Source organism: Pollicipes pollicipes, unplaced genomic scaffold (genome assembly GCF_011947565.3).
Source record: "Pollicipes pollicipes isolate AB1234 unplaced genomic scaffold, Ppol_2.1 Scaffold_38;HRSCAF=43_pilon_pilon_pilon, whole genome shotgun sequence".
In the NCBI taxonomy this organism is placed as follows: domain Eukaryota; kingdom Metazoa; phylum Arthropoda; class Thecostraca; order Pollicipedomorpha; family Pollicipedidae; genus Pollicipes; species Pollicipes pollicipes.
In genome coordinates, this window is record NW_023596399.1 from 70,659 (window position 1) to 136,427 (window position 65,769).

The 65,769-nt window shown below is 56.5% G+C and overlaps 7 protein-coding genes across 8 annotated transcripts in view; 3 read left to right on the forward strand and 4 right to left on the reverse strand.

Moving 5' to 3' along the window:
- Positions 1 to 9,927: 9,927 nt before the first annotated feature.
- LOC119093040 (protein phosphatase methylesterase 1) lies at positions 9,928 to 17,478 on the reverse strand. The gene is made up of 11 exons (XM_037215933.1): positions 17,344 to 17,478; positions 16,888 to 16,992; positions 15,225 to 15,399; positions 14,181 to 14,290; positions 13,492 to 13,737; positions 13,158 to 13,223; positions 12,686 to 12,719; positions 12,530 to 12,601; positions 11,813 to 11,972; positions 11,209 to 11,341; positions 9,928 to 10,708 (listed from the first exon to the last, which is right to left on the reverse strand). Exons 2-11 carry the CDS (start codon positions 16,968 to 16,970, stop codon positions 10,690 to 10,692), a joined length of 1,098 nt encoding a protein of 365 aa, XP_037071828.1. The 5' UTR covers positions 16,971 to 16,992; positions 17,344 to 17,478; the 3' UTR covers positions 9,928 to 10,689.
- Positions 17,479 to 22,839: 5,361 nt separating this feature from the next.
- LOC119093041 (exportin-T) lies at positions 22,840 to 27,455 on the forward strand. The gene is made up of 11 exons (XM_037215934.1): positions 22,840 to 22,890; positions 23,373 to 23,402; positions 23,436 to 23,570; positions 23,964 to 24,059; positions 24,105 to 24,206; positions 24,833 to 24,978; positions 25,245 to 25,449; positions 25,711 to 25,860; positions 26,333 to 26,433; positions 26,811 to 26,967; positions 27,450 to 27,455. The coding sequence occupies exons 1-11, from the start codon at positions 22,840 to 22,842 to the stop codon at positions 27,453 to 27,455; spliced, it is 1,179 nt and encodes a 392-aa protein (XP_037071829.1).
- A 358-nt stretch (positions 27,456 to 27,813) lies between these two features.
- On the forward strand, positions 27,814 to 32,878 carry LOC119093051 (exportin-T). 2 transcript variants are annotated; one of them, XM_037215944.1, is made up of 7 exons: positions 27,814 to 27,899; positions 28,223 to 28,408; positions 29,460 to 29,573; positions 29,946 to 30,107; positions 30,582 to 30,791; positions 31,278 to 31,403; positions 32,121 to 32,878. In XM_037215944.1, exons 1-7 carry the CDS (start codon positions 27,834 to 27,836, stop codon positions 32,145 to 32,147), a joined length of 891 nt encoding a protein of 296 aa, XP_037071839.1. In that variant the 5' UTR covers positions 27,814 to 27,833; the 3' UTR covers positions 32,148 to 32,878. The 2 variants fall into 2 exon arrangements, with proteins under 2 accessions (XP_037071839.1, XP_037071840.1); XM_037215945.1 differs by having other exon boundaries at positions 29,478 to 29,573.
- A 1,665-nt stretch (positions 32,879 to 34,543) lies between these two features.
- Positions 34,544 to 35,332, reverse strand: LOC119093042 (luciferin sulfotransferase-like). Its single transcript, XM_037215935.1, has one exon. The coding sequence runs from the start codon at positions 35,330 to 35,332 to the stop codon at positions 34,544 to 34,546; it is 789 nt and encodes a 262-aa protein (XP_037071830.1).
- Positions 35,333 to 38,530: 3,198 nt separating this feature from the next.
- LOC119093049 (dihydroorotate dehydrogenase (quinone)) lies at positions 38,531 to 47,028 on the reverse strand. Its single transcript, XM_037215942.1, has 8 exons — positions 46,693 to 47,028; positions 43,368 to 43,577; positions 42,820 to 43,019; positions 42,268 to 42,453; positions 41,872 to 42,055; positions 41,220 to 41,370; positions 39,424 to 39,583; positions 38,531 to 38,974 (listed from the first exon to the last, which is right to left on the reverse strand). The coding sequence occupies exons 1-8, from the start codon at positions 46,756 to 46,758 to the stop codon at positions 38,875 to 38,877; spliced, it is 1,257 nt and encodes a 418-aa protein (XP_037071837.1). The 5' UTR covers positions 46,759 to 47,028; the 3' UTR covers positions 38,531 to 38,874.
- A 314-nt stretch (positions 47,029 to 47,342) lies between these two features.
- Positions 47,343 to 60,665, forward strand: LOC119093048 (DNA topoisomerase 3-beta-1). The gene is made up of 15 exons (XM_037215940.1): positions 47,343 to 47,510; positions 48,690 to 48,832; positions 49,370 to 49,564; positions 49,996 to 50,163; positions 50,623 to 50,751; positions 51,096 to 51,214; positions 52,076 to 52,276; positions 54,292 to 54,491; positions 54,890 to 55,077; positions 55,647 to 55,856; positions 56,192 to 56,409; positions 56,710 to 56,934; positions 57,790 to 57,945; positions 58,475 to 58,580; positions 60,015 to 60,665. Exons 1-15 carry the CDS (start codon positions 47,420 to 47,422, stop codon positions 60,216 to 60,218), a joined length of 2,553 nt encoding a protein of 850 aa, XP_037071835.1. The 5' UTR covers positions 47,343 to 47,419; the 3' UTR covers positions 60,219 to 60,665.
- A 1,772-nt stretch (positions 60,666 to 62,437) lies between these two features.
- LOC119093043 (sodium bicarbonate transporter-like protein 11) overlaps positions 62,438 to 65,769 on the reverse strand; it is a 13,165-nt gene continuing 9,833 nt past the window's right edge. The window contains exons 12-15 of the mRNA XM_037215936.1: positions 65,163 to 65,336; positions 64,465 to 64,682; positions 63,250 to 63,423; positions 62,438 to 62,502 (exon numbers count right to left, since the gene is read on the reverse strand). Coding sequence (XP_037071831.1) covers positions 62,438 to 62,502; positions 63,250 to 63,423; positions 64,465 to 64,682; positions 65,163 to 65,336 — 631 coding nt within the window. The remainder of the gene's footprint in view (positions 62,503 to 63,249; positions 63,424 to 64,464; positions 64,683 to 65,162; positions 65,337 to 65,769) is intronic.

Sequence of the window (65,769 nt, forward strand, 5' to 3'; positions counted from 1 at the left end):
GTGACGGAGCTGACTATCGAGAGGCATGCACAGAGCTGCTGATGTCCTTAGGATTGGGACCACCTATTAGGCGTTTTGCGTTACGGACATCAATACGGACGCTGCGTTCTTCGTGGGTAGTGTTTCAGCGTGGTAACGTGAGCTGCATCAGTGTTCAAAACTCCCCTGGCGCCTTTCCACGGACCATAACCATAGTCAGCAAGGTTAAAGGACACCGCGCAAGGCTCATTACACTGACTGCCTTATGATTACTACGAGTCACGCTTACGGAATAGTGACGACCTTGGAAGAACAAAGCAACTATGCATCTTCGTGCGTGACGGGAATGTGTGTAAAGCTGTGTCTGGCTTTGAGTACAGAGCTTCTGTCGTTAATGATTCGTTGCCGATGTGAATTACAACGAATCTGCTGCATGTGAAGCATGCAGCGTTGATAAAACCCTCAAAAGGCCGCAGCCATCATGCCCTTGAAAAGCACGTCTAATTGCTTCCGAACGGTGCCGTTCTTTGAAGGCCGTTTACAACACGTTTTGAGGTTAGCTCGTCCAGTTTTACTTGACGAAATACGTTTAGTAAATTATGTTACTTTACGAGCACCGTGTGCATCTCAGTCCAGAGCACGTTTCGAATTAATCTCTGGAAATATTGAGCTGGAGCGTCTTGGGGTATAAAAGTCAGCACATGCTATCGGCCAAGGCTTTGTTTAGAGTCTAATGTGGACCGGGTCACGTAACATACCTAACTCAGAAAATGACCATGCGTTTTTCGGTGCTGGAGATACGAAATAAGAACTCAGACGGAGCTGTTTACAAAACATATCGGCCAATCATTGCGATTGGGTCAATCGCTAAAGGGCACTGGTTTTGCACCTCTGCTCCAATCCGCACGACCCCTAACCCCGGAACCTCCGCTCCAGTCCATATGTCCCACGCCACCGAGCCCCGGATCCGTCCACATGTCCCGCATCCCCGGATATCCGCCCCGGTCAACCTGACCCCAGACAACTTCCCCCTGGTCCACACGTCTTGCGTCCCGAGCCTTCACTCCACTCCACGCGTCCCACGCCGCCGCACGACGCCGTCCACCCGTCTACCCGCCCGTCCCGCCACGTCCGGCGGCGCGCCGGGCGGGCCGCCGCCCCGGCCGGCGCACGTCCGCGGCCGCTGACCGGCAAAAAGGCGGTGGGGTGGGGCGCGTCCGCGGCCCGGGAGGGGAGCCGCCCGCACGTGATGGCCCACCGCGCCCCGCCCAGGGGGACGCTGGCCGCCCGTTCCGGCAGGGCACGCGTCCGAGCGACAGCCCTGGCAGCGGACATCGCCTTCCGCGCCACGGCTTCCGGCGTCAGGCCACTTTGCGAGGGGTCGCGGATGTGTGAATGGGGCCTACTGCAAAATAAACAGGAGGGACTTGGGCTGCCACGAAATGCGACTGTTTGTTGTCGGATCAGATTCCTGAATTCGCAAAACAATCCTTGCCAACTTGTTATATTCATATAAGTTATTCCCAGCATGCGCTCAGCACATATGCTTACACTTCACAACAACCGAACTCGTGATGTTTGACGTTGTTATCTAAGATTATCTGCTCAGGTTTGCGAAGCCGAGGAGCATCGAGCGCCCCCATGGCGGACCCGCAGCCGGGCTCCTGCAGACGCGTGCCCCACTTCCGGCGGCCGCCAGAGGTGCGGGGAGGCGTGAGTCACGTCACCGCACCGTCACGCCTCCTGAAGACGCGCAGCGGCGCGTCCGACCGCTCAATGCCAAGGGCGGGCCGGCACAGCCGCAGCGTCACGCGGCACCGGTCACGTGGTCTGGGATCACTCTCACCGACAGGTGCGTCGCTGCGGTTGCGGCGCTTCACCGCGTCTCGCGGGGATTGGCGCGTGCGCGCTGGGAACATGCACTGGGCCCTTCATCTAGGAAATGCAAGAGACAGGTACAAGGTCCAGGATGCATCGAAAGCGACCGGTGATTGCTGGTGAACAGATCGCTGCTCGCTGATTAGGATCCATGTGCTCAGGACCGATGCTGACAAATCAGCGCGAGTAAAGGAGTGCATCAAAGGGCAGGGGTGTTTCCGGGATTTTTAATGTTGGTGCGAATTTGTGTGGGTGCGTCGAAGATTCTAGGGAATTGCTTTGCCGCTTAACGCATGCTGGAAATTCTTACTGGAAGTACCAACTCAGATGACGAGATCGGTTCGAGGGCACCGACCACACGCTGAGCGGCGCATGAAAGGGCGGTAGGCGGGGTCAGCATAGCACTGAGCTTTTCGAAAGAGCAGATTACCTCCCGTGGTCATAAGCGGGAGATTTAAATAATCTGCCACTGTGCAAAGAGCTGGACAATCCCGGACCTTGTTGCAAAAAGCATGTCATGTTGATTAAATACTGTTTGGCGCGTGGGAATTGGGTGAAATGTGGACAACACCGCTAATCCTATCAGAATGCATGCGGTGTTTCAGAATGTTAATCGAGATAGTTGCTATTTCCCTTTACGAGGCCGCATGCTGGAAATCGCGAAATGTTTGCCGTCGAGATTTGGTAGGCAATTTTCCATCTAGATTAGAAAGGTGTTTCCAAGTTCGCGCCCAAGCCACATGTGCAATTATCAAATGCCTTTGGCTGAGTTGTTTGACTCACCAACGGAAAGTGCACCTTTTGAGGTGGTAAAAGGCCGATTTTAGTGTAGACGTATTCGAATGGACGAGCAATTTAATGTTTGGGCGAAGCCAACAAAAATTGATGCATTAAAGCCCTTTTCATGCCAGCCATTTCGAACGGTGCCTAACTTGGTCTCGCTGCATTCCATAGGCACGTAAGCATAAAATCCACAGAAAATAGGACAAACGGCGGGTGAAACCAGTCACTCGCCGTCAGGCCCTACCAAATAGCTGGTAAACTTTGCTGTGGAAACTTTTTTATTGTCATCTTGTACCATTCGTCATGTTACGCTTGTGTTGTTGGTTTGATGCCAACAAATGATGAAGTAGTGAAAATGTGAAATAACAGAAAGGTGCATGATAACCAAACAAAAGCGTCATCGAGGTGAATGGCTTTGATGGTCCTGACGGCAATGAAAATGGATTTCACTTCGACTTCCTTTTATCTTATCATTTGAGCATTCAGCTTTGGTTCCAAATTAGGCCCCTATTTCATACCGCTTGCGTAAACAGAGCCTAAATTTAAAGATAGGCTTAGTACTTCGTCTTTGGTCTTAATGCTATGGGCTAAACTAACATGTTGTCATCATGGCAGTTCAGTTAGATGTTGCCCCGTGTTTGTTTCATCTCCGACTGGGCCCTAGTTATGGCTTAAATTGTGCATAATGTTTACGGCCCAAAGACGAAACTTTCGACCAAAAGAAATATGCCATATGAATCAGGTAAGTGCATCTCAATCTTCTACGTGTTTATATCAATATTTTTCGGAGGATCCATTCTCTTAAATGTCCTATCTCAAGGGTTGTCAGACTGGTGATATGCGGTCATACGAACGCGGACATGCGTGCACGCGTGGCGAACGGCGCAACGGGGAAGTGGACGAACCCCGGGAAAAAGCCTCACGGTTAGGGAAACATTTACGTGTCGAGATCGTCTTGGCGAGGAGCGATGTGAGTCGGCAAAGACCGACGTCATCCGCCGCTGTACATACACCACCGCGCTGCGGATGGCACCCGTTACTGGGACGGTCCTATGCAGGTCCAGGGATGAGGTGGATTGGATTGCAGGTGTGTGAAATTCAGAAATCACTCCTGTTGACGATTGCATACTGGCTCTTGACACATTTTGTTGAGTTAACGTTGGATTGTATGCGTCTGAATTTCATCCTCAATGCATTTCTTCGTAAACATCAGACCCAGAGCTCTCGCTGTACATTTTCGGACATTTTATACCTCGAGAAAGGAAGTCGAGTGCGTGATTTTGAACAGAGTCGACGAACTACGAATATAAATGACGGTCTGCAAAGTTTGTCCTTACATCTTAAGTCCGCGTGACAAGAACATGCCCCCAGCCAAATCTGAACTCCTCTGCGCCTGGTCATCAACTCAAGTTTTATCCAACAGTAAGCAAGATTAGAAGGTGTTTGTCGCCACCACGCTTGCTAATCACAAAGTAAACACAGAGTTTACTCTGTAAAAACCGAGAGCTTACGGGACTCATCACAGAGTACAGCACGAAAACATACGGAAGCGTAGCCAGCGTAAACTAACGGCGGCCAGCCACCCAGTTCACCAAGAGACAGAGCCAGGGACTATTCTAACCATTCATACTACATCACTAGCCCACCCTCTCCCCATGCCGGGAGGACAGACAACCAAGTCCTAGACGTCCCCCACCTCCCCGCCCGTCGTGGGCCTCACCTTCTTTCCAGTCGTCATCTCGCCTCTCTGATCCGCCGCATGCCGCGCGGGCGTCTCCGACCGTCTCCACTCCGACGAACGCGGCGCGGGCGCGGCGGGCGGGGGCGACGCGACCGGCAGCGGACGCGGCGGCGCGGCTCTGGTCGCGGCGCTCGTCTGACGCCGCGCTCCCCGCGCCATTTGGGTCACTGTTCGCGCGCTGGTTCCGCTACGCTTCCCCGCAGGCCCGCTTCCGGTCGGTGTGGCGGCGCGCCGGCGGCAACGCCTGCCGATGGCGGGGCGCGCGCTGGTGCCCCGCTGATGCGGCTGGGGTGGAGGGCGACCCGTGGAGAGGGGCCGTGACCTGTGCTGGCTCCAACGCTGGTGCTCCGCTGATGCGACTGGGGTGGAGGGCGACCCGGGGAAGGGGGCCGTGACCTGTCCTGGCTCAAACGTTGGTGTCTCCGCTGATTCGGCTGGGGTGGAGGGCGACCCGGGGAAGGGGGCCGTGACCTGTGCTGGCTCCAACGCTGGTGCCCCACTGATGCGGCTGGGGTGGAGGGCGACCCGGGGAAGGGGGCCGTGACCTGTGCTGGCTCCAACGCTGGTGCCCCACTGATGCGGCTGGGGTGGAAGACCCGGGGAAAGGGGCCCTGACCTGTGCTGGTTCCAACGTTGGTGTCTCCGCTGATGTGGCTGGGGTGGAGAGCGACCCGGGGAAGGGGGCCCTGACCTGTGCTGGTTCCAACGCTGGTGTCTCCGCTGATGTGGCTGGGGTGGAGAGCGACCCGGGGAAGAGGGCCCTGACCTGTGCTAACTCTAACGCTGGTGCCTCCGCTGATGCGGCTGGGGTGGAAGACCCGGGGAAAGGGGCCCTGACCTGAGCTGGTTCCGACGCTGGGGCCTATGCTGATGTCGCCGGGGCCGCGTGGGGACCCAGGTTGGAGGTCTTATGCCCTGCGCTGGCGCCGCTGCAAGTGCCACCCGGGCGCCGCCGGGGTGAAGGGACGACCGGGGTAGCCCATGATCTGTGCTGGTGCCGCCCTCGGGGTCGCCGGGGTGGACGACCCAGGAAGCCCATCGCCTGTGCTGGTGCCGACCCCGGTGCTGCCGAGGTGAAGGGACGACCCAGAAAACCCATGACCTGTGCTGGTGTCGCTCCCGGTGCCGCCAGGGTGCAGGGGCGAGGCAGAAAGCCCATGACCAGTGCTGGTGTCGCTCCCGGTGCCGCCAGGGTGCAGGGGCGAGGCAGAAAGCCCATGGCCTGTGCTGGTGTCGCTCCCGGTGCCGCCAGGGTGCAGGGGCGAGGCAGAAAGCCCATGACCAGTGCTGGTGTCGCTCCCGGTGCCGCCAGGGTGCAGGGGCGAGGCAGAAAGCCCATGGCCTGTGCTGGTGTCGCTCCCGGTGCCGCCAGGGTGCAGGGGCGAGGCAGAAAGCCCATGACCAGTGCTGGTGTCGCTCCCGGTGCCGCCAGGGTGCAGGGGCGAGGCAGAAAGCCCATGGCCTGTGCTGGTGTCGCTCCCGGTGCCGCCAGGGTGCAGGGGCGAGGCAGAAAGCCCATGACCAGTGCTGGTGTCGCTCCCGGTGCCGCCAGGGTGCAGGGGCGAGGCAGAAAGCCCATGACCTGTGTTGGTGTCGCTCCCGGTGCCGCCAGGGTGCAGGGGCAAGGCAGAAAGCCCATGACCTGTGTTGGTGTCGCTCCCGGTGCCGCCAGGGTGCAGGGGCGAGGCAGAAAGCCCATGACCAGTGCTGGTGTCGCTCCCGGTGCCGCCAGGGTGCAGGGGCGAGGCAGAAAGCCCATGACCAGTGCTGGTGTCGCTCCCGGTGCCGCCAGGGTGCAGGGGCAAGGCAGAAAGCCCATGACCTGTGTTGGTGTCGCTCCCGGTGCCGCCAGGGTGCAGGGGCGAGGCAGAAAGCCCATGGCCTGTGCTGGTGTCGCTCCCGGTGCCGCCAGGGTGCAGGGGCGAGGCAGAAAGCCCATGGCCTGTGCTGGTGTCGCTCCCGGTGCCGCCAGGGTGCAGGGGCGAGGCAGAAAGCCCATGGCCTGTGCTGGTGTCGCTCCCGGTGCCGCCAGGGTGCAGGGGCGAGGCAGAAAGCCCATGACCTGTGCTGGTGTCGCTCCCGGTGCCGCCAGGGTGCAGGGGCGAGGCAGAAAGCCCATGACCTGTGTTGGTGTCGCTCCCGGTGCCGCCAGGGTGCAGGGGCGAGGCAGAAAGCCCATGGCCTGTGCTGGTGTCGCTCCCGGTGCCGCCAGGGTGCAGGGGCGAGGCAGAAAGCCCATGACCTGTGCTGGTGTCGCTCCCGGTGCCGCCAGGGTGCAATGGCGACCCAGGACGGGGGAGCCGTGACCTATGCTGGCGCCGCTCGGGGATGGAACGGCTCTGTTGTCGGCGCTGAGATGAGCTGGTGTTACCGACCAAACCGGACGAGTCTGATCTGACAATAAGCGAAAAGTACAAAAGGGTGGCATACTCCCTTTAACGTGAGGACAAACCCGACCGTTGGCGTCATGTATAAATTAATAATTAATAACCAAAGCGGAATTATTCGCTTTGCAAACCATTTCTGACGAGCTTTATTTCATTGCTGCTGGCATAGATCTGTGAACTCGGTGGTAAAAGTCTCGCTGTCACGGATTAACTTTCGCATCGGAACAGCATAATTTTTATTTCATTACTCGACAGAATTTTTTAGACGAGACGTTAGCACTAAGGAGATGATTATGAGAAAAACTGTGACCGTGAACCGTGCGATTATTTCCCGCATTTTGTCCATTGTTTCTCCGGCCGCCGTCAAGGTGGGACTATAGACCGTCAAGACCGGTGAGGTTCACCGTAATGGGACCATACATCGGCATTCGCGGTATACCGTATGTGCTACGTAACCATACTCTTGTGACCACCAGCCTCGGTCGGCTTGGTTTTGCCGCATTTTCCCTCCGTAACGTGACGTCATAGTGACGCATGGCGGTGTGACTGTCCGCGATCTTTCCACACCTTACTGCCACATTGCACCTGTCACTTCTTCGCAAACCTTGTGTTTATGGCACTTAAAATATGTTGGCAACTGAAGGAGTGTGTTTGCGATCATGCACCTAATTGACAGAGACTAGATGTTCGGACGGTATTATCTCTTTTTTATTGCTGTAGCTCAGCAAATAGCGGCATTAGCTTGGCGAGCTAACCGATGTTTGCTTCAGGCGTGTGCTCTTTACCTGCTTGGGATACCGGCATTATCAGTTAGTTTTCGCGGTAATGTATCAAAATCAGCCTTCGGTGGACAAAACATCCAATTAAAAGCACTTTCGACTAAGCCATTGATATAATGCTTTCCACGCTAGTATGCGCCTTTCTTGTCGTTCTCCGCGGCGTGGTCCGCAGTGCCAATGACCGCTTCCATCCTCCCCCCGCGGTCCGCTACACGGCGGGTGGCGACACCCCTCCCTTCCCACCGTGCCGTGCCGTGGCGCTGGCGGCGGCGGGGCGGCAGTCCGGCCCGCTGCCCTGGGCGTGGCCCGCCCCGCCGGCCGGGGGACGCCGAGGGAGGGGCAGCCAGTTCCGGGAGCGCGCCACTTGAACCGGGATCAATCATCGGCCGCCCAGTGACGGCCGACTGCGCGCGCTAATGCTTGGCGCCGGGGCCGCGGCCGCGGGCGGTTCGGCCGGCGCGGCACGGGTCACGGCCACGGAATGTGATAGGTGTCGCTGGGTGAGGGCTGCGTCGCTGAGGAACGGTGTGGTGCCTGGTGCGCGCGGTCCGGACGCGGAAGTGTCGAGAGCTTGCGGGCTGGCGGCGACATTTTTGTCTTTCTCGGTAGCACGTGACCCGAACAGGAGTTATACAGATGAACTGAAAAATAGGCATGGTGCTTGCACCACAAAATGCTTATTTGTCAAGAATGTCAGCCCATTAATGGACAAGTAAGGACAGCATGGTAGCACCGACGACAGGAGAGCGTGTGGATCGAATGACAAATGACGCACCGAGCGCAGCCACATGAATGTGACATGATCCATGATAACGTTGTTTCTATAAGGCTTGGTAATGAAGGGTCACTAATTTCCTGAATTATTCTGAAACATGCACCAATAAGACAGCAGGAACATAGCCAGAACAAACTCCCAGAGGGGGGGGGGGGACAGCGTCCCGACAAGAGGGCAAGAGAGCAGAGGGTTTCAAAGCGACCCATTTTTTCCCGGCTGAGACAGTCATACCATTCACCTGTTTTTCTTCAAATGAGTTGCAAATCTCAACACAAAAAAGGCTTTATTGAACCTTCTTGACACCCACGCCCAACTAGAGGTTACACGGAACGTAGCTGGGCTGCATGTCAAATTTCAGGGGATGCCCGGGCACCCAGCGGACCCGCCTGGTTACGGGCCGGACGGCGCGCAGACGTCGATAACGCTCCACTATTCAGAGCATTATAGTCACGTGACGTTATCTCTTATTTTTGCCCAACGTTGGCCAAACAGCTCAAACGCAAAAACAAAAGGTATCACTCGGAACATTATAACATACCTGGGGAGAAAACGGGAGGGCCTGCCAGCAACAGCATGAGCACAACAGTGAGGTATCGGCACATGAGTACACCAACGCCTCTAGAGGCACTGCGAGCAATACAGATCAAACGTCCGTGACGCGTCAATCGTGTCTTTTTACATCGGACCCAAACCATGTGATGAAACATTTTGTTTTCAGACCGTCTTTGACATGGACTACCATGCCAGCATCTCACACCAATCTAGCAGCCTTTACAAAACGAAAATGAACGTAGCTCAAAAATGGGGGAAGGCTTTTTTGAATACTTATTATTTATGACGGGTTTACACTCCATTCGAAGATAGCAGCCTACTATCTGTCATCTATGGCATTGACAACGGCAGGCATGTAACACAAACATAAAAAATTGAATAAATAGCACGTATTAAAGCGCATCTTCCCAGCCTGGTGCTGTTGGTTCGTTTCGTTTCTATGGCCGCCTCCACGGCGCTGGGCATTGGGAGGCTACACGCCATGAACCGCATCGAGACGACGGGCACGCCGATCCGAGCCGATATTTGAAACTATTGTCAGCATAGGCATGGGTATAGTTACCTCTCCGGAAACCTGCGAACGGCGCTACCAAAATCGTCTTAGCGAGAAGAAACTCCATACCTGACATCCATACTGGAAACTTTGCATCGCTCGATGGTTGGGTCTTCCAACGTGCACGCATTATCTCAACGCACGCGAGGGCGGACTCCATGCACGTGTGATTTTGACGGCGATTATGTGAGAATCGCTGGGCACCCGCATTGGGAAGAGCGACTATCGCGTCGAGCAACAGGGTACCAGCGACTCAAATATGGCGGCACTTTCCTTTCGTTGGCCGACGCCCGCCGCCTATCTTGCCCGAACACGTTCCAGCAGTCCTCTGTCTACTCTGGCGGATGGTGATCTGACATGACTGGGCCGGTGCCGGGTCCATAGAGCGCCAGGTCACACTAAATATCAATCGACGCCGCAGCGGTGTCAATTCCTTCTCCGAACTTAGAGTGCGGGGTTTATTTAAACCCATGCCAGCGGTACGACGCAACGTTGGGCAGACCTCGATTCCGTGCAGAATGGCCCGGTTCCGCTGCCGTCGGCGAAGGAGATGTACCGTTCAGTGGGATACGGGAAGCCGAAAGTACATCTATTTTGAGGGGAAAAGATATGGTTGCGTTGCAGCTGGCACAAACACGACGTGAATATGCGGCTATCTACATTCATATCTCAGCCGAATCATTGATAATCCAATAAACCCCGGCCCCGATGCACAAATCTAAAGCAATCATTTGCAGCGACAACCAAAATGTGGTCGACTTCGGTTTCAGATGGAGCCATATACAAGTGAGCACGCAAGTGATGTTGAGCCCCGCATGAGCCCCTGCATCCTTGATGTGGCCTCTGATCTGTAGTGGCATAAGGCACTGCAGTGCACCAAGTCTATACGATCATTTACAGCGCCAGCGGATGTACGGCGCGGCGCACGACCGCCCGGCCTCCGGACATCGGGCGAGGACACGGCCTCGTCTATTACACACGTCACACGTCATACGTCGTACGTCATAAGTCAATGGCCCGACACAGGTTGATCGGACATATATTTCATTAGTCAGCAGGGAACACTGCTGTTGCAAATTACGGTACCACACATTCCATCATTAAGTACATGGCTTCAGCGGCACGTGTCAAAACGTAGATCACAATTACGTAACACGTCACACATTTTCGACATCACACCAGCAGCCATTGCGCGCCTGCTTTTCAATCCGTTTTGAGTCAGCGCCTTCCTGTCACACACCACTCCACACACCGTCGGACGTCTAGCAGCCGGGAGGTATCCTGTGGAACAAACCGGGGAATATGTCAGGGAGAAAACGGTAGGCCCGCCAGTGAGCATTGTTTTCCTGATATAAAAACAACGCAAGATGGAGTGGGACGCAAAACAAACACATCGACACACTTCAGCACAGTGGGGCTGCCGGGACGAACAAGCTCGCAGATTACGATGACAGGGTGCATTTATCAGTCGTAACGAAATAACACGAGGCAAGCAGGAGCGCTGGCATTCATTGCTTTACCTTTATTAATCAGCTGACGTGGTGAGGTAAGCGACCGTGCCTAACCTCCGTGGTATATCACAGCAAACACATAATAACCAGATACATAAAAACTGGATACCACCCTACACTCCCTATAGATAGGACGAAGTCATTTTGAAATCGCACTGTACAGAAATCTACGCCTCTCAAAACACTGAACGTGGGCTGAATCATGGCAACTGGTGCACACGGCCCGGTCCACCGGCAGGACGCCACCGCCTCACGTCAGCCGTTCCTTACGTCTGGAAGCCATCCAGCGCGTGCGTGAGCTTGTTGCGGACCAGGAAGGTGGCGACTATGCCGGCAACCCGGTCCGGCACGTCCTCGTGCACGGCGTGACCAGAGCGGGGCACCACCTGGATCTGGAACTTGCCTGCAATCCGGCGATACAGTGTAAACGCCGGATATGCCAAAATATGGAGCTGCCTGGCGAGACGGAGCGTCATCTAGCGCCGATGTCTCTAGATTGAGGTTCTACATTAGTCCAGAGATGGCGCCATAGTGGGACGAAGTGCATGCGATTCCAAAGCATGTCGCAACACGCTTAACCATCGTCGCTACGTCCAGTCTACATACCGATGGAGAGGAAGCCGGAGGCACATATGAGTGCGTCTCACATTCAGCATTAAAGAACTATGAGCCGCGAACAGTGTCAGGAATGGGGGAGACATAATACTATCTATCAGCCACAACACAAGCCATCAGCCGCAGTCACGTGACCAAACCGACACGGCTTTCCAACCCTTGAATCACAACATGGGCGCCCCGCAACAGCACATCTGTCACCGCCCGGCACCGCGCACGGCCGCCGCCTGGAGTCGACCCCGGCGCCCGCCCGACTGACCCTGCATCTGGCCGACGGAGAGCTCGCGGTCGAGCCGATCTATGCCGGCCAGCAGGAGCACTTTGGGAGGCGGCGCGGACAGGAAGAGGCCGGACAGGCCACGGAACCAGCCCTGCCAGTGCGGCTCCGTCGACGCCAGGTCGATCCGCCAGGTGTAGGACTGCGGACAGGGCAGCGCCGTCGATGCTGGCTGGGGCACCTGCTGACGTCCCTGGTCCCAGACGAGGGCGCACCCGCAAGAGAAGGCGAGGTCGAGACATGTCGGCTACATGCGGCAGATGTGATGGCTGGAGGCGCCGTGCTCAAAACGACGGGTGTAGACTGCACGCACAAGCGCGTTAGGAGTTCTTCCCATATTGTGTGTGTGTGAGAATCGCCCAAAGCCTTAAAGGTGGAAGCCACGTCGGTGCTCAACAATTTCACGTGGGCCAAGCCTAGCTGCTCGATCTAAAATTACTACATTAATCCATACGAGTTTAATAATGGCGAGCTATTCATATTAATAGCAAAAATGACTTCTTCAATTAGGAACTTCATAAGTGTGCAGAGGGGGAGTTTCATTGGAAAACCATGAATCCCCAGCGAAGGAAGCGGACAGTATCAGACCCACACCCGACCAAATCACGACAGGGGGGGGGGGGGGGCGGGGGGTATAGCTGCAGGCCAGCTGCTCCGTCGAAGAGCGCTCGGCACGCGCCGCCCGGCCGTGCCCCTCACCTGGGCGGCCGTGGGCGGCGGGCTCGGCTGCGGTGCGGCGGGAGTCTCCTGCTCGTCCTCGTCCTCCTCCTCCTCGGGGATGGAGCCGGCCGGCCGGGCGGCGGCGGCGGCGCTGGCCGGCGGCGAGGTCGGACTGCCGCTGGTCAGGCCGGCCGCCAGGTCACGGGTGGCCGGCGCGTCCGTCTTCACGCTGCCCGGTCAGGGCCACACGTCAGGCGGACGGACGTGGCTTACCGCTCCGCACCGGGCCGGGCCAAGCGAGTCCCCACACAGGCAGCCTCTCACGTTCACCAAGCGCCGCTGAGAGGTGGGTGCAGCGGCGTTGTATTGTGGCGTATTTAAACGTTGTGTGTGTGTCATTGGGGCTTTGCGACGCACCCAGCTGCTAAGGCTATATGGCGTCGCCTGCCTCTCACCCTGGCAGGAAGGGCGGGCACCGCGGGGAATCGAATCCCGTACCTCTGGTTTCCCAGATGCGCGGTGGTTAACGCAGACGCGTTAACCACTACACTATCGGCATCCCGTATTTCAACGTTGATTGTGCGTGAAAATCGTGAGCATGTATGAAAAGGAACGCAAGGGAACGAACACGAGGGCATGTTGCCCAGGAAAAATGACAACTGCTTACTTTTTTAGTTGTCCCGGCACGGAAACGCGCGCCGATTCTGCATTCCTGACAGCTCCGGACTTCACGCTGAAACACACCATGGTAGCCTGCAGCGCCGATTAATGCTGCCAAACCGACAGCGAAGTAACGCAATGATGAGACAGAACAATAAAACCCAACGAAAGCGACATAAATGCACAGCAGCCAAGCAAAGACCCGTTACGGTTTTGCAGGTCTTCTTCGCGCTCGTCACGTGACACCCCCGCCTCCATACTGCCTCGACACTATCTAGTATCGATCATCACGCGTCTGGCCTATCGAGTGGACAGACCAAACCGCGCCGCGCTCCACTGACCACCACTCGATGCCGTGCTGGACGGAGGCGAAGCGCTCGGGCCGGCCACGCAGGAAGGTGTGCATGGCGCCGAGCGCGTCGACGGCCGTGCCCTCGACCACGTCGATGACGACGAGGCCGACGAGCGGGCCGCAGCACCAGGCGTGGGCCGCGTGCACGGCCAGCGCGCCGCCCAGGCTGTGGCCGACCAGGACGGCCGGCGGCGCGGCCGGCCCGTACACGGCCGATACCACCGACGTCAGGTCACTGCGCGGTGGCGGGGGACGGGGAGGTGGTCAGGGGTCAAGGCACAGCGAAGGAGAGTATCCGGGGAGACCCGTCTTTGGAGCGAGAGGCACTGGGAATGCTCGGTTCAAAACGGCATCTGTCGATAAAGTCACTGAACCTACGGCCGTCACCGCAACCACGGTGCCGCAGAATCGCAAGCTCTTGGACGAGATAACTTCCACTGAAAGGTCATAACAGGGCCAACATTTACGCCAATGACAGGATAGCTTAACACCATACACTTGTGCACTGGAGCGTAGCAGCACGCTCGGCATCCCTCCTCACTGATGGGCGCTACATGACCGCGCGGCCGAAGCTCCCTAAAGCCTCAACTACCAGTACTGCCCTCCTCACTGCGCTCCAGCACCGACCCTCCCCACCGCCGGCCTGTCTGGAGCGCACGCCGCCGGCTCGACCCTCACCTGACCAGCCGCTCCATGGACAGGTCCTTCTCGTCGGCGGAGGCCGTCTCGCCGTGACCGCGCATGTCCACGGCCAGCACCTGGCAGTCCACACTCTGCACTATCCGCTCCTGAAAGGCGCCCGTGAGGTGGATCGCGCGCGAGACGTCCGGCACACGCGGCTGTTCGCTGATGTGGAGGGAAGAGCCAACAGGTGGGCCCACAACAGGCATGGTTCAAAGTGATCAGTGAACACGAAGGTATGCTGGACTTTCGGCGAATACCAGTGACGACCGGAAAAGGCCCATAGTACTTCCATCCGCAGTTCGGCAGAGTTCAGCCACCTGAGTGCCAAAGACGCGGATACTTTTTCATGTTATTACACACGTGTCTTGGGTCAAATCAGGTCGACCAATCACGCAGCGAGTCGGATGATGGCTAACCCAGCATCTATGCGCCCCGGGCAACGCAGATCGGGAGGCCATATCTGGATATGAGCGTTCAGAGTCAAAGGACAGTAGTGTGTGGTGCGGACGTGGGCGTGTTGTTGCGGTGGTGGTGTGGGGGAGAGGGGGGGGGGAGACAGCGGGGGGTGACCGAGTTCTAGTGTCATTAATTCGTATTTATCCGCCTGGCATCATGCTGAACAAATTTTGCCACAATGTCTGTCAGTTCCCGAACAAATAAGTGACACCCTGCACCTTAACAAATGGCCATGATGTCCAAATGAGTCAAACAGAACTCACGACGAGACTCTCATGCTGAATGGCAAGGTCAATGAAAGTCGGTGGTTACAGACCCGTGATGCTCACCAAGGCTCACTGGTGAGTTCATCAGGATTCTGGTGATGAGGTTGACCAAGAAGAGTTTGAATAAAGAATAGGTACATTGTCAGAAAAAACATGACAGGCAGCACCAGAAACAATCATAAGGTAAGGAACACTAAAAGCTCATGTAAACTGACACCAAAAGTGTCTACTGTGCTCACAGGGCAGTAATGCAACAATTTGAGACTTCTACGCAAATGATAGAGCCAAAATGTCTGCCAAGCTGTCAGTCACTGACCGTGAAGAGCGCCCAGGTGAGCCCACTGAAGCCGCCGCCGTGCAAGAGCACGAGCAGCGGCCCGGAGGAGCCAGACCGGTACACATGGAACACGTCTCCTCCATCCAGCTGGACATCTTCAGCAGAGCTGAAATACCGCTGCCAGGTGGTCGGTGTCAGGTCCCGCCTACGCCTGCTGACAGGGGATGGGATGAAGTACCACTACCAGGCAGTCAGTGGCAGGTCCTGCCAATGCTTGCTGACAAGGGATGGGATGAAGTACTGCTGCGAGATGGTCGGTGTCAGGCCCTGCCAGCATCTGATGATGAGGGATGGGATGAAGCACTGCTGCCAGGTGGTCGGTGTCAGGTCTGGCCGACACCTGCCGATGGGATGGAATGAAGCACCGCTGCCATGTGGTCAGTGTCAGGTCCTCCCAACGTCTGCCGACAGGGGATGGGATGAGGTACCACTACCAGGTGGTCGCTGTCAGGTTCTGTCAACACCCACTGACAGGGGATGGGATGACACACTGCTACCAGGTGGTCAGTCATGTCTCAATGACATCTGCTGATGGAAGATGGGAGTCAGCACAGGACATAGATCCAGACATAGCTGAGCCCAACTTACCAAATACCTTACAAGGTTACTCACAGGCTAGATTATTTACCCACATGATGAGATACAGCCCACTATGTAAAAGGCTTGGAGATGTGAGTTCCTGCAAGAAGAGCTCCTTGATAAATGATGATAATCCTGATCATGTTATACTGAAAGGTGAAACCAGCAATGGTTAAAGTATTCTTAAAAACACTGTGAAGTGCATGGTACAATACATGACATAAAAAAGAGCATTGAACAAATGGGTATAACATTACATACTGACCATCAAGCAGATTACATGGCGGCCCATGACACAATGTTGAACATCTGTGTACTTAATTTGGAGTGAAGAGGCCCTTAATCTGAGGTTCTTGACCATCCACGATAATTTATCCAAACAGTCAAGCTGCACATCCAAACCTAGAGCAAAAAAGATGGAGCTATTCAAATGACCACCTTTTGACCTATCCTTTTGACCACCTATTCATATTAAATAACTATTTTTAGCATACTGCCCAACCTTTATTTTCACAGCAGCTCTCCAATGCTAATACTGAATTAATCAACTGCCCAAAATCAGAATGATAATTAGTTATCCATAAGAATAAAAAAGGCTTGCTGAGACATGCTACTCAGCAAATCAAGGCATCTACCTGACATGGGCATGTGTGGTACAGAGGTGGGGCAACAACAGGATCAACAACAGGATCAACAGGATCAGCAACAGGATCAGCAGAACAGGCAACAACAGGATCAGCAGAACCCTGGTGATCCTGCTGCTGCCACTTTGTGTAGCCTGGGTTTGGGCCATGCATGACATAAAGTAACATCACGCTGTGGTCATCTATCTGAACATGGATCTTTCAAACTTTCAGCCATGTTGCAGCATGTTGTTTCAAGATTTTGCCAAGACTTATACCCATTGTCCCAAAAATAATGATATATATATATATATGTAGAGAGAGATAAGACTATATATGTGTGTTTATCTCTGTGTTAAACCACTCATGGCATTCCTCACACCTGGGTATGGGATGCACACTATCATCGCACACACAGACACACACAAAAATTAACATACCTGCCAGCAGAAGCTCCTGGTACATTTCCCATAGGTGGAAGAGGACACTTCATTTTTAGTGCTTGCTTTTGGAGAGATGACATTGTCACAGTGCCAGACTTAGACCTGAAAAAACATGGTTATACTTAGGCATGTGACCTTCACATTTTCTGTGGAACGTTGGGGGGGGGGGTTGCAATGTAACAATGCAGTTTTGCTCCAAGCTATGCATAACAAAAGCCTCTGATCTAGTTTGTGAAGAGCTTGACTACACTAACCTAATTTTGCAGTTGTCAAGCCACCTGTCGGACATGTAGCTATGTGTCCAAGTGACTTAGGGACGTAGAGATTACCATCTTAAACCAACACCTTTAAGGCCTCCAACACTAGGGTCACAGGGCAGGCGCAAAACAGCAGGGCCGGGCAACCCCCCACCTCTCGCCGATGCCTCATCCAGTACCCGATCCGGACGCGTACCTCAAAATGACCAATGCGCGCACGCTTCAATTTCTGCACCCAATAGCCCTAGGGCAATATCGTTCTGTCAATATCACGGCTAACCGGCGTTGACCTTCGACCAAAACAATCGCGGGGCCCCAGCACGTTCCCGGGATGTTGTTAAGGTTGGGTATTTTCGAAAAGTACACAGGGTGTTGGGAATGTGCCCGCTGTGTTCAATGGACCGGGTGCAAGGACCGGTAATTGGGCTAGATAGGCAGCACAGTATGCTTGTTTGATGATATTTAAATACACATTTACATATATTGCATTAAGGATGGTCAAAATTTTTGGTAAGGTGAAACGATGGCGAATAATGTAAAACGCATGTGATAAAGGCAGCAGCAAAAAACAGATCGAAGACTAGAACTAATGCAAAACATTGGCAGAAAATTGTTAACTTGATCGCATGTTTCTGCAACGAGACAGCATATCCTTGGCTCTAATAGCTTAAAGTGCAAGAAACAAAAATAGCTGATGGTCACGTCGACGGAGAAACGTACTATGAGTATGTAGCCGTTTCATCTATTTATATTTTCAGTCGTTGTTTAACTGGCAATATAAATATTTCCTTAATGGGGTACGTGACGTGCAGCCTTTGTAGAAATGCAATATCCTAATTTTGATGTGAATTGATTCGTATTAATACCACTGGTTTAAACATAAGACAGGATGCACAGAGGTAAGTCTTTAATGCACCTCTAGCAAATTTTGGCAGTATTAGAGTAGATACCAAATGACGAAAACGACGCAAGACCGGCATCAGCATGCGCAACGATTTCCGGCGCGTCGCGACGGTATGGCGATGGAGAAGCGGTTGCGCTGTGTGTCGTAAGATTGATATATATCTAACACTTCAGTGGACGGAGGGAACACAAAGTATGATTTAAGCCACCTGAGTTTAGCACGTTTTAAGGGCGTTACAGTGTTGAATATTGTCTCGAGTGCACGATCACCGGAAAAACACCAGTGTGAGTTGGAAACATTTTCCTAATTTCCGTGCTCTGTTGGTCTAAGTGGGCATGATCGTCATTGGGCAACCAGCAGGACTGAGAGAGCTTGGAATCGAATCAGGGGCATGATTATTTCAGCATTTTTCAGACACTTGTTTTCTGCCATGTTTAGGCTGATATTTGTGTAAGGTAACTCAAGCACAATCCATGCCCATGCCAGACTGCTAAACAGTTATGTCATTTCCAACAAAATTTCATGTGTCAGTTTTCATTTAGATTTCATTTCATCAGTCAACAGAATTGCATGGTAGGTACACCATAAAGGTGGATTACTGGAGTTTGGTTCAGTCACCATCAATTTCGCCACACAAATAATCTCTGGGCATTGTTATATTGCAAAGGGAATTTCAGATGTAGTGCTGTGAAAATAGTTTTGCACCCTGAATAATTCAAACATAAAAGGAATGTTTCACATTTGCAGATGTTGAAGCAAGCATCAGACATCATGAAACTAACTTATAATTATTGGTGTACTTGTAAACACAAAAGACTGCTTTAGACAACATTATTTCTCTGTTGAGTACATATGTTCATTGATGCATCATTGTTTGACTGAGCCATCTTACCTTGCATAAAGTTGTTTGTGAGTCAATTAATGGGCATCATATCTGGTGTCCAAAACACAAGATATGAATGATTTGACCATTGTTTTGTTCTTGGCCTTGATCATGGCTCATGGAATGGTAGGATTTCAATCATTTTATTTTGATGTCATGCCTACTAAGGTGTCCTTAAACTGCTCTCCCTGAAATAGTCCCACCATCTTCACAGATGTGGAGCTCAGAAATGAGAGGGATTTAGGTCTTTAGAAAGGCAGGTCTGTAGACTGAACCCAAAGATTTTCAAGATGGCTATTTTAGTTCATAATCTTATAGAAATGTGGAACATCCCTATAAACACATTTTTGCTAGCCTGAGTTTGGTGCATATGAGAGCAAAGTGTAGCAGAAGGATGACATGTAGGCATGCTGTGTAGTGGATACATTTTCTTACCTAAACTTCATGTGCATGTAGGTACAGTTTGATACATGAGGAGGGTGTAATACTGAGATCACTGTTTTAGTGAATGAACAGCGCATTCTTTGACCATACATGTATATCCTCCCAAATGGATGTTGGTTACAAATCATCACTGCACTGAAAAATGGAGTGTGGCTAGGCACTAGACTCCAAAATGCTCCAAATAGAGGCTGGCTACATATGAGACTTACACACCCTCCGAAACTCCTGGCCCACCCAGCCACTGCATTGCTCCAGCTTTATGCCATTGTGGTACCAATTTACATGGGCATTGCCCACATACTTGCAAATACTGTTTCTTTTTCCAATTGGCAGATGCCTTTGCAAGCAGAATCATGGTAGTACATTATATATTGATACATTGTCTATTTCAAGCTTTACCTATGTCTGAGAGCAAGAAGTGCAAAGTAAGCATTGACTACCTCAAATGAGCATTACTCTGTGCACAACTTGGTATTGTCATATGTTGGGGAAATGAAAAGGTGAAATTGCTAGCTGATGAATGAAATTTGCATGCAACATGTTTAATATGAATGCAATATGATAGATTTTTGTCAAGGGCAAACACCTGATAATGTGGTTCCAACATGGTTCAGCTTTAAACTGAAAGCCTTTGGTCTGGGAGGCCTCATCTCATCACACCAGGTCAAGGGGCAAAGTCATCAACCACCATGCTGCTGCATTGGAGAGCTGTTGCAGCCTGCTATGCAAGTCAACTTTCATGCCATAAGCCATGCAATGTTGGTGATCACAGAAAAAATGACAGTTTAGCCCAGCATTATTGATCATGGGTTCTGATTTGATCATGAGCTGTCCTGCCCAGTTACATGGCCTTGGTTGTGTGGACTGGATCCCCGGTGTGGGTGGTGTTTGGGCCAGTTGTGCACACTCAGTACCCTCCAAGACTATAAGTGTGCATAAGCTGGGTGTGTACAATGATCCCCAATATTTTGGGGGAGATGTAGGCCTGGTGTACACCCAGCTTCCATTTTGAAGAGTGCATAAGCCTGGTGTGTAATCACCCTCTGTTTAGGAAGCTATATGCTCAGCCTATTTTTTTTCTAGATCTGTGTACCTTATAAGTGAATGGTGGAACAGCAACTGTTACAAGATATTGCTGGTTAAGGCAATCATGTGATACTTGATGGTGTCTGCAGTTTTTCATGTGTGTGGTATCACCTCAGGGTATTGCTTTCTGCAGTGTTTCATGTGTGTTATAAGCAAAAAGCAAAAATGTTGTTGATAAGCAAAAATGTTGTTGGGCTCAGGGTATTGTCTTCCACAGCCTTTGATGTGTGTGTGTGTGGGCGTGTGTGTGGTGTGTGTGTGTGCGTGCGTGCGTGCGTGCGTGCGTGCGTGCGTGCGTGCGTGCGTGCGTGCGTGCGTGCGTGTGTGTGTGCGTGTGTGTGTGTGTGTGCATGTTATAGAGTGGCAAGTGCTGGTGCTGAGCAATGTCCACAACATGATGTGACCTGCCTGTGTGAAACAGAGGGGCACAGAATGACTGCTGGCATCAGCAGGCAGGTCAACCACAGTCGCCATCAGCCAATTACAGAGCACTCCAAACACGACATAAGACGCCTCTGTTGCGACGTGAAACACAGGTGGTCTTGTTTACAATAATGTATGCTGGGTAGCAGTATCAAAAGGGTGGTGTGGGACAGTCCCAAGGAATTTTGCCCATATGAACCTTTGCCTCTCCTTGTCCCAAGAATGCAACTTCCTTCATCGACTCACCCCAGCCTGGCCACCACTGCCACCACCACCATCACCATCGTCCCGACGCTGCCGCAGGCGGCGATGGAGGCGGTGGCGGCCGAGGAGTTCGTGCGCCGGCTGCGCGGTCTCATCGAGCCGGACGCGCAGCTGCAGCGGGCCGGCCTCGCCTACCTGGACGGCCTCAAGGCGTCCGACGACGGCTGGCGGCTGTGCGTGGACGCGCTGCTCTCGCCGGCGCTCGACGCCGAGGAGCACGTGCAGTTCTACTGCCTGCAGGCGGTGGAGCACTTCGTCAAGACGCGCTACCCGGCCGAGGCCGACGGCGCGGCGCCCGCCGTGCGGCTCTTCATCAGCGGCTGGGTGCAGCGCCAGGTGTGTGGCAGCGGGGAAGGGCGGGGTGCTGGGGTCGCAGACCTCGGCCGCTGCTTGTGATCAGCGCTGCTGGGGTTGGCTTGGTCTCTTGCGGGACGCGAGCCGCGGCTGCCTTTATAGGGTGCGTGTCTGGTGGTCTTGCGCGCATTGTTGTCCTGCTGATCTTCATGTCGTGGGGTTAATTACACCTCGGCCGCGTGATGTGCTGGTTCTCGCTGTTCGCAGCCGTGAGCTAGCTCGTGGCCGTAGCCGGCCGCCAACGTCAGCACTCGCCATTGACCGCGGCGCGCCGTCCTTCGCAGTGCAAGCTGGGAGCCGCCGGCGCCAAGACGTACCTGCGCAACAAGGCTGCGCAGGTGTTCGCGCTGATCTTCGTCGCCGACTTCCCGGACCGCTGGCCGACCTTCCTGCTGGACCTGATGGGCATGGCCGCGCTGGGCCCGCCCGCCGTTGACATGTACCTGCGCACTCTGCTGCAGATCGACCAGGAGGTACGCGCCCCACCCGTGTCGGCGTCCGACGGGACGTGGGGGCGTCCGGCTCCCGCAGCCTCGCACGGCTCCGGTGCGAAGGATCCGGGAGGTTGCATGTCGGGTGGCGCGTGTGTAGGCGCACGAGTGTGCGGCCTGTCCAAATGCCAGCGATTTGTATATTATGCGTCGCAGCACGTGCGCGGTTCCCCCGCCATTCAGCCGCAGTGGGATTCTTTCAGCGTAGTTCCATGAGGTGAACCACGACCCTGTTCGCTGGTGATCATCGCCAAAGAAGTATGCGCACCATGAACCGCTTGATTTACGGGCACGTTCAAAAATGGTTTGTATATTGTTTTCGTTATGGTCATTATGGTTTAAAAGTAAACATATGGAGTACATATGGAGTAAAAATAACCTTTCCAGTGCGGTAGCGGGCTTGGCGCGGTTCAAAGTTCCGAAGGCTCCTAGCTTGCGTTTATGAGGCGAAACTTGCTGGATGGGTTCGTCCTGCCGCATCGCAAATTCGGCGTTGCGGGGGCGTTGAGGACAAGCAGTACCCAGCTTCAATGTCAGCTCTAGATAGACGTCTCGAGGTCGTTTTTGTCTTCATTAAGGTCGTCGACACCATTAATCGCCTTTTCGGCCCTGGCATCAGGCGAACCGTCTCGGAGATGTACCGTGACCAGTCTCCGCTGTCCTCACCCCTCCCCCCCCCCCCCCCCGCAGATCGTGGACCGGGACGTGGTGCACTCTGAGCAGGAGGCGCGCCGCAACACGCGCATCCGCGACGCCATGCGCGAGAAGTGCGTGCTGCAGCTGGTGGAGTCATGGCACGGCACGCTGCAGTCGTACGCCACCACGCAGCCCCATCTCGTCTGCATGTGCTTCGAGGTGGTCGGCAAGTTCGTCTCCTGGATCGACATCGGCCTGGTGGGTGGGGAGGTCGAGCGCCGGGGTCGGGTCGAGCGCGTGTGAACTCCGTGCAACGTTAGCCGTGCGTGTCAAGTTCGAGATCTGAGGCTTGGTTAGATATTGGTTCGGAATTTGAGTGCCTATGTTTGGCGTGAGGAATGTTGGTAACAAACCCGTTATGGGAGGGCGTGGTGGTCGCCAGAATGCCTGACGGCCACCGCCGTGGCAAATGCAAAATAGCTTGCAGCGGGCAGTCCGCGACGCGAAGGTCGTTTTACCCCCGTGCTGGCGCCATGCCGCGCTCCGCAAGGTGTTGCCTGTTTGCCACGCTGTAGCAGCCAGGCCAGGCGTACCCGTACACAGACTGCGTGACCGTCCAGAATCCGTCAGGGCGCCCTCTTGTGCCCTCCTCGGCCCCCGGGAGCATGTCGGGATTCAATCGTGTCCTTGCACGTCATTTCTCGTGCGATCCGCGCTGTATGTGCGCCGCGCGTCGGCAGGTGGCCAACGAGCGCTTCGTCGCCGTGCTGGTGACGCTGCTGGGGCTGGTGGACGTGCGGGAGGCGGCCGCCGACTGTCTGCATGACATCACGCACAAGGGCATGGAGCCTGTGCCCAAGGTGCAGCTGGTCGAGTCGCTGTTCGCCGTGCTGCAGCAGGCGGCCGTGTTCCAGCTGCTGGAGCGCGTCAACGACCAGGTGAGGTGGCGGGGCGGGGGTGTGGGGTGACGAGCCGAGGCGGACGGGGCTGGACGCCGCTCGTAACGGGGGATGGATGCGCGCGGGCCGGCACGAGTTCAGTGCATGCGTGGGTTCGACTTCGCCCGCGAGTTGGTTAACGCTGCAGTGACGTGTAATAAGGCGGATGTTGTATGGTTCACACTGTGTTGTGTTTGTTCGAGTACATGGTGACTAACTCGGTAATTGCGTGTGGAGGGATGATGCGCGTTCGTGTCACGGTCGCGCTTTACGTCTACGACATCGCTGCGTCGGTCGCTACGCCTGCTGAGAGGTATGCTTCTGACACTCGTGCGCGCGCAACCAGCTGTCTGTCATCTCCCGTCTGGAGCATCGCACGTGTCCGCTTCGCAGACGCCGGCCGAGGACGTCGACTATCTCTGTAAGCTGGGCAAGGTACTGAACGGCATGGGCATCGAGCTGGTGCTCTGCTACCACAAGCTGGCCAAGGCGGCGGCGGCGGCGCCCGGGTCTGGCGCGCTGGCCGCCACCGAGGCGGCCATCGGTGCCAAGGTGCAGCACATGCTGGCCTTCCTCAAGTGCGACTACGACGACCCTTCGCGCAGCGTCATCGACTTCGCCCGCGACTACGTGCAGGTGCGGCGTTCGTGTGGTCTTATGTGGCGCTCAGGTGGTCGTAGGTGGCGCTCAGGTGGTCTAATGTGGCGCTGAGGCGGGCTTACGTGGCGTTCGGGTGGTCTTATGCGGCGCTCGGGTGGTCGTAGGTGGCGCTCAGGTGGTCTTATGTGGCGCCGAGGCGGGCTTACGTGGCGTTCGGGTGGTCTTATGCGGCGCTCGGGTGGTCTTATGCGGCGCTCGGGCGGTCTCGTGCGGTGGTTGTTGGCGCGCGGTGGCGTGGGTGCTTTTCCGTGCTACAATGCCGGTGGTACTGGAAGTAGTCGGACACCTTTTTGGGCTTCGCCTTGAGGTGGATGGTTGTTGTGTGCGTGCATGAATGTCCTTTTTTGAATTTCGTACCTCGTGGCTGACGGGTTTTCCACGTCAGACTCGTAAATAGCTGCACTGCTTGACTTTGTGTGAAGGTGGGATGGAAGGGAAATGTTCCACATAAATGTTATAACACGTTGCAGGATTAAGACATCGTTGAAAGGACTACCCAAGCGTTCCAAGAATATGCACGTGTAGGAAGAGCGTAAAGCCTGTCTTGACAATCTGATGTAGTGACCATGTTCCCCGTTGCTGACGATTGACCCCGTTCGCAGTTGTTGAAGACGAAGCCGATGCTGTCTGAGGCCGAGACGGGCCACGTCCGTGACATGGTCTACGTCATCATCCACAAGCTCAAGTACGACGATGACTACGACTTCCAGGCCATGGGCGAGGATGAGGCCATGTTCCAGGAGTACAGGTACGGGCTGCGGGTCAGATGAGGACGATGGCGGGGCCATGCTCTAGGAGTACATGTACGGACTGCGGGCCAGATGAGAACCAGGACAGGATCAAGGCTCGGCCCATGAGATGAGGGCACTCAGCTTAATCGAACTCGGACCTAAGGAAGATCAGACATGGAGCTCCACATTGCCTGACATAACAACGCGACCGATATGCTACTGATGGTGGAGGCGGGAGTGGCATCGCGTGACGTCACGCGATGGTACCTCTGGGCGTCCTCAGGAAGCGGCTGAAGGTGCTGTACGACAACCTGGCTGCCGTGGACCGGGACCTGGTGCTGCACATCACGCAGCAGTTCATCTGCTCCACGCTCGACTGCTGGAAGTCGCTGCCCATGCGGGACGTGGAGGCCGCCATCACCATGCTGTACATGCTGGGCGAGGCGCTGCCGCCCGCCTCCGCTGGCAACTTCTTCTCCGACGAGCCGGTGCGTGGTGCTGCCCATATGAACAGTGGGCTGCCCGGATTATGGCATGCCTGTGACGGCTGATGAAGCTTTCTTTTGAACTGCGACCCCTTCCGCTCTCTCAAACGTGGATCAGTCATGCTGCCTCGGCGGATGCCGCCAGTTTAGTATGGCCGGAGACCTCGTTAACAGAGAACCCAATGCAGTCTCGTCACGTGCCGGAATGGTCGTCCAGTCCTGTTGGCATGGCAGCCGGCTGACGCCCCCCCGGCGCTGTTGCAGGCGAAGGTGACGCTGCTGCAGACGATGATGCGCCGCCTGGTAACCTCAGACGTCGTCTCGTACCCGCACCACATCGTGCCGTTTCAGTACTTCGAGACGGTCTCCCGCTACGAGAAGTTCTTCACCGTGGAGGCGGCCCTCCTGCCGCAGGTGGGCCGCCGTTTGAAACGAACATGCAGCCGAGCACTGACGCGGCACGTGGCGGTGCGCGCGACTGTCAGTAACCTGCGCCTCACAGCGCTGTTGAACTATACTGTTACACTTAAGCGGTTTGCAGTGTAACGTAGGCGTAGCGTCCGCCGCACGAGTTGCTGGTGTTCTGTTGCTTGCGCCGTGTCCACCGTTAGAGATACGTAGCGCGTGAGATGTGAACCTATGTATTGGGAGTCCACTGCGCTGTTGAGCTCTCTTTCGACAGCTCCGACGTTTCCTAGGCCTGCTTACGAACGAACCGTGGACTGTACGCTAACCGTCCTGTTGTGCTGTGCTCCCCATGTTAACTGCCTGTGTTGTCTGCTGATGACTGGTGATTGGTGTCCTGAGTGTTCTGATGGTGACTGGTGAGTGGTGTCCTGAGTGTCCTGATGGTGACTGATGGCCTGACTGGTTCCCTGGCTGGCAGGTGTTGACTGCCTTCCTGGACGAGCGGGGGATGAACCACCCCAACGAGCGCAACAGGGCGCGCGCTGTCTACCTCTTCTCGCGTTTCATCAAATGTCTCAAGTAAGCAGGTTTTGGTATGGCATCTGTAGAGGCAGCTGTGAAAGCCGTCTGTTGCGATGGGCTTAGTGTATGCGATGGATGTTGTCCTTTTATTTGCGAGATTCGTTTTATTCTTGGAGAAGGTCCATAAGGAATAAGACGTACAATGTTTGTGAAGTTACCGAAGAAAGTTTTGAAGAATCGTCAATCTTTAGTGTGTAAGCAAGGACGTTGCTGCCATAAGTGTGTAATAAGAACAGCAGCCAATACCTGAGTGAATGCTGCTCGGGTAGTTGCAGGGATCTATCGAGGTGATTCACTGTTCATGCCGAGTGCTGACGCGCCTGGCATCAGTTCTGAAGTTTGCCGCGTGCTGAGCTCGGCTGTGTCCTCGTCAGGGTGCAGATGGGCCCGTTCACGGACACCATCCTGGGTCAGATCAAGAACCTGCTCTCGCTGGACCCGTCCGACGCCACGCTGCTCAACCGCGAGGACCAGCTGTACCTCTTCGAAACCGTCGCCGTCCTCATCATCTCGGCGGCGTCGGACAATAAGGTACGTGCTCGGGGTCCGTACTGTACCTCTTCGAAACCGTCGCCGTCCTCATCATCTCGGCGGCGTCGGACAAGGTACGTGCTCAGCATCTGTACTGTACCTCTTCGAAACCGTCGCCGTCCTCATCATCTCGGCGGCGTCGGACAACATGGTACGTGCTCGGCGTCCGTACTGTACCTCTTCGAAACCGTCGCCGTCCTCACCATCTCGGCGGCGTCGGACAACAACGTACGTGCTTGGCATCGCTCCGTGCACGTGGTGTAGAGGTGTTTGTTGAATGGTGCGCCTTAAAGTGCTCGTGGGGTTTTGGTTAGTCAGATTAGATCTTGTGGCGAAAATGATGATCTTTTGTCGAGTTCTCATGGGTTGATGTGTTTTTCTTTGTCATCGGATGCTTCATGTTTGTGGGGACATTTTGACAATGTTCGGTGTCCTTAAAATCCCGCATTGAGAGCTCATTTTATCCATTTTAATCATACCAGTGGTAGTAGCTGCTTTGAGGGATCATGGCTGGCTGGTTTTAATATCGAACCATCTCGTGTCAGCACGTGACGGGGCGCAAGTGTTCCATTCCTCACCTCGGGCAGTTATGCGACGCTCGGCCTTTTCTCGCTGCGTGACGCCCAATGCTTCCATTCGGCGCCACCTCGCCACCCGGTGACCCCTGCCCGTGTCCACCTCGGCAGCACAAGTGCGAGCAGCTGCAGCAGCTGCTGGGCCCGGTGGTGGGCCAGGTGGGCACGCTGTCGGCGCAGCTGGAGTCGGCGCCCGAGGGCTCGCCGCTGGCCGAGCGGCTGCAGCGGCAGGCGCGCCACGCCGTCGGCGTCACCGCCCGCACCACCAAGGCTTTCTCGGCCGGCCAGACGATGCGGCTGGTCGGCTGCGTCCAGCTCTACCTGGAGGCGCTGCAGATCTTCCTCAACACACTGCAGGTGGGTCGCGCGCGACGACGGGGCTGAAGCGATCCGGGCACGTGCGCCGCCGCGGGGTGGTTTATGGCCAAACTAGCCTCTCGGTTTCGTGTGCTGATGTTGGCGTGCGCTGGTGGCATCGCTCCAGGGGTGAAGGAACGTGCTATGGAGTGGACGGGTCAACTCCGTCTTTAGTTAAGTTCTTCCCACGCATCCTCACAGCGTCAACGATAAGCTATCTGAAGATGCGGTCGGGCGTTGGTCCGCCCTGTGTTTCACTGCTCCATCTCGATGTGACCCAGGTGCCTGACCGTCTGACCGGCGTGCGCCGTGCGCCGCCGCAGGGCCCGCGCCAGTACCCGCTGCTGCAGTCGGGCGTGATCCAGCTGCTGCACCGGCTGGTGGTGTGCCTGGAGGAGGAGGTGCTGCCCTACATCCCGGCCGCCTCCGAGGCGCTGCTGCGCTCCGCTGACGTGCGAAAGGTGCAGGAGTACCTGCCGCTCATCAACCAGGTGGTCGCCAAGTACAAGGTGCGCTGGAGGGTCTCCGGACGTGGGTGTGGGAGGGCGCCGACCGGACTCGCCCGCTGTTTGTCTTGCTGGGGCGCTGGAGGGTCTCTGGATGTGGGTGGGAGGGGGAAGCCGGCCGGACTCGCTCGCTGTTTGTCTTGCTGGGGCGCTGGAGGGTCTCTGGATGTGGGTGGGAGGGGGAAGCCGGCCGGGTTCGCCCGCTGTTTGTCTTGCTGTCGCGCTGGGGGGTCTCTGGATGTGGGTGGGAGGGGGAAGCCGGCCGGATTCGCCCGCTGTGTTACGCGCTGGGCCGGTCGTCAGACCGCTTTGGGTAATAGGAAGGCGCATGTCGGCACGTACCAGTAAACGTTGCGCAGCCATCTACGAACACAGTCTTGAATGCTGTCAGCGGGGTTTCTCTCACTCCAACAATGGGCTAGGCTGGCTGGTTTCTAGTTCAGGAAAGAACGTTGCGCCGGGATTGTCACCGCAGTCTCGTGATGTAGCAAACAACGGCCATTATTAGTTGTCTTTCTGCACTTGTACCGGGCTTCTTTCAACTATAATTTGCCCTGTGATGATATCATGTTCTCCGCTAATTCCCCATATATGTGCCAGTTTTCGTATTTACTTGCTTCGTTGTTCCTTTATGGACCTGCGGACGCTTGCCACGATAACGCGGATGCCTTGGAAGTTATGTGACGTGACCAGACGTGACACAAACTGCATGCATCAAAGAATAATTGGGGTACACACATTGCTATGCGCTAACATCGGCAATGCACGTTTTTGCATTTAGGAGAATCTGCATTGTAAATACATGTCACGAGTAACCAGACATGTAACCTCCTGCAGTGAATGTGTTATGGCTTGCATTAACGTCGTCTCATAATCGCCATTGCTATACGTGCTAACACTAAACGCATAAATACGCACTTAACTGCGCTCCAAAAGTGCGAGGAGCTTGGCCGAGATGCGCTTGCACGGCACGCCAGCAGCCGGTGTTCGGCCGGCCGCGGCCGAACCGCGGCGCGGGCGGCGCGCGCGAGCAGGTGCGACACGCTGAGTGTAGCTGTCGTGGCTGTTTCAGAAGGAAGTGATCCCGTTCGTGACGCGCGCCTTCATGCCCATCGTGGAGACGATCTTCGCCGGACTGCGCCAGCCCATCGACGACGACGACGAGGTGGTGAGTACGGCGCCGCGGCGAGCTCGATGGGGGGGGGGGGGGGGGCGGGGCGGACAGGGACGACCACGGAGTACAGCTTCTCGTCAGAGCGAGATGGTGGCCTGGGCGGTGTTTTGGGTCCCACAGAGTTCTCGTACCCTGATGCGGTCCGCCAGATGAAATATCCCGAACGCAGGTTTGCCTATCTGACATCTACCCGAGTCGGGGCGCCGGCATACTTGTTGGGAGAGCCGGGTAATGCAGTCTGGGCATTGCTATACAAACCGTGCCACAAGGAGCGCCTTCATTGCTCAAATAGATGAAAACGATGAGCACATGACGTGAATGGGGGCGGCTTTATCACCCCGCGCGTGCGTCTGGTGCCGGTGGCAGGCGCGGCGAGACCGGCAGACGTTGCAGCGCTGCTACTACCTCTTCCTGGCGTCGCTCGTCTCCAACAACGTGCTGGAGGTGCTTGCGCAGCAGCAGCCGCAGCACCTGCACGCCGTGCTCCTGTCCGTGGTGCAGGGGGCTGTCGAGCTGCCTGACCCCGTGGTAAGCGGCTGACCTTAAAGCGCGAGGTCTGTGTATGGTGCGGTTCAGGCTGTGGTCTCGAGGTTGCTTACATGGGCTGTTAGTTAGCGCGGGTTGGGTGGTGGTCGTGTCCTCATGTGATACGCCGTGGTGATCGTGCCTCAAGCACATCGAAAGCGTTTAGTCTTTTTGGCTTCTTCTTCTTCTTCTTCGGCATCTTCTTGCCGCTTGTGCGGGCCTTCACTGCTTCTTTTATTGAGATCTAAGTAGTGTTTAGGCATCTGTATGCTGTGTGCGTGTCTGCTGCCTTCTAGACTGGGCTCGTCACGAGAGCCCTGGGCAGCAATTGCGATCAGGTTAGCGTACAACGCTACCGACGAGCGCCTCTGAAGCTTGCTCTTGTCAGATGGCGTTCATGGTCCCGTCCCGTACGCAGCAGCCCACTTCCATAGCCATCCCCGACCGCTGACCGGCGCGCGGCGTCGCGGCCCGCAGGCGCAGCGCTCGTGCTTCACCATCCTCCGGCGCGTGACGGAGGCGTGGGGCCGCGAGGGACCGGCCGACTTCGCCGCCTTCCTGTACGAGCACGTGGTGCCGGCCTGCTTCCGCGCGCCACTCAGCAGCACGTTCGACCTGTCCGACGCGCAGACCATGCAGGCCCTGCACGAGTCGGCCCTCTGCCTGCGCACCGTCTACGAGCAGCGGGTGAGCGCCGGGCGACCGACGGCCGGCCGGGGGACGGCGAGGACAGGTGCGGGGAGGGGGGGGGGGGGGGGGGGAGCGGTGAAAGTTGTGGGCACAAGGGTGGTGAGAGCATGAGGTCGATGGGATTGTCGTTGAGGAGAGTGAGAGCGTTGTGCCGGGTACATGTCGGTGTTGCGAACGTCAGGGACGGTTTTCTCGAACTTCTATGACCAGCCCCTACTTTAATGAGCCATGAAAAAAGGTTCATGATGAGATTAGATGCGTAGGATTAGAGTGCAACATTTACCTGGCGTATCATATTTAATCTGCTCTCAGCGATCGCCGAAGACCTCAATGGTGGTCGCACGGAACGTTCACCATGTCCTAATGTCACCTGGTCCATGACCTGAGCCTGCTGTGCGCTGCGGTCAGCCGTGTGTGCGCTCTGTCTGTGTTGCGACCGCCGGTGCGCCGCGCCGGTCACGACAGCGTGAGCGCCGCCGCCAGGGCGAGGAGCTGGTCAGCTACCTGCAGAGCCGGTACATGCCCACGCTGGACCTGGAGCCGGACGTGATCCAGCGCTTCTGCCAGGCGCTCCGCTCCGACAGCAAGATATTCCGCAACTACACCAAGGTAGGCGGCCTCGCGGCCTCTCTCGGACGCCCCGCCGCGCCGCGACCACCTGGACGTGTTCTGAGACGGTATCCACAGCCGTCTCTCTTATCCTCTATCTCGCCTCATCCTGCATTCTCGCGACACCCCGTTTGTCCGGGGCAGGCTGCATGCATCAGCCACGAGTGGGCCGAGAGCCCCGTGGGAAGGGGGCCCCGACTGGGTACCCAGCGCGCATGCGCTAGTTTAAGCTCGGTGGCTGGCCCTCCAGGCGCATGCTGGTCTGTCCCGCCGTTAGCCATTTTCCTTCCCCCCCATAGCCCTGAAATGATCAGTTCTGGTCGAAAGGGCTCTAATCCAAAAAACAATGGACGTGTTCTGATGGGAGGCGACGACTGCTTGAGTGGGATGACTGCTGGTTTTTGGTTGTGAGGGCGCATCAACTGTATTGGTGATTTGCGTCGAATGGAAACGTGCTGTCGTCTAACCGAACGCTGTGGGATGACGGAAAAATAATCACGAGGTGCTGACAACGTTAATATCGTGTGCTCTGAGTCTGAGGTGCCAACATATTTATTGCTTTCATCTCTTCAACAGTCTTCCCTATGCTTCGCTGATCATCTGACAGGCCCTGCTTGCCATCTGCCCGTGGTGTCCTTGCCAGAGGCTGAACAGCCAGGACACCGTTCTCATGACCCGTACAGCTCTGTAACGCCACTTTTTCTGTTTCCTTTGCAGATGTTTTTCCGCCAGGCGCGTTCGTGACCTGCGCTGGCGTCGGCGGCCGGGCCTAGTCAGTGTCTTTGAATGCTCCAGCCGACGCGGGCGGGCACCGCAGGACCCTCAGCGCTGACGGCCGTGATGGCTGGTTGGCCAGGTGGCACCACTGAAACTCAATCGACGCGTTGCGACGCTTAAAGCGTAGGAACATATCGCCACGCCTGCGTGCGAGCGCGTGCGTCCGTGTCGTTTGCGTGTGGTGTAAGCGCGTGGAGGCGGCCTGCCGCTCGGTGGATGCGTCCACCTTGTCTGCTCTTGCGGGGCCGTGAGTGCCCGGGACGGTGTTTCTGTGATACGCACCACCGCTTGCGGAGGTGCGGGCTGCGCCAGCGACAATGCGCCGGCGGTGTCTGCCGCGCGGGGGTGGCTTTCTCGTGGTCGTGCTCACGTGTTATTGTGGTATTTTGTAAGAATTCCTCGCAACTTGTTCCGATTATTTCGAGTATCGCATTGCACTGGATGTGGCAGTCCCCCCTCACGAATGATCCAAAGTACCCCGACGGCTGGTGCGACCTGAGTTTGTCAGCCTCGCGGTGTTGCGTCGACGTGTTCCTTGATCAGCCGGGGGGCAACGATCGCGGGGTGCCTGGCCAGCGCCGGCGGCTGTGCAATGTTCCGGTGAGGCCGTCTGGTGGCGGCGCCCCGCCTCAGCCTCGCCCCGGACCCTCCGTCGGCTCCCGCCCGTCGGGTCATGTGGTCGCCGCCGAGTCGTCGGATCGCTCGTCTCTCGTGCCGGGCGGCCGAGTCCGCCGTCAGAGGCCTGCCGTGGCTGGTCGCCGTGCTTGTAGCATACTGTTCCGTTGATTCATTTATCACCAGTGGTGCCTTGTGTTTGTGCTCTCGCAACCATACATGTACTTTGGCAGTTTCAGGGCTCAATAGTATGCTGTTGGACAAGAACTTCCTCGCGCCAGGTCGGGCTGTCGTACATTGCGAACTGAAGTTCTGCCGGCTTGTTTAAGCTCGCGGTCCTTATATTTTGTGAGTGGCGATCGTCAGTGGCTATTTCTGTAACATTTGACTTGCCTTTCTTAACGACGAGGTGTGCCGCTTACTTTGCATCTGTGTAAAGGGAAGGTTTCGTAGTGCTCAGACATTTGGGGTTGGCCGCAAGCGATTATGCGATTTGTATCTTGTTGCGAACGAGGTGTGGTTGCTTTGTATGTGCGTATTTATCGAATACGGATGGATTTGGGAGTTACGAGCTGTTTATAATGAAGCTAATGCATCAATGGAATGTATGTGTACGCACCATGATGTGCACGACTACGGTTAGTTCGCGTTTCGTTTCCAGGCACCAGGGTTGTCGCTGGAAACAAACCCGTGCCCGGTTTGTATTTTGCTCACGGATATGATCTTGTTTTGATCTTAAACAGTTTGTGATTTACGAAGCAAGACAATAATGTGTTATGGTACTGTGTATTTTTCTTTCTCACTTGACCAGCGAAAATGGTGTTCCGTTGGTACCTTCGTATCAAAAAGTCAGTTTAAGGTCGCGTTAACATGTTTTGCTCCCGCTGGCGCTGGCGTGATGAACGCCACCTTTGAGACCGACTCAAGTACGTCGGAGGGGCGATACTTGGGGTCTGGCCAAACCTGTGGGGTAACAATTTATCTACGCACACGTGAAATGCAGACGAATTCCCGAAACAGTTCACTCGAGCATCTGGCGACATCGCAGTGGCGCGGTGGGTGTCACGGCTAAGGAGGGCGTCCGAGAGCGTGAAGAGGCGCACCGCCAATCGCCACAAGCAAAACAGGCTCGCCCCTACCGCTGCTGTGACCCTCGAGTGCTCATGTTCCGTTGGTGCAGCCGTGTTATTGTCACTGTGTAAGCCCGGTGTCTGTAATGATGGGAGTTGTCGGGCCGTGGTGCACAACCAGAGCATGCGAGAAGAAAGATGCCGGGCCCGATTGTCCCCACCAGATTTGTTTAGCCTAGCAGCAGCGTCTCTGATCACATATTTCTAGTTTTAGAACTGTACCTGATGTGTGCGTACTGCATCTTGACCGTGCATCTTTCCACCCACCGCGCACTAATTGTTGAGCTGCCTACGCTGTACCCAAAGCTATGTAATTTTGTTTCGTTGCGAGTACATCGTGCTGTCACCATCACAGCGGGTCAAGATCGGAACAGCAAAAACTGTGCGAGATTAGCCGTCACGGATCGCTGGCTACCTTACAGTTCCGCATCGGCGTGACCCGGGACCGTGTGTCGTTTTACGAGTCAGGGATTGCACGATGACCCGGCGTTGGAAACCTTGTGCAAACACGTGTCTCACAAACATGCGTGTACGGTCCAAAGGCGGACCGCATGACGCACGTCGCTATGTTCCATACTCGTCTTCCGCAGCATCGACGGCGCGTCGAGCCGGCGGCGCTCACTGGACACCCTGGAACGTGAGGCCGGTGCCCTCCACCGAGCGCCTGATCCAGTCGTTGAGCCGCCGGTCGGTGTCGGCCGACAACTGCTGCTTCCAGCTGCCTACCTGGCCCTCACGGATGAAGGACGGCATGTCCAGGATGCCCGCGTCCTGGTACATCAGCGAGTTGGCGTGCTTGTTGTTCTTCATGCCGGCGAAGTCCAGGTGGCTGCACAGCTGGCCCACTTGCTCGTCCGTCAGCTGCTTTCCGAGGAAGGCGGCCACGCGGCGGAGCGTGCCCGGCATGTCACGCTTCATGTCCTCGTAGAACAGGAACAGCATGTTGGGATGGTCGCGGCGCTCCCACGCTTCCAGCACGTGCGAGAAGAACGGCAGCCCGGGCAGCCGGCCGGCCATGTAGTCCTCGGCCAGGTCCTCAAGCGACCCGCTGTACTTGACCACGCGGCAGCGCGAGAAGTGGTGGTAGTACGACACCAGCGCGTCCTTCGGGTTGCGGGTCACATAGATTACTTTGTTGGTGTCCAGCACGTCGGGTGGCAGCAGCGACAGCGGTACGTGCGTTTTCACCAGCCCCGCCGAGCGCCAGAGGCCGCGCAACAGCAAGTAGCCCAACCGGCAGAGCCCGGCCAGCTTCGAGGGCTGCGTCAGCACCAGCGGCACGTACTCGCGCAGGAAGGCGGGCGTCAGGCCCAGGTAGAAGAAATTCCCCACCTCCGTGTAGCGGTTCTGATCGAGCGGCGTGCGTGCGCCGGCAAAGTCGCAGTCGTTGGCCAGCAGCCAGGCCATCTCTAGCGTCCACGTGGTGCCGCACTTGGGCACCGAGCAGACCACCAGCTCGCCGGGGCGCACGGTGCGGCGCGCCGCGTACCGCGGCAGGCTGAGGAGGGCGTGGCGCGGCAGCGTGAAGCGGCCGGCGCCGACGCGCACGGCGCCGGCCTCCAGCGCCCGGCAGTGGCCGCGCAGCGTGCGCTCGTCCATGGACAGCACACGGTGTCGCCGGCCCGCGTCGTCCTGCACCTCCCAGCCACCCGCAGAGGCGTCGGCCTCGATCTCTGGTGTGGTGTTCCGGGCCTCTGGTGTGCCGTCCCGGGCCTCTGGTGTGTTGTCACGGGCCACTGGTGTGTTGTTCCGGGTCTCTGGTGCGCCGTCCCGAGGTTCTGGTGCGCAGTTCCGGTCACGCGCGCTTGGGCTAGAGCGGTACCTCGCCTTCGTTACGTCTTCCCGCACGCCATACCTGAAGTTGGCCTCGCCACCTTCCGCGCGATATTTCAAACCGCCAGAAAATCTGCCGTCGGACGACAGCGATCTGGACAGGGCAGCACTCACACTAGGACGGCCGTCAGCGCTGGTGATGAGTGGATACTCTTGAACTTTCGCCGCAGGCTGGAGCGCAGCGTCGTGCCTCCGCCGGAGGGTCCCGGTCGTCAACCCGTACTCTGCGTGAGAGCTGGGGCTGTCGTGACCGCGAGAGCGCTCCTGGCTTGCCGTCGGGTCATTCTTGGCCGAGGACGCACGCTGGCAGGCTTCTGGTATCTCAGCTGCCCCGCTGATATTCAGGTTGGCGCAGGTGCCGTCATTTGCGTTGGTGGCCACCATCACGGGTCATTTACGTGACAGCCGACTTCCAATACGCTCCTCCTGTTTTCGGTTCGCGGAAGGCAGGCAGACTGTAATCCGGAGTCGCACGCAAGTTTCCACTGCTGCAGGGAGCGCTTGTATGCGGGGACAGCGGGCGTGTACGCTAAATAAAGTCGGTGTCCGCTGATGCGGCATGATACAACACGCGCTTCGACGGCAGGCACATGGGGCGGTGCCGCAATCGCCTGGGCATTTCGTCACAGCAGTAAAAGTAGTGTCGACCTTTTCCACTCGCCGTTGGAGGAATACCTAGATAGCTGCGGCGTTGTCCCAAACGGTGTAGGAAGGAGTTGTAGTTGCATTTGCAGGGACGGAGTCTGCTACAAGGCCATGCTGATGCGGAGCTGACCGTCGCTGAATCAAGACAGCTCACCTTGCCGAACTGAGCCAAGAGATGTCTCGCCAATCGATTACGTGCACGTATGTCGTCACTGGCAGTGTTTTCTTACCTCAATCGGAAGACGCTATGGCGAGGAACTACATCAGGAACACTGCCGAGAAAACCCCGTCAGAAAAGTCGAGAGCGCTTAGTATTGACAATGTATGTACGGGGCTTGAGCGCACTGGGATTTACCCCCACAATCGTACCGTTTTTGATGATGAGTTGTTCCTACCCAGCTCGGTGACTAATGGACCAGTCCTACGGCCAGTCATCTCTAAAGGCTCTGGTCAGCTGGCGCCGAGCGGAGCGACGGCAGGCACCGGTCAGCTGGCGCCGAGCGGAGCGACGGCAGGCTCCGGTCAGCTGACACCGAGCGGAGCGACGGCAGGCTCCGGTCAGCAGGCGCCGAGCGGAGCGACGGCAGGCTCCGGTCAGCAGGCGCCGAGCGGAGCGACGGCAGGCTCCGGTCAGCTGACACCGAGCGGAGCGACGGCAGGCTCCGGTCAGCAGGCGCCGAGCGGAGCGATGACAGGCTCCGGCCAGCAGGCGCCGAGCGGAGCGACGGCAGGCTCCGGTCAACTGGCGCCCAACAGAGCAGCGGGCTCTATGGTACAGGATACGTCCGTTTCTTCAGAGGCCGGTTATTGATCAGCAAAAAAGTTGTCATGGCTTATAACTGATGACATTTCCTTTTGGTTCACATGATCTAAATCACAGGTATAAGTAGAGCAGAGCTATCGCGATTACCTTAAAAAACGTATCAACGCGCCCTACTATCCTCGAAGTGTTTTCCACCTCAATCGTCAAAACGATTCAGTACTACTACTCACGCAGAACTGTTCGTGAATGAACGTGTTGAAAGGTGGGTTAAAACACAAGCTTGATTTGGTCGGCGCGCCGACCGGTAAAGACCTGTAACCAAAGCCTCAGGTTGCGCTGTCACACGCAGCAGAGGCGGCGGGAAGCGCGCAGTTCAGCCGTGAGCGTTGCTACCGGTCGCTCCTAGCACTAGTCACCACTTGCCCGCGTGAGGGGCTGCGGTGAGCGAGACTTGACCCCGTGACCCAGGGCATCGCGGACTGAAACCAGTGTGTAGGGACCTGGACACGCGTGCGATAACCAGGCGTTCGTCCGACTGTTCCCAAAGCCTCGCACGGTTCTGGGTCTGCGCACCACTAACAAGGCTATGCTGCTGCGGGATGCATCGTGCGTTTAACAAGGCTATGCTGCTGCGGGATGTATCGTACGTTTAACAAGGCGATTTCGCTGTGGGATGTATTGTACGTTTAACGAGGGTATATCGCTGCGGGATGTATTGCACGTCTAACAAGGCGATATCGCTGCGGGATGTATTGTACGTCTAACAAGGCGATATCGCTGCGGGATGTATTGTACGTCTAACAAGGCGATATCGCTGCGGGATGTATTGTACGTCTAACAAGGCGATATCGCTGCAGGATGTATTGCACGTCTAACAAGGCGATATCGCTGCGGGATGTATCGTACGTTTAACAAGGCGATATCGCTGCGGGATATATTGTACGTTTAACAAGGCGATATCGCTGCGGGATGTATTGCACGTCTAACAAGGCGATATCGCTGCGGGATGTATCGTAAGTCTAACAAGGCGATATCGCTGCGGGATGTATTGTACGTCTGACAAGGCGATATCGCTGCGGGATGTATTGTACGTCTAACAAGGCGATATCGCTGCGGGATGTATTTTACGTCTAACAAGGCGATATCGCTGCGGGATGTATCGTACGTTTAACAAGGCGATATCGCTGCGGGATGTATCGTACGTTTAACAAGGCTATACTGCTGCGGGATGTATAGTGCGTTTAACAAGGCGATATCTCTGTGGGATGTATCGTGCGTTTAACAAGGCGATATCGCTGTGGGATATATTGTGCGTTTAACAAGGCAATATCGCTGCGGGATGTATCGTACGTTTAACAAGGCGATATCGCTGCGTGATGTATTGTACGTTGACGTGTTTGTACACTACATAAGATGTGTATTGTTGAGCACCACGACTGAGGGTACACGTGGATTGTCCGACATGTCGGTGGTTGACACTGCAGGTCGAGCACAGCACTCGTTACCGCGGCCTACAGCGGCCGATCCGGCTCTGCACGCACCCTTTGACCCTCGCGCCAGCCAGTAAACAAATCATTCAGCTCCTTCTAAACAGTGCACAAAAACTACACATTCTCCTTCGCCTATCACACGGACGTAACACACAAATGGCCGCCGACCGTCGGCCGCAGAGTCCTGAGTCCTGGGTCGCCAATGTCCTGGTGAGCCGTTAGCTGGCAGCAGCGGCGAGGGGATTCGACCTTGCGACACCCCCCGCGGCGCGGTGATCAGCTCCAACAGCCTCCTCCACGCTGGCAAACCCGTCCGCGCTGGAGAACAAGGTACACCGCGGCTGGAGATCATGCTCAGGCAGAGCCGTGCACGAGACGCCAAAACGGTCAGCATTAAGCATTTGACAAGGCGTGTTTGAAAACGGGTTCCAGGGAAAAAACGTGCGACGCGCGACTTCCTTCTGCGCAGTGTTCTGCATTGCCCCCTAATACCCATGAAGTTATAACATCCCATCGCATCCACCGTGGATGGGCACTCATCAGTATGCCTTTAAAGCTGGACATGCTGGCCTGCTCTTGAACGCATGCACACATACTTGCATTTGAGGAATTTACGTGCAGAGTGTCCTGACCCAACTCTCGCAAGTGAACACCGACTCATGCCTAACGTAAATCGCCGTGTGGTATGAGCACCACCGCGCCATTTCCTCGTCTCAAGGCTGCCAACCGCCCCGCTGTTGCGCCAGCGTGAGCCAGCCTGCCCTCACGTGAGGAGGTCGGCCAGCTCGCGTTTGATGTCGCTGACCACCGGCGGCCCGCGGACGGTCAGCGCCGTGTACAGCTGCACCAGGCGGGCGCCGGCGCGGAGCTTGGCGTAGGCGTCCCGGCCGCTGAACACGCCTCCGACGCCGACGATCGGCACCGAGCCTGCCGACCGGCACCGCACGCGCTGGTGACGGTTCCGACACAGGACACATCTTGGACGCGGCCCGGACGCCGACGACCGACACAGCACGCGTTGGTGACGGTCCGGACACAGGGCACGCCCAAGACACGGCCCCGACACCGACGACCGGCACCGAGCCTGCTGACCGGAACAGCACGCGCTGGTGACGGCCCGGACACAAGACACATCCTGGACACGGCCCCGACGCCGACGACCGGCACCGAGCCTGCCGACCGGCACAGCACGCGCTGGTGACGGTCCGGACACAGGACAAATCTTGGACACGGCCCTGACACCGACGACCGACATAGCACGCGCTGGTGACGGTCCAAACACATGACACATCCTGGACACGGCTCCGACGCCGACGACCGACACCGAGCCTGCCGGTCGGCACAGCACACGCTGGTGACGGTCCGGAAACAGGACACATCCTGGACACGGCTCCCACGCCGACGGTCAGCACAGCACGCGTTGATGACGGTTCGAACGCAGGACACATCCTGGACACGGCTCTGAGACAGCGCTGGGGACATCGCACCAGAAACAATCACGCTGTCTGGACACAGCCTGAATGCTCCCCGGTCAGAACATCGTCGTCACAGTCGCACCACAGCTCAGGTATAGGCCGACCAGTCTGTAGACGATATAGTGACAGCTCGCTTTGGAAGGTTCAAAACGCTCCAAACAGCTCACCCGTGCATATGGTGGATATAAAATCTACCAGCACATCGGATCCCAGACGGCACGGTACATTGTGCGCAAAAGCCCAGGGCATGTACATTTTTAGAGTGAATATGGCGCAGTAATATGCATGTTACGGTTCGGTGAGTTTGAAACATTCGCACACAAATGTCACCGATGTTCTAAGGGGAAACGAATGTCGGTCTCGTCGGACATTGCTGACGTTCGTGCCACAGCACGCTTCTACGCAACTTCCTTACCATGAGTACAAAGTTGCATGGGCATGCAGTTTCGATGGTCATGACTAGGGTCCAGCACGTTTTGACACCCCGTGGCATTAAACGGCAAATCGAGAAATAACTCAACACGCATTCGAGGCGCATCAGGGGAGGCACCATTTAATATATCCCTTAACAACAGCACTTTTCGAACTGCTGAAAATTCGGCATCAAGCTGGTTCTGAGATCTCGCGTGGCGGCAGGTCAGCGATATCTTGGCGTCGCCCCTGCAGATATGACCCTCCTGGCCGGCTGTGAGGTCACGTGACTTATGTCTGCACTGACACGAAACAGCCCCGGAATATCGACAGGCGGTAGCGTAATCGCATGAGTTCTGAACGTCAGCTCGAAGACCACAAGGCAACAATGTTCGGCCAGATGAGCGAAGAGCACATAGTCAAGCAGGTATTACCACCAGTATTCGGCACATACCAAACACTAGCTGTTGCTGGTGAGATCGTATAAGTCGGAGATCATTTGCTGTTAGTCAGGTGGCACATGTTGGCCTCAGTTACCATTAGCCCGCTGGTACGATTTGTAGATAAGCTACCGTCTGCGAGATCGCGCATGCCAAATATCAGTTGCTGTCAGCATGTTCGTACACGTCGGAGACCAGTTACTGTTGCCCCGACAGCACCCGTCGGATGTCAGTTACCGTCAGTCAGGCGGTACATGTCGGCGATGGCGTCGGTGGCGAGCGCGGCCAGCGGCCGGCCGCTCAGACCGCCCGTCTCGGCCGCGTGCTCGCTCTTCAGACCCGACCGGCTGATGGTCGTGTTGCTGATGATCAGGCCGCCCAGGCGCTCCTGCGACGACCACGTGACGTGGACAGTCAGCCACGTGAGGTAGACTGTCACTTGAGGTGGACAGTCAGTCACGTGAGGTAGACAGCCACGTGAGGTAGAAATCAGCCACATGAGGCAGACAGTCAGCCACGTGACATAGATAGTCAGCCACGTGACGTAGACAGGCTTCGGCTCACAGCCGCCTCACAGCGGGTTTTAAACAAGCGCAGGGCAGCACACCGCCGCCTGGCCGACTTTGGACACGACAAAACAGCACACATTATAAGTGGGCTCAGTAAAGGCCTAGGTCCTCGCAAGGATTTGCTCAATCCCTGAAGCCAGAGAACGGCAGCAGTCCCCCTCGCGGTTCTGAGAGGCGGGCAATTAATCGGTCGGCCGTCTTTCCCTGACTGGCGGACTGCCTCCGCGGTCCATGCCTCTTCGGGCCAACCACTCCAATCACAGCCTGCCCCCACACCCCGCTGTGACGTCACATGCCGTGGAGTGGCGCGGCTGACCCACCCGGCGGGCCAGAGCGCAGCGCGCCACGTGACGCCGCTGCTCGGCCGAGAGGTCGGGCGCGATCTTGAGCAGCACGGGCGGTCGGGGCGGCGCAGTCAGGGCGTCGCGCGCGTCCAGCACCCGGTCCAGCAGCCGCTCCAGGTCCTCCCCCTTCTGCAGCTCGCGCAGACCGGGCGTGTTCGGACTGAGGGGGAGCCAGCGGTCAGGTCACCGCACGCGTCACGGGCGGCCCGGGTGCAGTGCTCGGATTTGAGGCGAACCCACAGGAACAACCGCCTGGCATCAGCCGCAGCCACCTGTTCGGAATCTGCAACCACCCTCAACACCCTCCCTGATTCCTCTCCCAATCCCGCGTCCTACAACACTCGGTCCATCGCCGCGATGCACGAGGCTGACCTAGACACGTTGACGACGAAGTAGCTGGCCAGGTCGGCGAAGGCGGCGACGCCAGCCACGTAGTCGGCTGCTGCGTCTGTCGAGAGCTTGTTCTTGCCCAGATTGACGCCGACAAGGCCGCCGGCGGTCCGCCGCGCGCGCAGGCGCTCAGCCACCGCCGCGTGGCCCTCCGAGTTGAACCCGTACCTGGGCAAGTGACGGGGTGGGGATCAAGCCACACGATATGAGGTGAACGCCGGATGGAAAGCGGTCATTACGTTGCAACGGATGCCACGACTGCGGCATGCGTCAGTGCTTGCCGATGTTGTCCTTGAATCACTGTGATATGGGCGTCAGCTGACCATCCCAGATTGCTAGATGACCCAATTTAACCGAGCCGTCGCTGCGCTTGAAACGTCACATAATGAATACTTAGATAATAGACTCGCGGTGCAGCAGGCTCGATTGCCGATATCACTGGCCTCCCTGCAAACCGCTAAGTAACATCCACCCGTCGGCCGTGCAGTAGTGCGATGCTTGCTGCTGCCCGGGGACCGTGCCGCACCGACCCACCTGTTGATGACGGCGTCGTCCTCGGGCAGGCGGAACACGCGCGGTCGCGGGTTACCGGGCTGCGGCTGCGGCGTCACCGACCCGACCTCCACAAAGCCGAAGCCGACGCCGAGCATGGCGTCGCAGGTCTCGCCATGCTTGTCAAACCCGGCCGCCAGGCCGATGGGGTTGCTGAACTGCAGACCCCACAGCGAAGTCCTCTGTAACAATGGAGCATCCAGGCTGTCATCCCGTTATCTGAGAGGAGAGCCTCTACGTAGTTTGTCAGCGACGACTTGCATCTTGGAAACGTGAAGCGTAGCGAAAAAACGGCATGGCCTACGAGATCATAAGCCACTCGTTAAAAGGAACACAAGTAGCAATGATAGCACGCCCCTATAACTTCTCCGACCATCGCCCAATATCTGCGACAGCTTCAGTATTCTCTTCTGTGGTTGCACGAGCTCGCATCGCTTGCGGGACCACCGTCCAAAATGACGCCGCTGCCCGGAGCTGGCCGCCTCGGTGACGCCCGCTCTGCAGCGCGTCCCTCCCGCCGGCCGGCTCACCAGTACGCCGGAGTCCGGCGTGCGGTCGCGCGGCACCAGACCGTACTTGCCGGCCAGCACGGCCGCCCGGTGCGCCGTCTCCGGGTCCAGCCGCTGCACGGCCGGCATCACCAGCGACCGGTAGAAGCGGGCATCGTTGCTCCACAGGCCGATGCCGTAGAAGGAGAGCGAGCCGCCGGCCGTCAGCAGCACCAGCGACCGCAGCCGCTCCTGCCACCGGCACGGACGTCATGAGTGGTGTTCTCTATCCGGGGGTCGGAGTTGGTGTCACTGAACTCCCTCTGGGGGGTGCTTATGCCGCTGTGACAAGGGCATCACCAGTCTGACTGTTAGGACCAGCTGATAGAGTTACGTCCAAACTGATGCTCTGTAGTTAAAGCAAACCAACCATATTGAAGCGCAAGAGGATCCTAAGAGAAGAGTCAAGGATCCTGAAACAGGACCCTTTCTTGTTGTCAAGGGTTTATGTTAAGATCCTGTCTCTTCCTCATGCCCACTCCATTTATTTTCTTACAGACTGTGCCCAAACTATCTATCTTCCCGGGCCTGTTAAAGCAGTGAGCTCACTGCTTATGGAGCAGGCGAAATGGCCTCGATCACTACATGATAGCATTCGGTGTTATATACTCACAAAAAGTGGTATGCCGTGTAAAAGTTGGCATGAGAGCATATCAGAAAAAGTGAAATTATGATAAGCCATAATATATCAGGTAGCAATGCCTCCAATGTCTGTGTGTGAGATGACAAATGTCAGTCAAACAAAATAATGTATGCAACACCCAGATGAGCATTGCACAAGTGCACGAATATTGGGCAGAGCCGGCGTAGGCCTCGCACTTACTGAAACGACCGGAATCTACTAAATTTAGTATACAAACCATGCAAAATTATTATCAGAAGATGCATAGGATATTTGAATAATACTTCTCGCACTCCTATGTGCCACATAATGGCAATGAATAGTGTTTCACCCCACAGATGTCTTCCAACTAGTTTGCATCGACCCACATATAACCACATACATAATATAACCACACATAACCCACACATATTTGCGGTGCAGCTGCTTACACATTAGGAGAATCTGAGTTACTCAGATCCGTGGGATGATTTTGCGAAGATAATGAAGTTCACCAGCACTTAAAGCTGATTGTACAGCGACGTCACAAAACCACAAAATCATTGTCAGCCTGGTGGTGGTTACATAGGGCACGGACCGGCCCGGCACCGTACAGGATCCGACGGTACGGGACAAAACCGGCGGGATCAGAGGGAACTGGAAGGTACTGCGGGACCGGACGCGATCAGACGAGACCGGATCACACCGGGTGGAACCGGACGGAACTTGTTGCGTCCAGACAGGACCGGATCGCACCGGACGGACTGGATCGGACCAAACGGGCTCGAAAGTGACCGAACGAAACCGGACGTGATCAGACGATATCAGACGCCACCGGCCGTGATCGATAGGCATCGGACGGGGCGGGACGGAGGATCACGGGCCTGGACGAGACCGGTCCGGGCCGAAGGAGGCGGCGCGGGACTGTTCACTGGGCGGCGCCCCATGGGACCTGACACCATGTGACAGGACCGGACGGAGCTACATGGGAGGGACTAAACGAAACTAGAAAGGACTGGACAGGATTGGGCGGAAAGAGGGGATCAGACCAAGCCAGACGGGACCGGGTGGAACCAGACGATACTAAACCGGACCAGACGGAATCAGACGGGGTCAGATAGGAGGGACCATACGGGACCGGAAAGGTCCAGAATATCCCGGTCTGGTCCATTCCTGTTCGGATTCCGACCGGTCCAGTTTTGATCCCGGCCGGTCCTATTTTGGCCACGGCCAGTCCATTCCAGGCTCCGTCCGATCCCTTTTCAGGTCCTGTCTAATCCCGTCGGACACCGTCTAGTCCTGCCCAATCCAGACTGCTGTTTGGTTCCGTGCGAACCTATCAGGTCTCGTTCAAATTCATTCGGTGCCGTCAAGTCCCTTCTTGTTCAATCGGGTTTCGTCCGGTCGCGCTCGGCCTCATCACGTTCCATCCTACTCTGTCTAGTCCCGTTCTGTAGCGTCCGGCTATTTTCGACCACGCCCGGTGCAGTTCAATTCTATCTGATTTTGTCCGGTCCCGTTTGGTCCCGTACTACGTCCAGTTCGGTCAGGTAACTCCTGTTCCCATCCTGTCTTGTCTGGTCCAGTTCGGTTCGGGTCCGGTTCCGTCCAGTCCCATCCCACCTCATCTTAAGCCATCAGATGACATCTAGCTCCATTTGGTCTGGTCTGGTCTGGTCTGGTCTGGTCTGGTCTGGTCTGGCACTGGTCTTATCTAATCTGATCTGATCTGATCTGGTCTGGTCTGGTCTGGTCTGGTCTCATTCCATCCAGTCCCATCTTGCCTCAAAATGTCTTATCTGGTCCAGTCTCAGACAGGACCAGACAGGATCAGACAATTCTGTCCCATTCCATCCAGTTCCATGTGGTCTTGTGTTCCACTCAGCTCCTTTCAGTAACATTTGGTGCAGTTTGATTCTGTCATGTTTGGTTAGGTCCCTTCTAGTTCTGTCTGGTCCAGTCCTATTCTGTGTTGAGCCATGTAACTAGCATCAGGCTGGCAGCAATTTTAGGATTTTGTGATGTTACTGTAAGATAGCTGGAAGTGATAGCAGCCTTCACTATCTTTAATGGTTGACTGACAACCACATTGCAGGTTTCTGTGTTGATTGAGGACAACTGGATGGGTAACAGCTACAAGGCAACATACTACTGATTGTCATTAAATGGCAGAGCTAACTGCAGGTACTAGAAGGGTTCAAAAATGTCGTGTGCATTTGCTATTTGCAAGGTGGGCATGACCAAATTTGCATGGCTTGCGTACTGAACTTAGCTAATTCAGGTCACTTTAGGAGGTGTGATGCCTTTGCCAGCAATCTAAAACATGGTACAAGGAAGGTTAATCCCAAACTCAACTTTAAGTCAGCTTAAATGTTTGTAAACAGTACCAAATTTTTGTCCCTCAGTGCATGCACACACTGAACATAGGTAAAACATGACTTGCCAAAGGCAAAATCACAGGTTATGGATGCCACCTTACATAACACTAAGTCCTGTGTTTAGCAGGAGTCAGCCATGTATTGCTTGCACATGCTTCAAACATTTTCTTGCTTCTTTGACATGCAAAAGTTTCCCATCCACATTTGCTCATTTTCAATGTAGGACATTATCAGTAAATGACATGAACACAAAGAGTCCCCCCCCCCCCACACACTGATTGAAATGCAGCAAATTGAAATGGGCAATCCGCCAAAAAGCTGAACTCACCTTAAGCTTGGGTGTAAAGATGTAACCAAGCCCTCGGAAAAAGAACGTATTTTTCGGTTGAAACATGTCTAGATATTGTGGGTGTGTATCGGCATTCGACAGTCTTTGTGCTCTCCCTGGAGAGCTCACCAGGGTAATGACTGAGGCGTTAAGTTTAGAACCAAACAGCCCCTCGGCAATAACTACTCATAGCACGTTAAAAAACAGCAGCCGCAAACAACGTCCGCGCACTTCGGAAATATTCAGCCCCTGACCAGGGAAATCTTGGCCCACGACACCCAATCCTCCCAGTATCTCCCGACGCCTGTTCAACGCAATCCTGGTCTCGACAGCACGTCCTCGAACCTGACACTCGTTAAATAACCGGCCAGACAGTACTGGCGCGTAAAAGACAAGCTCCATCGTAATTGTATGTTTAGCAGTGCACGTCAACAGACGATTACTTCAGCTCTTCCATTTGATTGAATAGCTTAAATTTTATTTTAAGTATTTTTGCGTGAGATATGATTGGTATATGAATCCAAGAAAAGGCTGCAAACCTCCCTATAAAAGTGTTGTTGAAATTGTCTTGATATATTTCGTTAGTGACGCACAAAAGACATTTACGCCAACAATCCAGAGTCCCTTCGTTCCTACGGGTTGGGGTTTGCTGTGTGTTGCATTTGGTTGTAACTAGTATGGCAACTGGAGGGCGTTGATAAGTTTTTCGGAGCAACGTGTGACTAAAATGCGGACTGTATTGATGGTTGCTGAGAAGCCGTCTCTGGCGGCATCAATATCAGCGATTCTCAGCAACCGTCAGTCTTCATCCAGGAAAGGTCAGTCCTGTTGCATGCGCACTCATACATGGGCGTTACCAGTCAGCGGTGCTTTTGGTCTAAACTGTCTGGTCCAGCATATGAAGTTGGTTCTTTGGATGGCTTTGGTTCCAAGAAATGTTGGCTACTAAAATGTTGGAAGTAAAAGACACAGGGATTTATTTTCAGATATTGTTATGACAAGCTTGATTGACACAAATTTTAAGTCATGCTGAGAATGATTCTGATTTTGGTCAGGGTTTGGCTGTTACCCAATGACTCAAATCATTGCAACTGATGTTTTTCAACCTTTGGGATGTCAAGCCACCGCACTATGGTTGTATTGCCTTGAGATAAAATGCAACAATTAGAAATGACCAATACCTAGTTATGCTTAATTGAGCTAACATATATGATAAATGTGTCCTTACCCTATTGAATGCTATCTTAGCATTACAGTATTGAGCCAGTGATGGCAGTGAATACCAGGGCTTTAAGTAAAATAAGATTTTGTGACATAACTTAAATAGAGAAGTAAACAAGTGATTTACAAATTGCTTATAATGAAATGATATAGTGATAAACCTGGATATCAAATACATTCTTGCATGATACAGATTCCTAATGTAGCATCTTGTAGCATCTGTCATTTGTGACATAAAATCACATACATTTGTATGAATTTAAGATAGATGAGGTCTGAAGGCAGAATGATCTTGTTCTCATTTGCAGGTTTTGTTTTCACTAAGATCTGCAACACTTTTTTACAAGGATCTGTCCTTAAGGGGTTGTTGGATAGGTTTCAAGCATTGCCCATCTTTTTTACAAACATTCACTATGATTTTTCATCTTTGCTCTGCTCCATTTAGTAGAATGACACACCATCTCATTGAAGAATGTCATGGCAATGGCAGAAGTTTTGCTGTGAAAGTTGTTTTGTGTGGGAGCTTTGATCCCTCCATCTTGTCACTCATGTAAGGAGCAATAGAGGGTTGTTGCTAGTACTGAACAAATTATCAGGCAGCTGCACCATCTGTTTTTTGTGTGTTATCAGTAATGGTTCCCAACACAGCTTTCATGGTATAGATCTAGATGTGTGCTAGTAGTGTTTTGGGAGTCATCCTAAACCATTCACCCATTCTCTTGGCTCATGTCATGTGTGTGGTCGTGGATGATTCATGAATGGTGTCATGTTCACAGGATCCAATGGAGTCTGCACAGTGCATGAATGGAATGGGAGCTTCCAGGGAGAAGCAGTCCGTTTCAAGATGACATCTGTGTGTGGTCATGTGATGTCGCTGGACTTCATTGGAAAGTACAACAACTGGGACCGTGTTGATCCAGTGAGAACCTGCATCACTGCACCTCTGGTCCCTCCATGTCTCCTTGTGCATGCTGGTATGCCTTGTTGTATCTACACAAGGTGTGTGAAATATTGATACTGTTTCACTCCTTATCAGTGCATGCTACTGCATTTTTGCTGGTGCACCACCTCATGCAAGCTCTCACAAACTGTTGAACTGCTTGCATCAACTTGTTTACCTACCAGCCTGACTCATATGTAATCACCTACCCATGTAATTACCTACCTGTGTAATCGCCTACCCATGTAATTACCTACCTGTGTAATCACCCACCATTGTGATCACCTACCTGTGTTATCACCTACCCATGTCATCACCTACCTGTGTAATCACCTACCTGTATAATCACATACCAGTGTAATCACCTATCTGTGTAATCACCTCCTGATGCAATCACCTCCCCATGTCATTACCAGCATCACCTACCTATGAAATCACCAACCTGTTAAATCACCCATGTTATCACCTACCTGTCCATCTATCCGAGCTGCCCCTTAGCGATGATTGTTCCTCCAGGCCGAGCTGTTCAACGCCGTGACGGAGAAGAAGGAGGCATCCGCCAAGATGCGCATGCCGGACTTCCTTGCGCGCGAGGCGCACGGCTGCGACTACCTGGTGCTCTGGCTCGACTGCGACAAGGAGGGCGAGAACATCTGCTTCGAGGTCATCGACGCCGTCCAGCGCAGTATGAACAGGCTACCCAACAGACAGGTGCGGATGGACGCCAGCAGGCTGTCGGCTGACTGCCGAGAGCGTAGCCAAACGTGCTGGATCTCTGCCGATGGACGCCAGCAGACTGTCGGCTGACTGCCGGGAGCATAGCCAAACGTGTTGGATCTCTGCCGATGGACGCCAGCAGGCTGTCGGCTGACTGCCGGGAGCATAGCCAAACGTACTGGATCTCTGCCGATGGCCACCGCAAGCGATCGGACAGATGAGGAGTTCATTACGCTGTGACGGCATGGTGTCCGGTTTGGGGCCGTGCTCCACGCTCCGTGGTGTTAGCTGGCATTCATCGACATGTGGGTGACGTTCTAGGTGGGGGTACTGTGACGAGAATACAGTGCTTTAGACCGTGACATTCGCCGAGCTGCCTGCGCTCACCAGTCGGTGTTTCCTGACCAGCCGGCTGTGCTCCGCAGACGGTGTTCCGGTCGCGCTTCTCGGCCATCACGGACCGCGACATCCGGGCGGCCATGAACAGCCTGGTGGAGCCCAACGAGAACGAGTCGCGCAGTGTGGACGCTCGCCAGGAGCTGGACCTGCGTATCGGCTGTGCGTTCACGCGCTACCAGACCAAGTTCTTCCAGGTGGGCGGGGCGCTTGGTCGGCTGTTGTTCTTGTTCCTTAGGATGTCCCTTCGTGGATGATTTGCTTTAGGTGTGTGTGCGTCGTTATTGTCGGCGCGCCTCCTGGGAATATGCCGAGCCATGTCGCCCCCAGAGCCTGAAGGGTTGGTTCGTGGTCTGTCAGGCTAGCTGTCGCATGTTATGGGTCCTTTACCCTAGCAGCCATCTCTGATTCTGTGTGAGTTGTCATTCGTGTCGCTTGTTTATCTGACGTGACGCAGTTATCCTGTTGGGCTTTGATCAGTTCGAACAGGCATCTCGCGTGACGACTCGCGTGAGCGGTCGAAAATCGGAATGCTAGTGACCGCATCATCTGCGCAGATCGATAAGGTATGCTTCTGTGAAAGCAAAGGCTACACTGAGGCAGACCCCGCGAGCCCAGTGTTCAGTGCTGACTCGGCAGGTGACGTCGGCCGGCAGGGTCGGTACGGGGACCTGGATTCCACGCTCATCTCCTACGGGCCCTGCCAGACGCCCACGCTGGGCTTCTGCGTGGAGAGGCATGATCAGATCCAGTCGTTCAAGCCCGAGCAGTACTGGAAACTGGCGGTACGCTCCGCACGTCGGTCGTGATTCATGTTTAGCGAATGCCTGCTCTCGTGGATAGTGGAGAGCAGCACGAACGGTTGCACTGTCACGGATTCTCGCACTGGTTCTCGGAGCCCCTGTACATGCTCAAACCTGGGATGTTCCTTTTGTGATTAACTCCGTCACAGGAGAGGTTTCTCAGTCAGAGAGGAGTGGCACAATTAACTCCGTCACAGAGAAGTGTCGTACGTTTGCGGGCTTAGACCTGCATTTCAGGTGGTGACATCTGTCGGCATCGCTGCTGAGCTGAAGCTCCACGAACCGGTTTTTTTCTGGTTGTGTTCACCATGCCGTCGGTTGGACAGGTCACGTGTGAGCTAGAGAATGGGCAGCAGCTGCACCTCGAGTGGGAACGGGTGCGCTGCTTCGACAAAGAAGTGGCCACGATGTTCCTCAACCAGATCAAGGACATCAAGACTACGGTGTAGGTGGTGCAGCCCGAGACCGATAGTGTCCTCGCGCGTGCACTATATTGGTATACTGGGAAGGCAGGGGTGGTGGTCTTGACGTACTGACGGAAAGCTATTGTTTGGAGGCCTTCTGTTAGCTGTTTTTCGTTTTTCTGGTTTCATTTGGCGTGGAAGACTGCGGTGCTAATGGGCGTCACAGTTGCTTGCGTCATAAGCTATACCGACGCCTGTCATAGTGATTGTTTCCAATTGTCTATCATTCGTCCCAATCGTACTCTCACCATCACCCTTAACATTGTCTTTGTGTTTAGGGTAGATGCGATAGAAAGGCTACTCTACCGCAGAAGAGACTAGGAAGGCCGCATGTAGTGTTCAAAGAGCTGTTGAATGGCCAGGCAGTCACATAATGAATATGAAGTGCGATTCATAAACACCACCACCCGTGTATCCCCTTCAGCGCTACAATTTGTGCTTTATGCTGACATTAATAACCATAATTGGTGCCGAGTGTTCCGTTAAGTAACTAAGTAGCTCCAGTATTGGAGGTGGGAAACCTCGTTATGCACGATAATCTGTGCCGTAAAACGACAATATTATTAGGAGACTCGCACTTCCTTCCTCGAAACTACAATCACAGTTTTGAACGGTCGTAATGTAGTCCAATATTACGACTAAGAACGCTCACTGACGGACCAGCGCACTGATCGCGCCCCGTCGCCCGTCTTCGGGACGTGTCGTGAGCCGACCGCGCTGCCGCCGCTGACACCGCCCGCTGACACCGCCCGCTGACACCGCCCGCTGACGCCGCCCGCTGACACCGCCCGCTGACACCGCCCGCTGACACCGCTCGCTGACACCGCCCGCCGCCGCCTCAGTGTGGACAGCGTGGTGAGCAAGGAGAAGACGAAGGCGCGGCCGCTCGCGCTCAACACGGTGGAGCTGATGCGCGTGGCGTCGTCCGGCCTCAACATGAGCCCCCACTACGCCATGCAGATCGCCGAGCGGCTCTACACACAGGGCTTCATCAGCTACCCGCGCACCGAGACCACCCACTACCCGGAGAACTTCGACCTGGTGTGAGTGGCGCCGACGTAGGCAGCGGCGCCGCTCGCTTCCGCCTGCAGGGACTGGGGCGTCTCTAGCGCGTGACGTGGACGGTCACGCAGCCGTCGGAGTCTCGCTTCGCCGAGACCGGAGCGCTTGGAGCTCTGCTGAGGGCGAGGTCAATGCTGGCGGAGGCCGTGATCGCCGCCTCGCCGTGGGTTGACCTCGACGCGGCTTCATGTTGACGGCGGTCCGTCCGCGGGCTTGTGCGCAGCGGCTTGTGTGTGACAGGTGGATGGGATCGGCCGCCGGCCCGCCTCCGTGTCCGTGTCGCCGTTCCCCTGGACGCCGGCCCGCCTCCGTGTCCGTGTCGCCGCTCCCCTGGGCGCCGGCCCGCCTCCGTGTCCGTGTCGCCGCTCCCCTGGACGCCGGCCCGCCTCCGTGTCCGTGTCGCCGCTCCCCTGGGCGCCGGCCCGCCTCCGTGTCCGTGTCGCCGTTCCCCTGGACGCCGGCCCGCCTCCGTGTCCGTGTCGCCGCTCCCCTGGACGCCGGCCCGCCTCCGTGTCCGTGTCGCCGCTCCCCTGGACGCCGGCCCGCCTCCGTGTCCGTGTCGCCGCTCCCCTGGGCGCCGGCCCGCCTCCGTGACCGTGTCGCCGCTCCCCTGGGCGCCGGCCCGCCTCCGTGACCGTGTCGCCGCTCCCCTGGGCGCCGGCCCGCCTCCGTGTCCGTGTCGCCGCTCCCCTGGACGCCGGCCCGCCTCCGTGACCGTGTCGCCGCTCCCCTGGGCGCCGGCCCGCCTCCGTGTCCGTGTCGCCGCTCCCCTGGACGCCGGCCCGCCTCCGTGACCGTGTCGCCGCTCCCCTGGACGCCGGCCCGCCTCCGTGTCCGTGTCGCCGCTCCCCTGGGCGCCGGCCCCGCCTCCGTGTCCGTGTCGCCGTTCCCCTGGACGCCGGCCCCCCTCCGTGTCCGTGTCGCCGCTCCCCTGGACGCCGGCCCGCCTCCGTGTCCGTGTCGCCGCTCCCCTGGACGCCGGCCCGCCTCCGTGTCCGTGTCGCCGCTCCCCTGGACGCCGGCCCGCCTCCGTGTCCGTGTCGCCGCTCCCCTGGGCGCCGGCCCGCCTCCGTGTCCGTGTCGCCGCTCCCCTGGACGGCCGGCCCGCCTCCGTGTCCGTGTCGCCGCTCCCCTGGACGCCGGCCCGCCTCCGTGTCCGTGTCGCCGCTCCCCTGGGCGCCGGCCCGCCTCCGTGTCCGTGTCGCCGCTCCCCTGGGCGCCGGCCCGCCTCCGTGTCCGTGTTGCCGCTCCCCTGGGCGCCGGCCCGCCTCCGTGTCCGTGTCGCCGCTCCCCTGGACGCCGGCCCGCCTCCGTGTCCGTGTCGCCGCTCCCCTGGACGCCGGCCCGCCTCCGTGTCCGTGTCGCCGCTCCCCTGGGCGCCGGCCCGCCTCCGTGTCCGTGTCGCCGCTCCCCTGGACGCCGGCCCGCCTCCGTGACCGTGTCGCCGCTCCCCTGGACGCCGGCCCGCCTCCGTGTCCGTGTCGCCGCTCCCCTGGGCGCCGGCCCGCCTCCGTGTCCGTGTCGCCGTTCCCCTGGACGCCGGCCCCCCTCCGTGTCCGTGTCGCCGCTCCCCTGGACGCCGGCCCGCCTCCGTGTCCGTGTCGCCGCTCCCCTGGACGCCGGCCCGCCTCCGTGTCCGTGTCGCCGCTCCCCTGGACGCCGGCCCGCCTCCGTGACCGTGTCGCCGCTCCCCTGGACGCCGGCCCGCCTCCGTGTCCGTGTTGCCGTTCCCCTGGACGCCGGCCCGCCTCCGTGTCCGTGTCGCCGTTCCCCTGGACGCCGGCCCGCCTCCGTGTCCGTGTCGCCGCTCCCCTGGACGCCGGCCCGCCTCCGTGTCCGTGTCGCCGCTCCCCTGGACGCCGGCCCGCCTCCGTGTCCGTGTCGCCGCTCCTCTGGGCGCCGGCCCGCTTCTGTGTCCGTGTCGCCGCCCCCCCCCCCTCCCTGCCCCCTGCGCGTCGGCGGGCCACGCTGACTGTTGCCCCCGGGCGTCGCGCAGGGGCACCCTCCGCCAGCAGCAGAGCAGCTCGGTGTGGGGCTCAGAGGTGCGCGCGCTCCTCGCGCAGGGCATCAACCAGCCCAAGAAGGGCGTGGACGTGGGTGACCACCCGCCCATCACGCCCATGCGGCTGGCCACCCCGCAGCAGCTGGAGGGAGACGCCTGGAAGGTGTACGACTATGTGGTGCGCCACTTCATCGGTGAGCTGGCCGACGTGGCGCGGTGTGGCCTTTCCGACAGCGCCGTGCTCATAAGTTCGCTCGGTCGACACAATTATGTGTTTATGCTTAGCAAGTTTTTTTTCTACCGGCGGCGTAGCGCGCTCATGGCGCAGTTAATCGGTACTTTTTGACCCACGTGAAACTACGTTGCGTACGCTAGCAACGTGATGCAACGGCTGTAACGCAGCCTCGTACATGCTTGGCACAGTATCACGCCGTCGAAGCGACGCAGAGCGTGCTCGACCGGTCGTCCAGCTGGGTCGCGTACGCCTCCCTTTGCCCGCCGTGACCCCGCCCCCCCCCCCGTGCTCCCTCGCCATGACCCCGTCCCCCCCCCGTGCTCCCTCGCCATGACCCCGTCCCCCCCCCCTCCGCAGCGACGGTGCACCGTGACTGTCGTTACCTGAGCACCACGGTCGGCGTCAGCGTGGGCGCCGAGAAGTTCAGCGTGACTGGGGCACGGGTCATCGACCCCGGCTTCACCGAGGTCATGGACTGGCTGGCCGTCGGCCGCCAGGAGGCGCTGCCTGACGTGCAGAAGGGCGACCGGCTCACGGTCGCGTCGGTCAGTGCGGGGACATGGAATGGCGGGGTGGAGCGGTCGCCTCGTGCGGCTCGTTTAGCGACGCGAGAGGCGACTGTCGGTGGCGCTGCGTCGTGTCGATCGTTGTCAGGGAACGCGAGCGGAGCTGCCGCCTTCACTGGCGGCTGACGCTGCGGTGGGTTGTCGGAATGATGTTGGGGAACCCGGTTAAGTTGAGAGATGCTGAGTTGGGGAATGATACCGTCGTGAGCCTTTTTGGGGATAGCGCGCCATGCGGCATTGGTGCTGGGCTGTTGTGACCAGCTGAGCGTGCCTCACCCACAGTGGCTTCCGTCATGCAGTCTGTCCTCTGTCCTCTCTGACCGTGGTGGGACTGGCATTGGCTGAAATCCATTGGGGTCATCTTACATGCTTTCCGGGGGCTGGGACCCCTCACATCAGCTCAGTGCTTGTATGGAATCTAAGACGAGCGTGACAAGAATCGCTCTCAAACCCCGGCCCCGCCCCCTCACACTGTCTGAGCCTGCCCGACCCCGTGGTGAGAGTCGGTGCCAGCTGTGACGCGTCGGCGGCCGCCGGCCGTGCCGCAGGTCCGGTTGACCGAGCACCTCACCTCCCCGCCCGGCTACCTGACCGAGGCGGAGCTGATCACGCTGATGGAGAAGCACGGCATCGGCACCGACGCCTCCATCCCCGTCCACATCAACAACATCGGCCTGCGCAACTACGTCACCGTCGAGACGGGCCGCCGCCTCGTGCCCACCACGCTCGGCATCGTGCTCGTGCACGGCTACCAGAAGGTGGGCCGCCGATGTGGGCCGTCGGCCACGCTGGGGGAGGAGGGGGGGGGGGGGGGGGGCGCAGAGTGGGAGTGCTCGGCGTCGGGCAGACGGTCGATACTGGTCCCGACCTGGCTTCACTTCCTCGCCTCGGGACACAGGGTCACTGTAAGCGGCAGCCATGCGGCCGCCGCGGAGTTGCACTGCCGCTGTTCCGCGGCGGCCGCGGTGGTGTTCGATCTCGCGGCGCGCCGTCCCGGCCGGTGCTCCTCCACCGCGCCCCGCCTCGTCGCGTGCCGAGCACGCCCCGGCGTGTCCACGGTGGCATCGTCTGTGACGCGGCGCCACCGTTCCAGACCGACCCGGACCTGGTGCTGCCGAGCATGCGCTCCGCCGTGGAGCAGCAGCTGAACCTGATCGCGCTCGGCCGCGCCGACTACGACGCCGTGCTGCGGCACACGCTCGAGATCTTCAAGATGAAGTTCCACTACTTCGTCAAGAACGTCAACAGCATGGACCAGCTGTTCGAGGCGTCGTTCTCGCCGCTGGCCTCGTCCGGCAAGCCTCTGTCGCGGTGAGCAGCGCGGCCGCGTGCGTGCCAGGTGCACGCTTTGGGGTTGGCAGACTCTCGATAGGCGATACGCTGCGTAAAGGCCGTTCAGATGCGCTGCATGCTGAAACGGGTCAGGGTGGGGCTGTTAGTATGGAGGCAAGGGCAAGCATTGAATTAACCACGTTAATTATCAGTCCTAGTTCTTTGCTGTCGTAGAGCTGTCACAGCGTCTTATTGCCGCGCTTTGGCAACAGTTCATGCCGTTCGGCTATGCTACTCGTTCACGCCGCGCTCGCTGAGCGTGATCTGACCCCTCGGTAGGTGCGGCAAGTGCCGGAGATACATGAAGCTGGTGGAGACGCGACCGCAGCGCCTGCACTGCACCCACTGCGGCGAGACGTTCTCCCTGCCATCTGACGGGGTGGTCCGCATCTACAATGAAGCCAAGTGTCCGCTAGATGACTTTGAGCTGGTCGTGTGGTCGGGCGGCAAGAAGGGTCGGAGTTTCGTGCTCTGTCCTTACTGTTACAACCACCCGCCGTTCAAGTAAGCGGGGTGCGGTTAACATGGTGTGAATGGAGCTGAATGGAGCTGAATGGAGCTGTGTAGTGAATAGAGCTGTGTGTGAATGTGCTGAATGCCTGTTAATGTAGTGAATGGAGCTGAATGCCTGCGTCGAAGTCAGTACGGGACTAGCTTGATTCAAGATTATGTTGTGTGATGGTAGTCGATTATGACGCTTCATTTGCCATGTAAAGGTAGATGATGACGCTTGATTTAACATTTAAAGGTCAGGTATGTTCCTCCAATTGGTATGCTTAGTCAGTTACGTTTTGGTACTGTTGGTTTCAAGTTTGATTATTCATCCACCGACCTGTGTATCTGCCTCGTTAGTGCTGTGAATCAAAGGCTGCTTCGCACATCTAGCCGGCGCGCGGTCGGCAATCGCCGATGTTCTCTGCGTCTGCGGCCGTCCCTCGTCCCGGCCGTCGGTGCCCGCCGGTGTCCGCCGCGATCCGCCGCTGCCTGTGCGGCTGTCTCACGTGCCGAGTGTCCGTGTCCGCTGATGTCAGCCGCCATCCCCCGCCGCCTGTGCGGCCGTCTCTCGTGCCGAGTGTCCGTGTCCGCTGATGTCAGCCGCCATCCGCCGCCGCCTGTGCGGCCGTCTCTCGTCCCGAGTGTCCGTGTCCGCTGATGTCCGCCGCCGCCCGTGCGGTCGTCTCCCGTCCTGGCCGTCCATGTCCGCCGGTGTCCGCCGCGATCAGCCGCTGCCTGTGCGGCTGTCTCTCGTGCCGAGTGTCCGTGTCCGCTGATGTCCGCCGCCGCCTGTGCGGTCGTCTCTCGTCCTGGCCGTCCGTGTCCGCCGGTGTCCGCCGCCGACGGGCGCCGTCCGTGCCGCAGGGACATGGGCAGGGGCAGCGGCTGCAACAGCTGCTCGCACCCCAGCTGTCGTCATGGGCTCAGCGTGAACGGCGTGTCGGCGTGCGTGGCCTGCGAGCGCGGCGTGCTGGTGCTCGACCCCGCCTCGGGACCCAAGTGGAAGCTCGTCTGCAACAGGTGAGGCCTCTGCCGCCCGGCCGGGCCTGTGTGCGGGCCCGAGCGGGGTGTTGCCGTCAGGAGGTGCTCGCGTGCTTCCACTCTGTGTGGAGAGTGATGTCGCTCACACTGTAGGGGTACAGCTACGTCAGTTAACGCGGGATTGCCGTGTTTGACGTGTGTCTATTGGGAGAGCGTTTTAAAGTGAGAGAAGTGACAGCTGTTTTGATCTGAGTGTATGTAAGTTTTCGCTGGACTGCTTAGTCTTCAACTGTCAATCAGGTATCCGTGATATTAAGACGCTGGCGTTGGAACATCTTTGATTGAGGTTAACTGGATGGCCGTGTCTGCCCATGGGCACAACTCAATACTAATGTAAAACGTCGTGCCAAATTTCTGCTTTCCGTTGAGGCATAGATTCAGCTGAGCGCCTATTGGTAATCTGGCAATTTTTGCATTTACATAGCACTGGCTTATACATCATTTCTGGTATACGGAGAGTATTGGGCGCGTTTGGCGCCATCTGTAGCCCATTCCGCGCGTATTTCAGGTGTGACGTCATAATCAGCCTGTTCGACCAGGCGGTCAAAGTGAGCGTTCTGCCAGGCGTGTGCGGATCCTGCGGCGCCTGCAACGTCAAGGTCGAGTATAAACAGGTCGGTGCAGGGCGCGGAGAGGGTCGCGCCGCCATGAGCGATTGTCATGGGGCGTGTCACACACGTGTTTAGCGTATCCGGACTATCGGACATATCGAGTGTCTGTGCTGGTGTAAGACGTTAACAGTGCCGGATAAGCCGTGCAGATTGGCAAGGTCGTGCCAGGCTGAGCGCAGTCTATAGAGGGCTAGTGCACGCAGTCAACTGCCCTGTCAGGTATGTAGTACTGATTGAACTGACTTGGCTCGGTATGTCCATTTAAAGGGAGTGTTCCGCGTTTGAATGGGGCTTTGGACTGGAGTAGCCACCTTAAAGATCATTCGGTGCAGGTCACAGCCCTGTCCTTCTTAAAACGTAAATCCCTCTGGTTTCTTAGCTATACGCCCGCGAAGATCTGCAGACTGTGCGGGGAGACTATTTCAAGTTCACCCAGGCATCCTTGACGCCATGATAACGTCATTCAAATCCTACTATTACATAAGCCATGTAATGGCGGGATTTCAATCGGCGATCAAGGCCAAGACAAGCACAATTGTCGAGTTGCTCATGTATGGTTTTCATGAGATCGCATTCCAGATATAATGGCCTTCCATGGGCTCCCAATCATTGTTCAAGTTACGCTGACATACTTAAACAATGACGTATTTAGGAGCATACAGATAAGCAGAGAAATTGTGTTATTGAGAGCAGTTTTTTCCACACAAAAATATGCCAATAGTTATAAGTGGGCTTATTTCATACCTGATGTTGACTACAATATCCTCAAATGTGGAGCATTCCCATTAAGGATTCAACTTGCCGAGTCACTGCGTGTTATCGATAGCTCTCCCTGTTCTCAGTATTGTGGATGTCAAGTACCGTACGTGGCTGCTCTATGCGTCAGCGATGTCTGTGCGCTGTGTTTACCCGGATGTGAATATCTTGTGGTATCCCAATGACTGCTACTACCACTACGCTGGTTCCGTTCAGCTCGAGTGTGTTTGTCGTCTCCCCGTTTAGGTGCAGGTGCGAAGTAGTTCGATTTCTACAGTGCAGTCTTGGCTGAGCGTGCATGGTGCTGCCAGGCATCTCGCTTCTTGATTATCACCGACGATTTGGAGACTGATTCGGCAGTGAGTGGGCCGCTGCCCGTAGTGTGGTGCAACCGAACGCCTTTGTTGGCAAAGAACTGTGCTTTATCTCGGTTGGATGGCAAGTAGTCCATGTAACCGAGTCGAACTCACGTGGGCTGCTCACGTACCGCGTTCCCCGTGCCATCAATTTCAAACCCCTTGAGACCTCTTAAGTGAGTAACGATCTTTTTCGCCTCACTCATAACTGAGAAGCCTCAGGTTCTCGCCCCATCACCGCCATATTTCACTGTCGTGCCCCGTCGCCCGCGGCGTCCGCAGGCGGGCGCCGTCCGCCGCCTCACGCCGTCCGCGCCATCGCCAGGAAAAGTCGCGTTTGCCGGACAAGGCGACGCAGCTGGAGGGTTGCGTCTTTTGCACGGAGGGTCTGAGCCAGCTGGTGCAGATGAAGCACGCCCAGCGCACGACCAGCCGGCCGCGGGGCGGCCAGCGGGGCCGCGGCCGCGGGGGCGCCGAGCCCCGCCAGCCGCGCGACAAGATGGCCGAACTGGCCGCCTTCTTCATGTGAGTCCGGCTGCCGGCCGGCGCGTGAGTCGCGGCGGCGATTGGAGCCTCGCGTGGGGACCCGGCGGGTGGCGCCGGTGGCCAAGGCCGCCTGCTGGCGCTGGCCGCTATTCATCGGTCTCCGACCGGACTTTTGACCATTGAGACCGGCCGTCCGGACCGCGGCCTGAAAGGTCAGGCCGCGGCCATGTGCTGTAATTACACTGCCGGCGATGGCTCGCCGCTCCTGTTGCACTCTTGTACCGTTATCTGCGGGGAGTAATGTTTTTAACGGAGGTCGAAGACTAACGCGCTGCCACGTGCTGCTTGCTGCGCATGGACCGTCGAGGTTGGACATCCTCCGCTTATTTCACGGTTTTGTAACCGTGTTGTTGTTAACTTGTGATATTATGCACGACTAATGTCTGCATAACGACAGTCCCCTTGGGACAATACAAGCTTTTGCACCATTTTTGGATTACGGAACCACAGCCACACAGAATCATCGGACAGACATAACAAGCAGCCCACCCGAGGGGAAGGCGCGTATTAAAGATCGATATGGACATGCCTGCCCAGATACTTGTTGGGTCCGACAGTGACAGCGTTGCCAATTCTTCCCCAAAGCTCAGATTTTTCGCTTGACCTAGCGACTTCCGCTAGATTCCGCCATCGGAATTTTGCGATCTGTCAATATTTTGTACACCAAATTTGCCTGGACAACTGTGTTTTGTTTCCGTCCGTCGAAATATGTGTTTAGTATTGTTTCTGCAGCCCACCGTCCTTAAAAGTGAACTTTTGTGGGTAATCCCATGGTGAACATCGCGGCGTATGGACAACACGGTGACCTTGGCCGTGAAATCATGATTCCGAGACTTAACCTCGTTTGGGTTTCCCCGGAGACTGCGACGCCGATGACCATAAGAGCTGCCCGCGTCACGAAGGGCGAAAACGCATCAGGTACACATTGAAATGACTACCGTCGCGCGAACTCCAAGGCACGTCGTCTGACGCGGTGACAAGCGGCGAGCGGAAACTATGATATATTGTCACGTTCTTCGACAGTTGCTATTACGGACGAACCATGGGCATAAAGGAGACCTTGGGTTTACTGAGTTGCACAGCCGTACGTACCAACCAATCAACCCTTAACAGCGACATTACATGGCTCAGCGGCTCCACGAGGATCGCCTGCGGTGTGTGATCATCACGCGGTCTTGGCTCGCTGATTGGGATGCGTAAAACATGCACCAGCCCAACCTAACACGACTGGGCTGCAAGAGTCAGGGTTAGGATGTGACTCAATCGCAGACGTGGCGGTGAACAATAATTGATCGACTAACTACACCCGAGTTAAAATGGTTCGCTGCCGAAAAGACAGTTTGTTTCTAAGTACACGAACGGGATAAAATATTATAAGGAGTCCAGGGCCGTTTGACCGAAATATGCAGCACCGCACGGGTACTGCAAGAGTACGTTGGAAGGCTGAGCGCGTGACCCTCAGTCCCTCTGAACGACCTAAAAACCAACTAAGATGAACTATGAGAAGAAAACCGAGAGCTAGGGGAGCGTCATATGAGCATTGATCTGAAGGGGGGGGGGGGGTGGCGCAAGTAAGGTGAAGTAATGCCACAGGACAAATTTGTTTTTTGTCTTCAAAGTGCGCGAAAAACGATGCACGACGGAAGCATGATCATAAGGACTGACGAGGTTTAACGAGGTCATGTAACCGGTGTAAGACGCACAAGTGGTCCATGGATGACATTAAAAATTAAGATAGCAGTGCTGTGATTCCTTGATAATAAATGCATTACTTACAATGCCGTCATGTTAGCCTTTCCCTGCATTCCATTATGAACAGAAAGAAACTGATTCGAACAGAAAAAAAAACTGAACAGTCCTCTGAGCAAGGCGCTTCACGCTGGAGCGAATTGGCCTTTCGATGAGCGTCACGGAAACATGCTGCAAACACTACGACGCTTGAAGGGCTGCACGCAGGGATGTTCTCTCTCGGAAAGGATGCTGCTGATAGCTAATACTTCCAAAGTCTCGTGCTTGAGAACTTGGATTGCACTCTCGAACGAAAGCACTAGGCGTTGAGCCTTCTTCAAAAACACACGAGCTAGTTTTTGCCCAGCTAATATCTGACACGAAACGTTTTCGCTCGAGGATTGCATTTCCGTAGCCGAGCTCCCTAGCTCACGTGAGTCCAGTCACGCATGTGATGACGCGCTTCCTCTAACGTCAGTGCTCCGTATCCATGGCGGCCAGGTACTTCTCTTCAATCAGCGTTCGGGACCAAACGGTGTCTGTAAACAGGCGCAGCAGGGTGCTATTGATAAGCATCGTCCCGTGATGGGTGGCAGGAGGCGAACGCATTCAGTGTAAAACATTAGAGTCTGTGCAATCTGGTTCGAGGTTCTCCACCTAAGAAAAAACGTCGCAAAAATCGAATAAGACAGCAAGGCATGCATGTTTTAACGCTCTAGGATGTTTGATTCGTACATCCGATGCCAAACTATGACGGTTGCTGAGAGATCACTCAAATGAAATAGCTTCTTTTTAAAGATTGATCCGAACCCTTTGAATGAATAAGTTTCCGGGATTACAGCTCACGCTAGGCGGTGATTTGTTGTTGTGAGCCCTGATCCCTACCATCCGATCGCGCAATTCCAGGCAGCCGGTAGAATTTAGTGGCGAAATTTTTTAACGTGCCGCAGTGCTCGGCATAGTCCGTACCTGCCGTGTGACGTCAACTAATATTTAGCGCGACCCGCTGCCACCGGCCGCAAGCCATAGCAGTCAAGGGCAAAATAGCGAGCGCCTACAGCGACTCGAACTCCCCCCCCCCCCCCTTCCACGGTTTGAGAGGACTAGGAGGGCAGGCGCTCTAACCAGCTGAGCCACCGGTTGCGACGGGAGGACATGTCGGGACGGACGGGAGATCTATCTGGTTCGCAGTGCGATCATATCCGGTCCGCCCAACGCTAAACACTTAATGATGTCAACCCAGTCAGTCCTGGCGTCCGAACGGCCCAGCCGGCTTCATCTCCTACCTGATGGGTAGCAGGAAGCAGCAGCCAGCACCGGGAAGAAGGTCTTCATGTAAGCCCAGGGCGAGAAGCCGAATGGCAGAGGATGCAAAGCTGCACCACCTGGCAGCCGGTGAAAGATGTGGATCTTGCGCTGCGGGCACTCGCCGGATATGTAGTGGTTCGGCGGGTACGCACCTAGCGGCAGCAACCGGCGCAGGGTTAGATCGCAGACCCACGCTCCGCCAGTCCGGGACTGGCGGCCGCGTGAGGCCGTACTCCCGGCCATGGTAGAGGCCATAGCCCGGGCCAGGGCTGGGACCGCACACCCGGCCAGGGCTGAGGCCGTAGCCCCGGCCAGGGCTGGGACTATACACCCGGCCAGGGCTGGGACTGTAACCCCGGCCAGTGCTGGGACCGCACACACCCGGCCAGGGCTGGGTCGCGAGCGAACTTCATACAGTCCTGCGACTCGGAAGGGCACGGTTCAGCACTTGGGCGTGAGCGCTCAGGACAGCGTCGCGTACAGGGTGACACGTAATCTGGAGCATCATGGCGCCCGTAGATCGGGGCATCCAGTTTGCATTAGCGCCCATGTCGTAGAAGTTGAGTTCCAGATATGATATTTAGCAGGGGTGAGAATCATTGACATTCTTGCTTTATATGGATGGGGATGTTTGTCGTACACGATGCGAAATTCGCCTACATCAACGCACGAAGGCTGTGATGTCATTTATCCCTCGGACATTCCAACACGACTTTATCACAATATTTATATGACCTCATGCCTTGTCAATCGCAACACGAAAACGCACAACCACCCCTTTTTTGACGTCCGCAAACCCGTGAAATCTTCGACCCTTTCCCATGTCCTGTCCCGCATATCAGCCTTTCTTTCCTCGTTCTTTCTTCATCCGGCATCCTCGCGATGCACATTAACCAGGTCAGGCTGCATGCGCCATCAGAGAGTGGGGCCCGTGGTGGGGCCCGTCCGAGCGCCGAGCGCATACGCCGCGCAAGGGGTCCTCTGTGCGGGCTAGGCTAGGTGGAAGCCCCCCCACCAGCCCCCCCAGTTTGCAGGCAGCCTTTTCCACCGCTATCCACTCTCCTTCACCCCATAGACCTGAAAAGGTCATTCTTGGCCGAAAGGAGCATTTCTGGTTCTAACCCAAGCCAAACCAAGAACGCTGGCCGCACAGTTGGTCACCAGCCAGCGTGTGACGCCGCTCGCCACCGCACGAACCGCTTGCACCGGCCGCACCTGCTCAGTGAAGAGCAGTGTGATGCGCTCGAACATCTGGTTGCCGTTGAGCGCGGTGATGGCCATGTAGAGGAAGAGGCCGCTGAGCACCGGCGGCGGGATGTACGACAGCGGGTACGGCAGCAGGAACACCGACAGGCCGATCAGCACGTGCGACAGGATGCCGGTGACGCGCGTCTCGCGCACCTTGACGATGCTGCAAGGCCAGGGACGTGTCAGGGCGCTCCTGGCCGGCTGCTAGGCTCGGTCTGGCGCTGCGTGACTGCGCATCTGTCGAGTCCTGAGCCTCACATGGTCAACCAGGCGATAGCGATGCGCCGAGGGGTTTTTGCTGGCTTGCAATGACAGGAAAAGACCTTGTGGAGTAACGTGGACGTAGGTTGTACGCAAGGACTAGTTTCGCCGAACAATGGCATATTTTTGCATTGTTGTGGCAGTGCCTTATTTATGATACGATTCGCCCGAGGTTTTCTTTAGATAATACCTATGAACAAAAAGAAACTGGCACGCAATCACTTCTGCGTAATTACCCGGCCAGTTACGTTCCTGATTTTTTACAAGGCAAACACAACTAACGAAGGTCATCCAGCTGGTACAGGCCGGTACTGTACACAACGCGCACCAGCCGGTTGGCGTCCACACCAACACGGCTGGCGGCCGTCGCTCTGCGCCTCACATTTCGTAGACGTGGCCCTGTTCGATGCGCTCCTCGACGTCAGCGAGACTGCGCACGTGCAGCGGCGAGTGCGGGATGGCCGCGTGCATCCACGGCAGACCGAACACGGACAGCAGGCCGTTGAGCAGCGCCACCACCATCAGGTCCAGGTGGTAGGCCGGCCCCTTCTTCAACCTGGTGGCGTCGGAGGGCGTTAGGGCCGAGGCGTGCGCGAGAGGGGCGGGGGCCCTCGCGTGTCCTGGCTGGGACGGTAGCTCTGGTGCAATGTGCCGCGCGCGCTGGTTCGGTGACGATCTGGGGTCTGGACCGACGGCAGGAATCCGTTTCCAGCTCACAGGATGGGATGGGGATAGGAAAAGAAGATGGGACTGGGTGGGTCTGGAGCAATGGGTTCCTGTGAGAACAGGAGCCTGTACCCCGGAAATAACGGATTTGAGATGAAGTTTTGGGTCTAGCATAAGGAGTAAACGTCACTATAGACGTCACAAACATGGCGGATAGCATCACGTCAACAACCTGTTCTCGCTCAGCATTGCACAACGTTGCCTGGATATAAGAGTCCGGTTTTCGTCTGGGCCACCGGCTCCGGTTTTTTCTGGTCAGAGTT

What these genes read in the sequence shown, in the direction of transcription:
- LOC119093051 (XM_037215944.1), top strand. Translation starts at nt 27,834, where the DNA reads ATGCGGCTGGTCGGCTGCGTCCAGCTCTACCTGGAGGCGCTGCAGATC. An exon ending in TCGACGACGACGACGAGGTG is followed by an intron (nt 29,574 to 29,945) that starts GTGAGTACGGCG and finishes TGCCGGTGGCAG; the next exon opens with GCGCGGCGAGACCGGCAGAC. An exon ending in GCACCGTCTACGAGCAGCGG is followed by an intron (nt 30,792 to 31,277) that starts GTGAGCGCCGGG and finishes CGCCGCCGCCAG; the next exon opens with GGCGAGGAGCTGGTCAGCTA.
- LOC119093041 (XM_037215934.1), top strand. Translation starts at nt 22,840, where the DNA reads ATGTGCTTCGAGGTGGTCGGCAAGTTCGTCTCCTGGATCGACATCGGC. An exon ending in AGCGCTTCGTCGCCGTGCTG is followed by an intron (nt 23,403 to 23,435) that starts GTGACGCTGCTG and finishes GACGTGCGGGAG; the next exon opens with GCGGCCGCCGACTGTCTGCA. An exon ending in AGGCGGCCCTCCTGCCGCAG is followed by an intron (nt 25,861 to 26,332) that starts GTGGGCCGCCGT and finishes CCTGGCTGGCAG; the next exon opens with GTGTTGACTGCCTTCCTGGA.
- LOC119093049 (XM_037215942.1), bottom strand. Translation starts at nt 46,758, where the DNA reads ATGTTTCAACCGAAAAATACGTTCTTTTTCCGAGGGCTTGGTTACATC. An exon ending in GACGACGCCGTCATCAACAG is followed by an intron (nt 42,454 to 42,819) that starts GTGGGTCGGTGC and finishes TCACTTGCCCAG; the next exon opens with GTACGGGTTCAACTCGGAGG. An exon ending in GCTGCGCTCTGGCCCGCCGG is followed by an intron (nt 41,371 to 41,871) that starts GTGGGTCAGCCG and finishes TGGTCGTCGCAG; the next exon opens with GAGCGCCTGGGCGGCCTGAT.
- LOC119093048 (XM_037215940.1), top strand. Translation starts at nt 47,420, where the DNA reads ATGCGGACTGTATTGATGGTTGCTGAGAAGCCGTCTCTGGCGGCATCA. An exon ending in ACAGGCTACCCAACAGACAG is followed by an intron (nt 49,565 to 49,995) that starts GTGCGGATGGAC and finishes TGTGCTCCGCAG; the next exon opens with ACGGTGTTCCGGTCGCGCTT. An exon ending in TCCGGCAAGCCTCTGTCGCG is followed by an intron (nt 56,410 to 56,709) that starts GTGAGCAGCGCG and finishes ACCCCTCGGTAG; the next exon opens with GTGCGGCAAGTGCCGGAGAT.
- LOC119093042 (XM_037215935.1), bottom strand. Translation starts at nt 35,332, where the DNA reads ATGGCCTGGCTGCTGGCCAACGACTGCGACTTTGCCGGCGCACGCACG.
- LOC119093040 (XM_037215933.1), bottom strand. Translation starts at nt 16,970, where the DNA reads ATGTCATCTCTCCAAAAGCAAGCACTAAAAATGAAGTGTCCTCTTCCA. An exon ending in TCACCTGGGCGCTCTTCACG is followed by an intron (nt 14,291 to 15,224) that starts GTCAGTGACTGA and finishes GGCGCCTTTCAG; the next exon opens with GAGCGGATAGTGCAGAGTGT. An exon ending in CGCCGGCCACCCGTGACCTG is followed by an intron (nt 12,602 to 12,685) that starts GCGGCCGGCCTG and finishes TCCATCCCCGAG; the next exon opens with GAGGAGGAGGACGAGGACGA.